Genomic DNA, 72,089 nt, shown 5'->3' on the forward strand with positions numbered 1-72,089 from the left:
CACCTGTGGAGTTGGCGGAGGTTGGATTTGGAGCACAGAGGAGGATTCTGGTAGCTCTTTGAGGAGTTTGCTCCGGTCGATGGCCCAGACCATAGTCATCTGCTTGCCCCCAATGAAGGCCTCCTCGATCTGCAAGCCGCCGCTGTCTTCCGCGATGCGACGGAGCGCAAGAGCAACCGCAGCGGGCGCGGAGCCCCCAAGCTCCGCGGCGAGGTCGGCCAGAGCAGCCCGCTCGGCCTCGCTGGCGGACGACGTTTCGGACTGCAGGCGGCGCGCGAGCGCGGCGGCATCGATCTCGGCAAAGGGGACGAGCTCGAGGAGACACACGGCAACCATGGTACGCACGGCGTCGATGCCACCGCCGGTTCCCGCGCCCCCCGCAGCGGCGGAAGCTGGGGAGGACCCCGGCGAGGTCTTGCGGCGGGTGGAGCGGGCCGGGTCGGGGAGGGCGCGGCGGTGCTGGGGCCTGAGGCTGGGGTTCTGCACGTGGATGCTGGCGTTGGGGTACAGCGTGGGGACGAAGGGGCGGCCGTTGAAGGCGGCGATGAGGCGGAGGGATTGGTCGAGGGAGGGGACCAGGTCGGGGACGAGGTGCTGCAGGGAGCCGATGAGGTCGAGTTGCGCCTCCCGGCGGGTAGTGATGGACTCCTCCAGGGTCCGGCACTGCTCGCGCATGGTCGCGAGATCGTCGCCGCCGCCGGGGGCGGCGTCGGTCTGCGCTTCCATGGTCGTAGACTCGTAGGCGACGAGGGTTTTGGATCGACCAAAGCCAGTGCGGCAAGGAATTCTGCGGCAAGTTGGGGGCCGCGAAGGAAGGGGAAGGTACACTCCATCGGCCCACTTCTGATGCGAGGCTTAAACTCAACAAACAATTTTCTGCGGCAGCTGGGCCGCCCTTCTTTGGCTCAGATTTGAGATTGTTTATTAAAAAAAACTCAAAAAAGTAAAAAAAAAATATTTGACCTCACCCGGTTGTTGACCCCTTCTTATTTTACTCTCTCGAACGCAAAACCAGTATTTTCTCCCCATAAGTAAGCTATTTAATATACCGTACAAATAAGTGGGTTTTAAGATGATTTTAAGTGAAAAAGGTGGCATGCCTCAATTACATACCTAGTGTTTTATTAAAAAAAATGGTTTTGGTTTAATTTTCCATCCTCTACTGCAAAACAAGAGTAATCGTCGTCTTTTCAGATTTCAACTGCAAAACAAGAGTACACATCCTCTCTCAACTGAAAAACAAGATGTCATTCCTCAATTTTTTAGTAGCATGCAAATCATACGTCTCATAACTTTCTCTCCCTCTTATGTCTGATGTGCTAAAATATGAATCACTAGGGCGCAATTAGATCGATATAAAATGTTCTAGTTAGTACAAATATAGGACTAAAAATTGTTGCATAATTATCTAACCATCTTCTTTTGTTTACTTATCAATGTGGCAAGTAAAAATTTGTCGCGCACAGGGTTTTGATGTGGCAGCACACGAGACATAGAGAATTATACCAGTTTGAGCGATCAAGCCCTATGTCCTGTGTGGGAGGGAGATTTTATTTGATGTGCCTGATTGCTCGGAGTTTAGATAGGGGTGTGTTACAAGAGGTCGTGAGTAACTTTTTGTACGTGAGCGTGCATCGCTTCGCCATTTCCCTGGATGGGGTTTACAAGTACAGGGAGTTGGTGATGATGACTTGCATGTTTGGTGTGATTTTGTCTGCCTCGTTGACCCGTACGTCACCCATCTGATTGGCCTATCGGTGGCAGTTCTCCTCCGACAGCCCCTATGTCGGTTAACTAAGCGTGTTGATGAGGGTACCCTGAGTACTTGTATATAAGAATAAGGTACTACCACTATTATGGATTACCATTTTTTATCCACCTTTTGAACCACTAACGAAAAACACATGCTATTTTCAATAACCCTATCATATCCACTAACTTGTCTGCATCATTATTGTTAAAAAGAAAGCTTGAGCTACAGTAGATCTAGAGCACTAGAGCACGGTGCTCAGGATATGACACCAATAGCATTATGAACCGCAATGATAAAGAAAACCTAACAATTTCTACAAATATAACCTGCCTCTTGTGTCAGCCTCTTGGCATATAAGGGGCCATCTGACTGCACTTTTTGGAGCAGTTTTTCTGTGAGAAACATTCTTGTTCAACCAAAACGGCAAAAAATTACATAGATTTTGATGGAGATTAGACAAGAATCATTTCTCCCTAGTGTCATCTTGAATCTAAAAAAGCCGCTCCTCACCGCTTCCAATTCAGTTCCTACAAAAACACTTCTCTTATATGTTTCTCACCCTGTTTTCCCACCAAAATCACTCCATCAAAGAACCAAAGAGCTAGAGCTAAGAATCGGAGAGGTTGAGCTATACCAAACAGATTTTTTAACAACCTGATCACAAATGCAGAAGGGAACTCCCGTGAAAACAAGATATATGCATGCCTTCGTCGTCCAAAATATGTAAGGTACGGGTGTGTCTCCAGTACGGAGAACGGTTAGCTGGAAATAAAAAACGCAGTGGTCGTTTTGGGGATATAGATGAACAACCAATTCGAAGGAAGAAAACACAGCTCTATATAGCTAGTTTCTTGGGCCAACCAGTCGTTCAGCATAAGAAATAACAAATCAAGACGCTAGCACGAGACCAAAATTAATCTGTCGAGATTCACTTACCAGTGACAGTGCGCCAGCAGTGGAGAGAGTTCCGTTATGAATGAAGAATACATGAGTGATATTGGTTCGGCTCATCGCCTCTTTCCTGATGATACACTCAAGAAGGATATGCATGAGCCGAAACAACATCACGCCATGTCTTCTTATTCTCTCACTTCTCTCGATCATTTCCCTCTGAATCGGATGCATCATGCTCGGCTCCCAGAAAGTTGGCTGCCCTTGTTTCCGCTAGCGCTATATCTGTATCTGTAAGCGACGAGCAACCGAAGGATTGTCTATCTGTAAGCTCGTAGGAGCTGCATTAATCAAGGAGGTGGTCATTCTCCGACAAGGGCGAGTCCGAGGCTTGCTGGAGTGGTGGCTGAGCACACACTGGTGCGGGCGGAGCGTTTAATGCAGTCCAAAAATCTGGAATGCAACAAAGGTAACTACTAGGCTGACCATTCCTGTTCTATACCCCTTTCAATTGCGATAGACAATTTGCGGGCTTTAGGATTAGAGACGAGAACTGTAAACGGGGATTCTTTTTGAGTGGAGTGTTTAGAACTTAGTTGACGACGCTTTAGCTAGTGAACAGCCAGGTTCGGTTCTGGGAGAAGGGGAAGAGGATTGCTCGGACAGTGAATCGGTCTACTCAGATAGTTATGAGAAGAAAGCATTAGAGTTTTTATGTGGAGATGTAATGGAAGAAATTTTCGACGAAGATAGTTATCACCTAAGTAGTGATTTCAGGACGGTTCAATGGAAGCCTGGCGCTAAGTTGTCAAGGAATAAGGCTTTGAGGAATTTAAAGATTAAGATAAATAAGATTGGTAAAAATGAAAGGAATTTTCTGGAATAACAGAGGTCTTCGTGACTTGGCTAAAACCAAATTTCTAAGTAATACGACAAGAGAGCAAGGGCTAGACTTCATTGCTCTCTTGGAAACCGGTAAAAAAGATTTTACACAGGCAAAGCTAGATAGGTATTGTGGAGGGAAAAATTTGTGTGGCATTGGACTGAACCGCGTGGAAGGTCTGGTGGAATTTTGCTAGGAGTAAATTTAGATGCCTGTGATATTGGGAGTATAGAGGAGGGGGAATTTTTTATAAAGTTCCACCTTAGGAATAGAAGTGATGACTTTCATTAGTGCTTAGTAGCGGTCTATTGGGCTGCTCAACCTGAATTTAAGGAACAATTCCTAACGGAATTGGTTCAGGCTTGCAGGAAAGTCTCTCTTCCTTTGCTGGTGGGGGGAGATTTCAACATAATAAGAAACCCAAGTGAGAAAAACAATGATAGATATGATGATCGATGGCCCTTCTTGTTTAATGCTATTATAGATAGTCTGAACCTAAGGGAAATAGAAATGTCTAGAAGGAAATTCACTTGGGCTAACTCCAAAAGAATACCAACTTATGAAAAGTTAGATAGGGTGTTAGCTAGCACGGAATGGGATCAAAGATTTCCTCTAGTCACGGTAGATGCACTGAACAGGGAAATCTCTGATCACACTCCGCTACTTCTTTGCACTGGTGAAAAGGAATTTAGGAGAAACCAGCCTGAGTTCAAATTCAAACATAGCTGGCTGATCAAAAAGGATTTTTTCGAAACGGTTGCAAGAGTATGGAAGAGTGTTGATTATGGAGATACCCTAATGAAGAAATGACAGAACAAGATTAGAAGGTTAAGACAGTTTTTGAGAGGTTGGGCGAAGAACGAGAATGGGAATTTTAATAAAGAGAAGAGGAATTGTTCCGGCTGGCTGGGGAACTGGATTTATTAGCAGAGTCCCAGGTTTTAAGCCAATAAGAGCTGGACTTGAAACAAAGTGTGAATGAAAAAATCACACAGTTACTTCGGGAAGAGGAAATAAAATGGTTCCAAAGAGCTAAAACAAAAAATCTGCTAGATGGGGATAATAATACCAAATACTTCCATATGGTGGCTAATGGAAAAAGAAGGAAAACAACAATCTTTGAACTAGAACAAGAAGGGGAAGTGATCAAGGGGTAGGAAAACTTTAAAGTTTTTATAACAAATTATTATAAAGACCTGTTTGGATCATCACAGAGAAATAATTTCTCACTGGATGAATCACAAATAAATGATATACCCCAGATAAGTGAGGAAGAGAATAAGCTGCTCACAGAAATGTTCACAGAGAAAGAAGTAAGAGAAACTATTTTTCAAATAAAACATAATAAGGCATCAGGTCCTGATGGGTTTCCGGTTGAATTCTACCAGATATTCTGGTCTCTCATAAAAGATGACTTAATGGCCATGTTTAGAGAGTTCAATGCTGGTAAATTACCTCTTTTTAACCTTAATTTCGGGACGATCACTCTAATACCGAAACAAAAAGAAGTCAAACAAGTTCAGCAATATAGGCCAATTTGCATGCTCAATGTAAGCTTCAAGATCTTTACTAAGGTCTTGGCTAACAGGCTAGTGACGGTGGCTGATAAAGTAGTGAGACAATCGCAAACTGCATTCATGACAGGAAGGAACATCCTAGAGGAGTAGTAATACTTCATGAAACTATTCATGAGCTGCATTGGAAGAAAATGAGTGGGTAGTACTAAAATTGGATTTCGAAAAAGCCTATGACAAAGTTAATTGGGTATTTGTATAGCAGGCTCTTAGGATGAAGGGTTTCTCGCCAGTGTGGTGTAAATGGATTGAAGAGGTAGTGAGTCGAGAAAACATGGGGGTTAAAGTGAATGAGGAAATAGGCCATAACTTTCAGACTAGAAAAGGACTTAGGCAGGGAGATCCCCTCTCACCTATCCTTTTTAATCTGGCAGCAGACATGTTGGCTATCCTAGTATCGAGAGCAAAAAATTACGGACAATTTAGGGGGTTGGTACCAAATCTAGTTGATGATGGGCTTTCCATTCTACAGTACGCTGATGATACGGTACTGTTTATAGAAGATGATTTGGACGATGCCAAAAAATTAAAACTGGTGCTGGTAGCTTTTGAAAAATTGCCGGGCTTACAAATCAATTTCCATAAGAGTGAGTTGTTTTGTTTTGGTGCGGCTAATAACCATGGTTTGGAATATAAGAGAATTTTTGGCTGTGTAGAGGGAAGCTTTCCCTTTAGATACTTAGGAATTCCAATGCACTATCGAAAGCTTTCAAATAAACACTGGTTCTCGATTGAAGAGCGCTTCCAGAAAAAGCTAAGTAGTTGGTAAGGGAAGTTTCTTTCTTTGGGAGGCAGACCAGTGTTGATCAACTCAGTTTTGTCAAGCCTGCCGATGTTCATGATGTCTTTCTTTGCCATCCCAAAAGGGGTAAGGAAAAGGTTGGATTATTACCGATCCAGATTTTTTTGGCAATGTGATGAACACAAAAGGAAATACAGGCTAGCTAAATGGAGTATCCTGTGTAAACCGAGATGTATGGGGGAATGGGGATTTTAGATTTGGAAACTCATAATCATTGTTTACTTAGTAAATGGTTATTCAAGCTTTTTAATGAGGAGGGTCGGTGGCAAGATGTACTTAAAAGGAAGTATGTCAAGAACAAGTGTCTATCACAGTTAGAAAAACGTCCAGGGGACTCTCATTTTTGGTCTGGGCTGATGGGGGTAAAAGACTTGTTACAACATGGTAAGTTCAAAGTTAACAATGGCAACAAACAAGATTTTGGGAGGACGTGTGGATTGATCAACAACCGTCTAGAACTGTACAAAATTGTAAGTAAAAGAGGGGTATCAGTAGCTAGTGTTTTAAATTCAACACCGTTGAATGTCTCATTTAGGCGGGGATTAGTGGGTGACAGACTAAATGAGTGGCTAAAGCTAGTCTCTTTAGTTCTTCTGGTAAGCCTAAATAATGATAAGGACAGCTTCATTTGGCAAATAAAAAAGAATGGAGTTTTCTCCACACAGACATTATATAGGGAATTAATGAAAAGAGAGAGGATTTCAGAGAATAATGTGTTCTGGAAAGCAAAATTACCTTTGAAAATTAAAGTTTTCCTTTGGTACTTAAAGAAAAGGGGTGATTTTAACAAAGGATAACTTGATTAAGAGAAGATGGAAAGGAGATACTAAGTGTAGCTTCTGTGGGTTAGAAGAAAATATCCAATATCTTTTCTTTGATTGCCGAATAGCTAGATCGAATTGGAATACATTGTTTATCACCTTTAACTTTCAACCACCGAATAGCATTACTCACATGTTTGGATCTTGGATAAGGAGATTTGCTCCTGGACTAAGAAATCAAATAATAGTGGGGATTGCAGCCATGTGTTGGGTATTATGGTTGAATAGAAATGAGGCAGTATTCCAAAATCGAGTTACTAATTCTTGCTTGTAGGTACTTTTTAGGGGGACTTTTTGGATAAGGCAATGGTCCATGTTGTCTAAAGAGGGAGAGGGAAGAAAGTTGAAGGAGGGTTGCAGGCGTCTAGAAGGCTTGTCACTGCATTTTTTTTGGATCCAGTGGGTGGAGGAATCAAAAGAGAATAGAACACTAATCTTCAGGGGACGTACTGGATCCGGGAATGGTCGTAGCTATCTAAAAAGGAAGAGAGAATGGCTATGAAGTTTGGATGCAAGAAGTTGGAAATGATGGTTGAAAATCTTCAGAAGTTCCGTGTGGAAGCAACACAAGAGTTTAGAGAACTAGCTTCTTTTTGCTGTATCCTGAGTGCCAGTGTTTGGACACTACGAGTGTTGCTTGTTTAGCTACAGTTTGGAGTTGGGGTTTAGCTGTTTAGCAGGCTTTGGTTTGGCTGCATCCTATGCGCTGTGTTTAGACACTACAAGGGTCGTTTGGTTATCGGTAGTCTAGAGTTGGGGCTAGTCTGCTTAGCAGTCTTTGGTCTTAGACCATAGCTTTGTATTGGTTCAGTTTGATCGTACCATTCGATTATGAACGTGGGAGACCGGAATACATTTGTTCCTTAATTAAAAAAAAGGACGTCGCTAAAACCATCAGTTCTTCTAGACAGCAACATGGTCTACAGAACGTAGATTTAACTATGGTTTTCTATTGCAATATATACAAATTTAAACAAATAATTAACAGATCTTTTAAGACCAGTCTATATTATTAACAGATCTTTTAATGCAATATATATATTATTGCAATATAGTGAGCTTGTAATGTTTTTTTTCTATGGTTTATGTATGCATATACAAATGAAAGCACAAGATCTTTTTGGTGGAGAGCAGAACGTGCCACGTAGAATGTTAGATCGTATGCATATATATTTCAGTACCGTGCGAGTTTTATATGTTGCCATGATGTCATCTGCCAAGGTGATGGCCAGTTCATGGTCACTGATTAGCATACGACTATACGAGGCCACATGCCTACGGCGGGTTTGCCACTGGACAGGGGACACATGTACAATTGTAGGAGTATACTATATAAATACACAGCAGAGGTGAGATGTTTTTTATTTTCTCTCCAGACATTAGCATATGGGTTTGCTTCGTACTCGCCAGCCAGGCAAGGACCTGGACGTTTTATTTGTTCGTACAACACCAGTTAACTAAAGCTAGAATCTTTTTTGCATATGGAATTTAATATGGGCTGGCCAGATGGATAGCAAAAGTCATATATATACTACATCGTCAGTCTCGTATCGTAAATCAAACAATCTTAAGATAAACTATTTTTATATGAAAAAACTAATATTTATTATATGAAATAAATATTATTAGATTCATCATAAAATATACTATTAGAGCCAAATATTTCATACTTAACCTATTTAGTTTTTTTTTTGAAAAACTTAACATATTTACTGTCATAAATATTTATAATCTTTTATAAAGTTAATCAAATATAATATACTTTGGATAAAAACTAGAATGACATTTTTTTACAATGTTAGTCCAACCTAACGTTAGCCCAGCCCAAAAACGAATCTGAGCGCAGGCCAGATGATGCAAGGTCCACTAGTCCATTGTGTGGTCGTGGGCCCTTCAATTCAAATAAAAAAATGTATTGGGAGACATCTATTTTTTTAAAGAAAAGGTCAAGAAGCGAGGACAAGCTAATCTTTTTTATTTTGAGAATTACACAGTACAATGCAGACGCCCACAACAAGGACTGAGCCGGCAGATCTTGAGATTCACGAAGTCACTATAGGCGCGCCTCGCTGTCGACGGGGACATCACCTACCACTGAAAGCATAGCGCCGTTAAATCCTGAAATAAATTCAGGGAAATGCGAGCATCCGTGCCAAGTCGAGGATTTGAACCTGGGTGGGCAGATTCCACCACAAGGAACCTAATCAGTTCGCCAAGCTAATCCTATTTGTTTCTGTTTATCATAATCGACTCATAGCTATTCTATCGCAAGAACTTTTTTATTCTCAATTTTGTTAGTTCAAAATTCTAAAGCAGCAATCAGAAAAGGCAAAAGGCAGAAATAATAGAAATTCTAAGTTCTAGGTGAGATTCTTGTTTTTTTTACTAAGAATCTGATTATAAATGGAAATAGACATAGCATTAGTCCAATGTACAAGGAGCACAGCAACTGACCGTCGGCTTCCTTCAACCGTGCACAGAAAAAAAATGTAACCACACAAAAGACTCCAGAAAAGTAACAACACCAAAGGACAGGGGACTTCCATATAGGAAAAGACGGCTTAATTAAGGTCTTGTTTGATACCCTAATGGATTGTGGAAATTAATTTCTAAAAACTAGATTATAGAAGCTAAGTTGTGAGGCTGTTTGGATCCATAGATAGTAAAAGTTGAGGTGGACAACTTTTTAGAGAAAAATTACCATTATGCCCTCACTATTTGATTTTTATGTTGTTGCTATGGAAGAAAGAGAGAGGCATAATAGTCTTTTGGTGTCTAGAAGAAGGAGAAGCTAGGTTCCTGAGCTAATCAAAGGAATATGAGGGTCTCTAGATTTTAGAAGCTAGCTAGAAGCTATGGCCGTTTGGAGCTCTACTTGATGGGCTATTCGGCTGATAGTTTCTGCGGCTGATAAACCGGCTAAAGCTAATCTATCGTGAGAGAAAAATATTGTTCTATGGTTGATAAACCAAGCTGATAAGTTCAAGCAACCTGAAAGCCTTAACTCGATAGGAAAGCATGTCCCCGCTCAATATGTTCATTTGCCCGCGTTGCTACTTCAACTGGTGAAAGGTTTGTGTCTCGGAAGATTGAGCGTTTTTGTTTCATTCCAAATTTTACTACTACAATCCTAAGCTTAACCACGGCAGGGTAGCTGGGCAAGTCACCCCAATAACTCTCAGCCACAAGTTCCTCCGGTAGAAAAAAAATCTCGCTCAGCAACTCTTCCTCGCAAAAACACACACACACACACACAAACCTCTCCCATCGTCTCCTCTCGGTCTCTCCCGAGGCCACGCACCTCCTCCCGCGAGCCGTGCCTCCGCCACCGTCGTGCCTTCCTCTCTCCCTCTCCCTCTCTCCGGCACGCCAGCGCCTCTGCTCCCTCCCCCACCCTCGTGTGATCTCCCTTTCTCTCTCCCGATGACCACGACCGCGTCTGCTCTGAGGAAACCCTAGGCGCCAGTCTTCATCTCTTCCTCTCTCTCTCTCTCCCTCTCCCTCAGGCACGGACCCAGCCCCAGCACGGGCGGCGCGACCTCCCTCTCCCTCTCCCCATGTTGTGATACCCCACGGTGGGCTCGGATCTAGCGGCGGCGATCCCCGGCATGCGCTGCGCCGCCGCGGCTGGCTTCGACGGTTGTGACGGTGGTGCCCCCTCTGTTCCATTCGTTTCTTGCTGTCTCCCAGGTGAAGCAAGACCATCCCTCTCCTATGTATCGATCCCATTGCAGTCTGCCTTATTTTGCATTTTTTTGGTTGACCATATGTCAATGCCAATGATGCTGCAAACAGATATCTTTTTTTTCTGAAATATATGATGCGATTTTTGCTAACATGGACGGGCTGTCCTCGAGTGAACCCTAGCCGCTTTGCAGCATTAGAAGAGAGTATGCGGTCATGATTATCACTCTTATGATTTTTTTGTTTGTCATTGCGAGTGAGGTATTCCTATATGTCAAACCTGATAATATTTACATGCCATTGCTATTTTGCAATTTTTCTCCGCACATGTCAGTGGCAGTGTTGCTTGACACAAATATCTTCTTCTCAACTATACCATGTGAGAATATGCAGTCATGATTATGGCTGTTTGTGTTTTATAATCTTTTTATTCTGATTTCAGTTGAGGCATTTTCATATGTTTTCATGGAATATTGCTTTCTACACTTTGGCTGCAGTTGACGTGCGCTCAAGGTGGCCATGTTAGTGTGAAAAAAATTTGGCCGTACGATTCCGGTTTTACAGTTGCGTTTCCCCCCGGCGCTTTCCACTGTGACGTCTAAAAATATCCCGGGCTTCTATGTCCTCTATCCACACCGCTGTCTCTCTCCCTCCGGCTCAACTCTCTATCCCTCTCTCCTGACAAGGCACCACCGGGGGGGGGGGGGGGTGCCCACCGGTGTTTTATGATGTTTCTATTCCATTTTTTTTAACTAAGGCATTTGGCATATGGAGTGATACGAGCCATTGCATATACATGGTCCTTTTTTATTCTTAATGAACTGAAGCACTTTGGCATGTGCAATGATGACCTACTTTTCCCTGCCAACAATCCAATTTTGTTTCCCATGCCTCATTGCTATCCGCAAAAATCATTGCGATTTAATATTAAGGTATTCTGATTCTTGCTCTTTCTTTAATTGCTGTGATTCCTGCTCTTTCTTTAATCATTCTTTTTTTCTTTGCAACTAGGTGGTGGTGGCGGCCTCTGGTCCGAAACTAAAAGTGATGGGCGGAAGGTGGTGGTGTAGACGTGCCCAAACGTGGCGGTATTGGGAGGAGGAGGGCGAGATGGGCGGAAGTGAGAAGCAGAGGGCGCCGACGCGCTGTGGTATTGCCCCTCGAGCTCAGGCCGAGGGTTTTGCGCCCAGCGTTCAGGTTTTGCCCCTCGAGCTCAGGGCGAGGGTTTTGCGCCCGGGCTTCAGGATTTTGCTCCGAGTGCCGGCTCATGACAATGCTCGGCGGCGGCGATGGCTCGGAGGAGCGGCGGACGGCTGGTTTAGGATTTCGAGCGGCGGCGGCGGCGGGCACTAGGTGGTTTCGGAGGCCGGAGGGAAGATTGCGAGACGATGCGACCAAACCGCTAGTGGGTCAGTCGTTTCGGGGTGGTTTGGTGCGACCTGTTCCTGTGGGCTTCCTGCCCGTCCGATGGCATTCCTCACAATGCAGGTGGGTCGGCAGTGGGTCAACCAGTGTCTAACCCAAACGACCCATTAAATATTTTTTGGATTTTGGGTTGACCCACTGCTTGACCCAACCCGATACACCAGAATTGAGCATAGGCGCTCATGCAACCAGCATCGCCGCTCTTAAACAAATGCACAGTCAGGTAAATAATGATTATACTTCATCCGTGAGCACAAGCAAGTTAAAAACAGAGATTTAATAGAAATGTCCATGCCACAGTAAATACAACTGTAGATGTCAGATCATCTGTGAGCAAGTAAAAAATATATATTAAAAACCAAACAACATATGAAAGAAAACAAATCACTGAATTTCCGTTCACAGTTAAGTGGAATAGAGAGTCTGTTGCAGCTCTCTCATCATGCCAGGACCAATACAAACCAGAAAACACTTATAAATATAAAAAAAGACAGGACGTGAGGCCTTACAAATTGTAAAAATAAGTCAAAGTCACAAGTCACATCATCACAAGAAGGCCGGTTAAGTTCTTCATTACAGATGATGAGAACATCTTTTTTTACATCACAAGAACAGCAATAATCCAAAAAAAAATCCAGTGTTATGCGCCAACATAGAAGGCCGGTTCAGAACAAGTTCATCTACAGTTGCTCGATGCAGATTATCTTCAGGGATCTCACCAAGAAAAAGATGGGGTAGAACATGCAAATCCAGACAATCCTTCATCTGTTCCTGCTCAAAACTTCACCCAACAAATAACATAAAAACAGGATTACTTCTATAAAAAAATAACATTGTATAAAAACTGTGAATGTTTCTTTAGGAACTCTGAATGTTGTTGCATAGTTCAAATGTAGTTCTTGCATTGCTGCATTGTCAGAGCTCTAGTACAAACTGGATTATTTGAGTTCAGTCTTCAGCAGAGGATTATACACACTAGGTGGTGCCCTGGGCTTCGCTGAGAGTAGGGTGAACAATGATTTGTTGCTATACTGAATCAGGCGTGTATGGTATACAGAGGAAACTTTGTGGTTAAGGTAAATGGTGGTAAAAAGCAAAAAATGCAAAAGCATAACAGAGACAATGTACAACGCTGATATGCTAGTATGTGGATGAGGAAATGAAGATGCAGGAGCACATATCAGCGTCATATAAGATGAATCAGTTTCTCCAAAAAAAAAGTTGAATGGACTATTACAATAAATATTACTCGCCATGGTTAGTACGCTGACAATAAAAAATTAAGATGCAGGTCTAAAGCACATATTTACAGCAGAGTACATCATCATGTTGCAGGAAGTATGGTCTGTAGCTAAACATGGCAGCCTCTTGGCACTGGAGCGAGCATCTATGAGGAAATCGATTATGGTGTCCATCTACAAACATGTAAGGGAAAATGTGAGAAAAGAATGTGGACTGCTTATGTCTCAAATAACAGAGGCATCATCGATTAGCTGGATGACAACAGACATATGGTGTTATTAAGTTTAAGCTAAGTTGTTAATAAAATGGTTACGTGTGTTAGGATTACCTTGAGCATGTTTGTTTGAAGATACTATTGATCTGCCAAATCAGTGAAAACTGAAGATTTGGTTATAAACAACATTGTGAGTGCTGTCTGTTTACTCAGGAGGGTTATTCTCGATTAAAACACACAGACCATCAGGTGATGCCAGTCTTAATAAAAGCACAGATAGCTGCATTTATAGTAGATTTGAGAAGGGCCACCATTGAGAATCTTTGCATGCCTCAGGTTTGCATTTCCATATTTTCCATGGCTGAGCAGGTACCCGCGCTTCGTTGTTTACAGGGGTGAACGGTGGATGATTTCACAAGCTGTCCACATTATACGGGCACAACTAACCTTCTTGTCAGTTGAGAAACGCAATAGTTTTACATTTCCTGCACATTGGGGCCATGGTATTTGTGACCAAGGAAAGAAACAGTAAGGCATATACTGCGAATGCGATAGTGAAAGAGAAGTAAGCAAGGGAGGTATATATAAAACAAAAACAGGGTGCACATGATTATATATCTCTGAACATCTCAGGAGGACCTACTAAATGATAAAAAATATGTCTGATTGATCAAGAATAATGCAATAATGGGTTGGTAACACAAACGTCTCAAATAGCCGAATCTAAATATCCAATCCAAATGCACCAGCTATGTCAGTTACGTTGTAGAGGAAGTGAATAATACCACTAGAAATCTTCCTTGCATAGGACGAAAAACTGAAAGCACAAGCCACATGGAACACACATTTAGAGGTTTAGACATATTGCACTTTACTAACAGGAACTGATGAGCAGTGGGAACCTGTTTGCGCTGACGATGTGTATTAGGTGCTGATGTCTCAGCAGATTCTGGCATCACACATGTTGGGTGCTGTACTAAGCATAAGAACGATTTCAACTGTAATCCATGCTGTAATACATTGTCGAAATTAAATTACATGTATAGAGGCTGCCACTCCGATGTAAAATTGGGCAACTTTGCAATACACCAATCAAATGAACACCAAAGAGAGCTAGGCGAGGAGGTAAAACTCAAACAGGTTTCCATACTGTAAATTGCATATATAATATTGCAGAATTAATAAAATCCTAAAGAGGAAATCCTTACACAGATTGCTCCCGAAGCAAGCGCAACCCCATTTACGCAAAGCGCAGTTCCTTTTCCATGAACAAACTGGAAACACAAACCACATGGAACGCTGCTGATAAATATGCTGCCATGCATTAATATTTGCTGCACGTGCTTTTCTATGAAATGCACGTTAGCAAAGGAATAAGTACCGACCACATCTCAGAGGGGCATTCCATCGGGCACATGGTATGCAACTCCTCTGGAGCTACTCACATCTAGCTGCAAATTCAAGATGCCTTGGTCGTCTGAACATAGAACAAAGGAATTGCACAGGTCGGTGAAAGAACATCAAATCCGAATAAAAAAAAATCAAAACCTAACAGAGCATATATGTGCTGCCTACAAGAAGAAAATGTGTAGCAGGTGCAAACAGCAGGACCTCCATATGCATCCGTACCTTCTATGCGCCCAGGAAGTTTGTATTACCCTTTGATTCTAGTGGAAAACCCGGCTTGATCTTTGTGGTCGCTTGGGAAGAAGGGAGTTGAAAGAGACTCTAAGGACCTTTGTGGTCGCCTCCACAGCGGGGACGTAGGCACAACTCTGTGGTGTGGCCGAACCTCAGGATAAATCCTTGTGTCTTTGTGTGCTATGACTGTTGATTGCATTATTTTGTTATGGTGGCAAGATGTATATTGTATGTAGGTGGAGGAGCAAGTAAAGGTGTGAATTCACTTAGTACAACTACTCCATACGTGTGCTCAACTCAATTTAGCATTTGAGCATTTCAATTAGTTGGTTCACTACTCTCCGTGATTCGGAAATTTGGACAAGTCGATAAATTCCGCTTGGGACCAAAAATTTCGATACCTGTGATTTAATCCGCTGCAAAAAGTCTGTGAATTTCAGGGAACGTCTATTCACCCTCCTCTAGGCATTTCAATCATTTCAGCCCTCAAGGTGAGGAGGGTCAACCCTAGATTGTCGGCTCGTCGGTTCCGAGGATAGTTTTTAATTTGGTGGTCTGAATTAAGTGGGTTCAATTATATGTCGATCTAACATTTTTCATATATCTTGTGGGCTCTTTTCTGAATTTGGTGCTCAGAATTCATAAGAAGGTTAACCAATAAAAGTGCAACCAAATATAAGGTAAATGTAAACAATGTAATTGAAAGCATGCAGTCTAAAGGGATAAAGTTTATGACCCCTCTGAAAATTAGTTCTGAAGAAAGGGCAGGTGAAGAATGGAATTACCTTATGTGCTACAGGTTAGATCATGGAAACACAAAATTATGACACGGTTGGTCATTGTAAAATGGTGCGGCAACACCCACCCCCTATGTTTTCTAGTTTGAAATGAAGAAAGTATCATATGTGAAGCACTCTTGTATCTATCAAAAAAAAAAAAAACTAAAGAATAGAACACCTTCTCGGACAATCCGACGTTTAATTTTCTTTAAAATTATGCCTTATTAAACGACTTAAAAAATAGAGAAATATACTAAAGTACATTTTAAGTAAAGCATGCTGTAGACTTGTTTCGAGATGAATGTGGTCACAGGCATGTCACTCAGTTCGAATTGTTATCATATCTTTGTCTTTTACATGTCCCCAAGTCCTAACATATACTCTCTTCTTTCCAAAGTAAACGCACATCTCACTTCTCGAGAAGTTAAACTTTTTAAAGTTTGAAGGATAGGCCTGGTGCAAGCGGTAGAGTCTTACCGTCTGTGACCGGAAGGTCCCAGGTTTGAGTCGTGGTCTCCTCGCATTGCACGGGCGAGGATAAAGCTTGCCACTGACACCATTCCTCAGATCCGCATAGAGCGGGAGCTCTCTGCATTGGGTACACCATTTTATTTATGATATATAACAAATATCATTAGATTAAGCATAGAGCATACTTTCTTAATAAATTTATTTGAAGATATAAATATTGATAATATTTTTTATATTTTCAGTTAAACTTAAAAAAGCTTTGATTCCTCAAGACGTGAGAAGCGTATTTATTTTGAAACAGAGGTGAACTATGCTATCGTTTAATGTTTCATGACCGCGACAGTTCATCTGCAAAAGTGTACGAACGCAGCCACAAGCAAACCAGCCTTCAGCTTGACACTACGGGGGATGCCATAGCTTCTCTTGCCCACAATTCCTGTCACAAATGGCCAGAAACATAGCAGCAGCCAGCTACAGCACACGAATTCTCCAACACCCGGGCCACCGTCTTCAACCGCTCCGGCAACCACCCGCCATACTCCGACAGCTATGGCGACAATGTTCAAGATTGCAATTGCTGTCGCAGGGACGAACACCGGTGACGAATCAAAGGTGACCGCCCAAGGTCAGCCTCGTCGGTACCACAATCGCTGCCGGACGTGCTCTTGTCCTTGCGAGTGACCTCGAACACTGTATCAGAGAGCCCTAAGGTCTTGAGTAGCACGGTGAGGAACGCGAGGAGCCAGGCGGAGGATGAGACAATCCGCTGTATCCTTTGGTTGTTCCACCAGCTACGAGCTGAGAGCCGGCAATCCATGTACTCCATGAAGTTGTATATGTTGTAGCTCAGGAGTAGGGCTAACGGGATGCTGAAACCTGATTCTGATGGCTGCACAAGAGCATAGAGTTCAGATACGACAGCGAAGAAAATCCACTTGTTGTTCGAAACAACGCAGTGAACAGTTCTAGCCTCCTCTAGTTGTACAAACTTAAAACAAGGATAAACTTTTTTATATATGATGAAATTATGATTCTGCAGTGGAAGAAAAGGGAAAAGCTGTAGTTAGAAACAACATATATGTCCGTTACCTTTGGCAGAAAAGAGTGCGAAAGCATTTAGGTCCCTAATTGAGTTTCGGTGATTAATGACAATACGAGATTACTGTGACTAATGTGTGTTTTGCAGATGCAATTAAGTTAGGTCATGGTAATAACAATTGATTGGGCAATCATGGTTGTCATACCCCTACGATGAAAATCGTTTCGGTTTTCAAAGGATGGACGACAAGGTTAAGAATGGACAAGTTCTAAGTGTCGTTTGGTGTTGAAGAGACACTTAGAGAGTTTAGGACTTAGTTTTTCCTTTGACCGTACTATTAAGGGGGTATGGATGGGTAGCTTGACCTAGGTGAGTCTAGTGGGTTAGGTGTAGTGCACACTTGTCAAATCTAGCACTAGGTAGCTCCTAAGTAGCCCTTAGATCAATTGGAGCAAACTTCATTCACATATGATTTTGAGTTGGAAGTAAATGGAGGGTCAAATGTTGACCGGACGCTAGTTCCGGTGTGACCGGATGCTGGCGCAGAGTCCGGTCAGTTCATTTGATTAAGGTGAAGTCATCTGGATGCGACCGGACGCTGAGAGAAATATGACCAGACGCTAGGTGCCAGAGTCCGGTCAACATCAGTAAAGTTTCAGAGAGCAATTTTTGTGACCGGACGCTGGTCAGTGTTCGGTCACAACTTAACTGCTCAGTGGCGGGGAGAACTGATCGGAGCGTCTGATCACCCCATAGTGGCACATAATGGTTCGTTTTGAATGAGGGGTTATAAATACTTCCTCTATTCACTAAGGGATCATTTTTGCTCATTTCAACAGCTGAGAAACACCCTTGAGAGTGCCAAGAAGAGCAAGGTCCTAGTGAGGTGATTGAGATTTGAGAATCCAAGAGAGAGGCCTCATTAGTGAAAGCAAGAGTAGCAAAATGTGCATCCATCTTTCTCATTAGGCTTGTCGTAGTCAAGTGAGAGTTCGTGCTTGTTACTCTTGGTGATCGCCATCACCTAGACGGCTTGGTGGTGATTGGGAGCTTGGTGATCATCCGGCGGAGCTTGTGGATGACCCAACTCAAGTTGTGAGCGGTTGTGGGTGATTCACCGCGATGGAGTGTCAAAGAATCAACCTGTAGAGAGCACTTGATCCTTGTGCGGATCAAGAGGGAGCTACACCCTTGCGCGGGTGCTCCAACGAGGACTAGTGGGGAGTGACGACTCTCCGATACCTTGACAAAACATCGCCGCGTTCCTCCTTCTCTCTTTACTTTAAGCATTTACTTTGAGCAATTCAATTCTTGTCTTCACATTCATAGAATTGCCATGCTAGAGTAGGATTAGAACTTAGGTGGTAAAACTTTTGTGCGGTAGAATACTAGAAACACTTTCTAGACATAAGAGGTGAAGTGGGCTAAGTATAGGGTTTAATTATTGCAAAGTTTTTTAGAATTAGCCCAATTCATCTCTCTCTTGGACATCTTGATCCTTTCAATTGGTATCAGAGCTTCGTACTCACGTATTTAGGCTTAACCACCTAGAGAAAGATGTCTTATAGAGATGGTCCTCCTCCTATCTTTGAAGAAGATGATTTTCCTTATTAGAAAATTCGCATGGAGGCGTATTTAAAAGCTCTAGATGTTGGAATACTTAGAGCCGCCTCACAAGAATTCCCAAAACCTCAGGATCCCACGTACCTTCATGGTGATGAAGTGAACTATGAAAAATAAAATGCAAAGGCTAGAAACACCATCTTTAGAGGCCTTTACAAAGATGTGTTTAACCGGGTGAGAAACCGCAAGGACGCCCATGCACTATGATCGGACATTTGTGCGCTCCATGAGGGAACTAAGAGCAAGCGTGAGGAACGCTATCATCTCATAATGAAAAGCTTAATTCTTTTGATATGTTCCTAAAGAGAGTGCTAATGAAATGTACTCATGCTTGAATGTTTTTATAGAGGAAGTCAATGGGCTCGGACTTACACAAATGCAACCATCCGATGTTGTAAGAAAGATCTTGAGTGTCTTCCCTATTGATAAATATGGACACATTGTGACCGTGCTTCATCAAGGTGATCTTTCCACTGCTACACCAACTCAAATCTTGGGAAAGATCAATGCTTATGAGATGTATATGCATATCACACCACAAGATGGCTCATCCTCTACCAAGAAGAAAGACAAAGACTTAGCATTCAAGGCTAGCCAAGAGAAGGGCAAAGCAAGAATTGAGTATGAGAGCTCAAGTGATGATGAAGTTGATGATGTAAGTCTTGCTCTCATGGTGAGAAGAACCGCTAAAATGCTAAAGAAGCTCAACAAGAATGGCATCAAATTTGATGGGAAGAAAAAGAAATTCTTCACTAGCACTAGAAGGAAGCCAATCTCGGAGATAGATTGCTACAATTATGGAGAACTTAGTCATCTAGCACATCGATGCACAAAGTCCAAGAAAGACAAGTATAAGAAGACGAACAAGGGCAAGAAAGATGACTCAAGTGATGAAGATGAAGATGAGAAGAAAAAAAGCCATACAAGAAGAAAGATGGCAAGGACTTCCACAAGAAAAAGAAAAATGGCAAGGCATACATCATCGGCTATTGGCTCACAGACATTAATTCATCAAGTTGCTCATCCGATGATGATAGTGAGAATGAGAAGGTGGCCGCAATTGTGATTGACTCTTCATCATTTTTACCGACACCACCGCTACCATCCTCTACACACCTATGCCTTATAGCCAAGAGTGAACGAAATATATCAAATGATGATGATAGTAGTGGTGATGATCATGCTAACAATGATGATAGTGATAGTGATAGTGGTGATGATAAATTTGAATCACATTCATATGATGATCTTGTCAAATTGCTAAACCAATACACTAAGATCATTAAAAAGACTAGAGCTAAGAATGAAAAACTAGAAGCTAAGAATGATTCTCTTTTAGCTAAATGTGATATAGCGGAAAATGCTAGTGTTGAGCTTAGAGAAGCAAATAATGCTATGTCATCCAAACTTAAGAAGCTCAAATCTTCTAAGAAAGAGTTTAAAGATAAACATGATAAACTTGAGGGGATGCATAAAAAGCTCATCACTAGCTATAAAATGCTAAAAGAAGAATATACAACTCTCAAAATCAATCATGATAATCTTGTTATCGCTCAAGAATTTTTATCCAATGAGCCACATGATGCTATTAACGATGTTGTTAAGATTGATATAGCTACATCATGTGATGATTTAATTATTGAGAGCATTGAGCAAGGATCTAGTGGTAAAGGCAAGCAAGTGGTTGAAACCGACAACTATGATGAGTATGTCAAGCTCAAGCATGATAATGAAAAGCTCAAGAAAGACCTTGAAGAGCTCAAAACCACCAACACTATAGTGTTAGAAACTCTTGATCATGATGGTGATTTGATTCTTGAGAATGAGAAGCTCAAAGAAGAGAACAAGAGACTCAAGAAAGAGAAAAATGATGATGCACTCAAAGAAGAAAATAAGAAGTTCAAGTTGAAAAAAGAACATCTCAAGATTGGATTGAGCAAGTTCAGAAGAGGCAAACATCTTCAAAGTAAGTTACTAAGGAACACCATCATGAAGATGGATAGAAGTGACATTGGGTACTTGGCAAACCAAGAGAAGAAGGCTCAAGCTCAATAACAACAGCACAAGTCAAAGCCAAAGCCAAAGAGGTGTTTTGAGTGTGGACAAGGTCACTTTGCCCATGAGTGTAAAACTCCACCACCACATCCCTTGCCCAAACATGCTAGACCCTTTGCTTTCAATGCTTATTACATGCTTAGAAAGGACTCTAGTGGAAAGATGAAAGTTATGTTCTTAGGACCTCCTAACAAGAATAGGTCTAAGAAAATTTGGGTAGCAAAGTCACTTGTTGAGAAAGTGAAGGGCCTCAACAAGTTTGGGTTCCTAAACAAGCTTGATCTCTTGTGTGCAGGTGAATTACAAGACTGGTGAAAGTCATTGGGTAATTGATAGTGGTTGCACACAACATATGACTGGTGATCCTCGTATGTTCACCTCATCAGATGAAGAAGTAGATGGACAAGAAAGAATCATATTTGGAGATAATTTAAAGGGCAAAGTTAAAGGATTGGGCAAAGTGGCAATATCAAATGATTATTCAATCTCAAATGTGCTATATGTTGCTTCATTGAGCTTCAACTTACTATCCGTTGGTCAATTGTGCTATGGCGGCTCATTTTCGAATGAGCGATCTCGGCGCACTCTCCTACTACCTCGGCATCGATGTGAGATAGAGGAAGGAGGAACTTATGCTTGGTCAGTGCGCGTATGCCTCCAAGCTGTTGGATAGGAGCGGCATGGCTGAGTGCAAGCTATGTGTGACTCCGATGAAGGAGCGGCTGAAGCTGACGAATGCTAGCACCGCGGAGAAGGTGGATGCAACACTCTATCGGAGCATCATTGGTGGTCTGCGCTACCTAGTCCATACGAGGTCGGACATTGCCTTCGCCGTGGGCTACGTCAGTCGCTTCATGGAGTATCCCAGAGAGGATCACTGGGCTATAGTAAAGCGGCTACTGCGCTACGTCAAGGGAACGGTGGATCAAGGGATCATCTTTCCCAAGACCGACGGGAGTAGGCTGCAGCTCACTGTGTTCAGCGATGCAGACATGGCGGGGTACATCGTCGGACGACGGAGCACCTCTGGCGTGCTCGTCTTCTTTGGGTCGGCCCCAATTTCATGGCTGTCGCTGAAACAGAAGGTGGTGGCGCTATCTATGTGCGAGGCAGAGTACGTAGTGGCGTGCCAAGTTGTGTGGCTGCGCCGGCTGCTGGGCGAGCTGACCGGCGTGGAAGCTCACCCACCAGCACTGATGGTGGACAACTAGCCTGCCATTGCCCTCACGAAGAATCCGGTTCTGCACGACCGGAGTAAACACATTGATGTGAAGTTTCACTTCCTCAGGGACTGTGTCGATAGAGGGCAGATCATCATCGAGTTTGTCGAAATTGGTCGGCAACTCGCGGACATCCTCACGAAGCCGCTTAGACATCTTCGACTCACGGAGCTAAAGGAGATGATCGGTATGGAGAGGGTATAAGGGTTAGCAGTAGGATTAGAGAAAGATTGTTAGATAATCTGCTGCTACATGTAGCACTGTAGCCACATGCAGAGACTGACGTAGGGTCAGCCCTATATGTTATCTAGTTACTGTTACAGCATGCGCGTTGTACTAGGATTAGATGGATAGAGTTGTATAAATAGACTACCACGGTAACTCAGTAAAGAGAGTTCAAATTTGTCATCTCCCATACAGGGCTTCGGCCAACGCTGGTGTCTTGTACTATGTGTGTATACTCTGTTCTCCCTCTTCTTAAACCTCTAGCTATAGTGTATGGGGATGGACAACGTTTGTTCATAGTCGGCTTAGCTAGTGGATGCTCAACAAAACTAGTGAGTGGTTTACTCATCTGAGCCAATAACCCTATGGGCTAACCGTTTGCAAGAAGCTGTAAGGTCCCAGCAGCGAAAAGCACAGCTCAAAAGTGCCCTCAGCGGCCACACGTCGATGACCAGGTAGGCAAGGCATTGCCGGAATTGCAAGCGCTTGCAGACAGAGAGAATGGATTGGGTTGTTCCGGCTCAGGAGTATCTCAAAGAGACCTGTCGCCCATCTCTTGTACTGGGTTAGGCTCGCTGGTCCACCCGTCGGTGAGCTGCCGAGGAACGCCGGCGGATTGGTGTTCAGAAGTGCTTAGTTCCAGCCAGCAGCATGGATCCGCTGCCCGGTCAGAATGTCCTCAGTCGTTGATCCATAAACCCAGCCAATCTGCAGATACATTATTGTGAAGCAATGTAGCAAAATCTACAAAGACGTGTGTGCTGCACTGCTGCTACACAATAGCAACTTTGTAAAATTGTAACTAACAGTACTGATTGCTAAATACCTCCTGTCCCCAATATGTGCTGGTCTCACTGAAGGCAGACACTTCTTTTGCCACTTCGATGCGACTCGATAAATCTACAGTTGGTGCTAGGAGCATGTCACCGGATATGATGCTCCTAGCTGATTCGATTAGTTCTTTTTGGTTGCCAAGCTTCACTTGCAGTTGCAGTTCCTCACTATATGGTGACCCTGACAAATAACTTTCTAATTACACCAACTCATGTAATAGTATAAAATGAACCGAAATACATTGGATTTGTAGGACAGCCAGTTCGCTTTTGGTTTCAGTCAGGGCTTATCAGTCAGCCAACAACGTTTTTCTTTCACAACAAACCAGCACCAGCCGAGCTTATCAGCCCAGAAACCAACCAACGAACATACTCTGAGTGCTGATAGTCGCATATCAGTTTGTGCTCAGAATTCACCTTTTATCCTTTGTTTGACTTGTGTGGTGGTGAAGTCTGGTGGTGGCACGCCTAAAGATGGCAACGGGCCCCGATATCCGATACCCGACGGGTATTTGATCCATTAGGAAACGGGGATGGGATCATATCTTTACCCGCGGATATTTAAATAGGTAAGAATCAATCCCTGACGGGTATAGCGGGTACGGGAACGTTCCCTATTTATCCGTCCCCGTTACCCGTTGGGGAACCCGACTATTTGAACTGTCATGCGAGTATTAGGTCCAAAGAAACTCAACATAAGTATTTTGGTCCAAATCTGAACAATCATATATATAGTTTGTGTGTTCTAGGAACCCTAGTTCAATTTTTTCTCACCATCTCCGCCAGCAACACAAGCACGCCTGCCTCACGAGCGCTCGTGCCCCTCGCTTCCTCAGTTCGGTCTCTCTGCCATCTTTGCTCGTCCTCTACGCAATCTCACTCCTTCTCCTTGGCATCTCTGAGACTCCGACACTTATACCCGGGTGAAGAAGAAACGTCTCCGATTACAAAGTTGCGACCCCAAGTGTCCTTGTTTATCGGGTATGCAGTACCCGTCGGGTATCTGTTACCCGACCGATGCTCGATGGGTACGGGGATGGGCAAGAATCTATACCCGAGATAGTTAACGGGGATGAGAACGGAATAAATTCTCCATAGCGGGGAAGAGAACGTTCCGGCGATCCCCGACGGAGTACATCTCTGTTGCTATCCTTAGGCACGCCATAAATGACTTTTCTTCGGTGAAAGCAACCCGTCCCATTATAATAAATTCCTTGAAGTCCAGCGAATCCATACCCAAGCTTCTAAACTCATCAGCACAGAAATGATAGCCAGTAGCAACTAACATTAGTGTTCAGCAGTCAGTACCGCACATAAAACGTGAGCAGTGAGCTGCGGTATCTCGGATGAACCAGCATTTTATAAGCTGGGTGGTTGGATAAATTCAAAGGAGCTATAAACTAGTCTGCCTGTTTGAACTAGCTAGAGTTGAGTTTTGTCTAAACATGGCTAAGACTTCTTCGGTTTGGGTGTTTTATCGGATAGTTAGGGTTTGGATTGCGATCCTCCTATTTCTAAACAAACCGTTAGCATTAAGAGCAACATGAATTCTTGAGTTTGGTTAAAGTCAAACTATCTTAAGTTTGATTGAGTTTATTATATGAAAAATATTCAAATGTATGGTTCCAGATAGGTATGAGATGACATATGGTGGAAATGTGCCCATGTCACGGATGATGAGTGATTGTCGACACAAGTTGATCGAGCTTCGGTTGAGTTGGGTTAGTGTGATTTGGACTAACCAAGTTGTCGAGTTGGCCTGCGTTGTGCAATATGTCTCTTTGGCTATGAATGTGCAGGTGCTGGGTGCACTGAGTTGGTCGGTAGGCGATGGAGAAGGTCAAATAAGGAGTTTGTGCACGATGGATTGAAGGCGGCGAAGAACGGATATGAAAGGCTTGGACCAAAGGATCTAAGGGGCTGAGGTTGAACCATTGCGGCTTGCATTGGGCACATAAAAGAGCAAGAATATACGAGTGATGAAAACGATATTGACCAGAGTGAAGGCTAGGGTTGGACCAAGTCAAGGGAATACGTTGCAAGTACTTTGTGGACCTCTGGGCTGAGGGCATGAAGGAGACACGTCGACATCAGAGGAGTTGAGTACCAGCTACGTGACCATGGAGGCTTTGGCTGTTTTAGCTTCAAAACCATGTGCAAAGTGGTTTTGGGTTTGGGCCTCAAAACCTAGGGAGGATCACGAGGCGGCACAAGGTGTCCTCAAGGAGTTTGAGTCGAGGCAACTTCATGAAGGGCACGTGACCGTCCGATACTTTAAAAATAGCCTGAACCATTTTGCCCTTAGTGGTCGAGTGGTTCATGTCTAAATGTAGGGACACTTTTTAAAAATGTGTAACAACCCTATAATGGTAGAAGTGGCTGCCCAACACAACCAGTCCTCCACCCCTTTCATTTTCTAGGGCTAGAGAGAGATAGCAACTCTTAGTCTCTTTCTTCATATGAGTCAGAGGATGTTTCTCAATTCATAAGAAATTCGTCTGGAATTCACCTCTCTTGTCTCCTCCTTTTTGCGTCCCTTGTTTTGCCCTTTTTGAACATTTTCGTCAATTGTCTATGGTGATTTTTGGAATTGTGTGTGATCTGATCTCCTGAGTGATTTTGAGTGGTTTGGATCCATGGAACTAGATCAAATTATGGCTTGAAGTTCAGCTCTCATCTCCAAAGTTGCTCTCTCTCTAAAAATAATCATTTCTAGCCTCCTTTAGGGCCCGTATCGATCCTTAGAATTGAATTCATTCTAATAATTACAATTTAGGCATAGATTAATAAAGCTAATATAGTTGTATATGGAATATGTCGGTGTTTTGTAAACCGGACTAATAAACTTATACGATTGTTGGGCTGCTCTAGGAAGACGATGGTAGCATCCAATGGACACGAGGATTTATACTGATTCAGGACAGAGCCCTACATCCAGTCTCAGAGATGATCGAGTGCGTGTTCCTCGCTTGAATGCTCTGAAGTTCTTACAATGGGAGGTGCAAAAATGGTGGAAGGTCCTATGCTAGGCGAAGGGCTGTCCGAAGAGAAGCTCCAGGAGCTAAAAGGTCCTAATGGCTAGAGGGGGGGGGTGAATAGTCTATTAAAAAATTTCTCCAACAACACTTAACAAACCGGTTAGACAATTATGAGACGAAGCAAGTGTTGCGCTAGCCTACTAAAAATGCAAGCCACCTACCACAATTCTAGTTTCTATAGTTTATTTTCACACAATGGCTATGCCACTACACTAAGTTAGTGTGCTCTTAAAGACTAACTAAAGAGCCACACTAATCAAACTAACAAGCTCTCACAACTAGCTACACTAAAGAGCTTGATAACTAGTTTGCAGTAATGTAAAGAGAGAGAGTAAGATGGTTATACCGTCGTGTTGAGGAATGAACCAATCAATCACAAGAATCAATATCAATGAAGACCAATCACCTCGGAATAAAACGATGACACAAAGATTTTTTACTGAGGTTCACTTGCTTGCCAGCAAGCTAGTCCTCGTTGTGGCGATTCATTCACTTAGAGGTTCATGCGCTAATTGGTATCACACGCTAAACCCTCAATAGGGTGCCACACAACCAACACAAGATGAGGATCACACAAGCCATGAGCAATTCACTAGAGTACCTTTTGGCTCTCTGCCGGGGAAAGGTCAAGAACCCCTCACAATCACCACGATCGGAGCCGGAGATAATCACCAACCTCAACTCGACGATCCTTGCTACTCCAAGCCATCTAGGTGGCGGCAACCACCAAGAGTAACAAGCGAACCCCGCAGCAAAACACAAACACCAAGTACCTCTAGATGCAAACACTCAAGCAATGCACTTGGATTCACTCCCAATCTCACAAAGATGATGAATCAATGATGGAGATAAGTGGGAGGGCTTTGGCTAAGCTCACAAGGTTGCTATGTCAATGCTAATGGCCAAGAGAGTGAGCTAGAGCTAGCCATGGGGCTTAAATAGAAGCCCCCACTAAATAGAGCCATTGTACCCCTTCACTGGGCACAACTCGGGATGACCGGATGCTCCGGTCAGATCGACCGGACGCACCCTACCAGTGTCCGGTCAATGCATGGCTACCACATCATCCCTCTATTCAAATACTAAGCGCCCGATCCCAACGGTCAAGTAAAGACCGGACGCAGCATAGTGCCACAACCGGATGTGGGACCTCAGCATCTTGTCACTTCCAGTAAGGTTCTAGCTATGACCGGACACGTCAGTTTGATCATGACCAGACGTAGGACCCCAGTGTCCGGTCATTTCCAGTAAGCCTCCACTCATGACCGGACTCACCCAGCGTCCGATCACACATGATCTCATCTGTACGCTGCCATGTCAGCAGGACTGGACGAAACTCGCCAACGTCCAATCATGAAGTGACCCAGCGTCCGATCAAAGACTGACGCTAGCGTCTTCACTGCTTCCACTAACTGGATGCTCTGGTCCAGTTGAGACCAGCGTTTGGTGCACTTTGTGAAACCCTATCTTTTATGTACAGGGCACCGGTCGCACTATCGGACTATCCGCACTCTACGGGCGGACACTTCACCGGTGAAGTTTTGAACCCTTGCTCCCAAGTGATAAACACAATGTGTATCACCTTTGTGCATATGTGTTAGCATATTTTCACAAATATTTTCAAGGGTGTTAGCACTCCACTAAATCCTAAATGCAAATGCAATGAGTTAGAGCATCTAGTGGTACTTTGATAACCGTATTTCGATACGAGTTTCATCCCTCTTAATAGTATGGCTATCGATCCTAAATGTGATCATACTCTCTAAGTGTCTCGATCCCTAAAACAAAATGGCTCCTACCAATACCTTTGCCTTGAGCCTTTTGTTTTTCTCTTTCTTCTTTTCAAGTCCAAGCACTTGATCATCACCATGGCATCACCATCATCATATCATAATCTTCATTTGCTCCACCACTTGGAATGTGCCACCTATCTCATAATCACTTTGATAAACTAGGTAAGCACTTAGAGTTTCATCAATTTACCAAAACCAAACTAGAGCTTTTAGGAACCCTACTACAATGGTGAATGAATGGAATGGTAGAGGATTTAGAATGTCTCGAAAGGGTGCCCTGGCCACCCTTATATTGAGTTCAGGGTCAGGGCACATACAACGGAGGTGCTTCTCCTGACCGAAGGGTCGTAAGCCTAAGGGAGGACCTAGCTAACTTGGCTTGCAAGCTACGCTATCTTCTAGTGCATGTCCGGTCGTGGCTATCATCATGGTCTTTCTAGCCACATTGCGGTAGGATGTGACGTGGTGCTACTGTGCCAGCTGTGGTGGCACTATAGCCCTAATGGTGGTTCGTCAGCCGTCCTGTGCAATGCGGTATCCGTCATGGCCTTCATCATCATCTCCTAGTTCCTAGGGGCATCGTACTCGAAGTAGGTAGCTGCCTTGGGTTGTCATTCGCTTGGTCGGGGCCCTAATCATCGGGATCAGGGCACTCTATTGGTTTGGATGGCCGTTTTGTTGAGCCCCTTTGTCATGGATCCCCATCCCATGGTGGGTGAGATCGTACGAGCGTCTAGTCGGTCCATATTTGGATAGTGGGTGCCATACCTGTTGCCACCGTGGTGTGATGTTGTCTCGTCGGCACGGCAAGGCACATGGATGGTGTCTGACTGGGCCGTGGTGACTGCTGCCCCCTTGGTCCTTGCGGGGTTAGTGCGACATGCTTGCTCTTATCAGAGTAGGCATGCCTAGCTATGCTCGACCTTCCCCAATCCCTTCCTAGGGTTGTGATGGGGAGAGGTCGTGCGTCTTGTGAGTGTCATGTACTAAGGTGGGTGGAGGAGGTCAGGAATGTCCCTAGCCTTGGCGACTGGCCTGCTCCGCTTGGCTTTTGCTGGGCCTCAGTCGTTTGGGCCTTCGTTAGCTGCCGTGTTGCGGGCTGTGTGGCCTGCTAACTAATCGGTGCCTTGGGACACCCCTAGGTTATAACCCCGACAGTAGCTCCCGAGCATTTTTACGACCATAAAGTGATCGTGAAAGCGCTGATGCGTGTGTGCATTAGGACGCGGGCTCATGGTCATGGTTTCATCGAGCTTTGTCGCTCGACTCCTTGTGGGCTGACATATTTAATACAGTAGGCAGTGATTGCGTCATGTTCTGTCAGGATGTCCTGATGATGTGGTACGTGACTGATGAGCCCGGTCATGCTAGCATACCATGTATCAGGGTTTGTGGCTCTGGTGGGTCCAAGCGGTCTCATTGTTGCTATGTCAGTCGCACTTCTTAGAGAGCCTCGATTTCTCCTTTCTTGCGAATATCTAGTGCTGGTTGTGACCACCCATGGTCCGCCATGCGGCGTGAGGGTCTCAGGTCGCTCTTCTATTGTTGTTATTCTCAACTTATGTTTGCACTATTTGAGTTGAGGGGAGAGGAAAGAAGATAGAGAGAGAGTCTTGGAAAGGGGCATTGTTCATCTTCCTAATCGGTGCCAGAAGAAGTTTTGTGTGTAGGGGGAAGCAAGTTTCCTATCTTCCCCTATGTATTCTACCTCAGTAGTTGTGGTGCTAGGAGGAGGTTTGTGAGGCATTCCCTTCTATTTCGTTCATTCAAAAGATGGAGGGGAGCGCCCTGCAAGCTCCCTTCTAGCATCTTAGCTTTCAGGGCTTGGGCTATTTTTTGGCGCAACTTGGTTGAGAATCATGTTTCTTGACCATCGTTAATAAGGTTTGACCTCGTGTGCCGGGTCTGATGCTTTCTTGTGCAATTTGTTCAGTCATCTGCTATGCGTTAGGGCTGGCTGCAATATCCGGGATGCGAGGTGGAGGGTTTTGGATCTAGCCTTAGCCTTGAACGAGGTCGCTAGGAGCCCGAGACATAGGAAGGAGTATAGCCGTGGTTTGGGTCTTGGTTCTAGATAGGATCCTGAGGTTCCTACTCTTTGTTCCCTAGTGCCCCTTCTGACCCAAAGGGGTTGTGATGCCTTGTTACAGGCAAGTTTGGTTTTCGCCCCATGCGGGGAGAGGCACATCCACCGTAACCACATGGTCGGAGCGGTGCGCCTCAGTGAGGTCAAAGGGTAATCTGAGTGGGACCCAATATCCTCCCCAATTGATGTGGAGTTTGGTTGTGCCTTATGTGAGACGTCCCATTAATCATCGGCCGTCAATTCCATTGGTCCCCAATCACCTCCACAGTGGTCGGAGGGCAAGATGCCTCCCCTCAGAGGGGGTCAACCTGGGAGACTTTGAAGCGAACAACTTGAACACAAGGAGAGATGGTCGTGTGGCTTTGCACCATCGATTAGAGCCGCAGGTGCCATCTCTTCCTGCCCCTACCTCTAGTTGGCCTCGAGCCCTTCTAAGGGCCAGCCGAAGGGAAGTTCTCCTAAGCACGATGCGGGGTCACGAGTGCAATGGCCACTTTATGCATGGACCCAAGGGATCGTTGCCTCCCTGGTCACTATGAAGCTATTATGGTAGCCATTTTTGTGTGAACAGGCGCATCATCGCTTAGCCATGACAATGGAGGGTCATTCAGCATGGATCCTAGGGGTGGTTGGCCTCCTCGATTTTTCCATGAATTCATGGTGTTCCCGCATGTGGTCATTAGATGCTATGTGCCACCTCATTTCTAAAGGGCTCGTGGGACCTGCTCTAGGACAGACTCCGCGTGGGCGTGGTTCGTGTCTCGAGATGCCACTGCTTAAGTAGCCCCTTTTGCCTAGACCTATCTCCCACTTTTGTTTTCGCCTTCCACTACCATCTGTTGCAAACGAGAGAGCAAATGGGGACTAGGAGGTCAGGCCTAAGAGTTTTACTTGGGTCACATACCACCGTCCACCGTGGTGTGGATTACCTACCGTCCTCTGCTAGTTTCACCGTCGACGCCCCGCTATCCTCCTACGCGACAAGATGGGTGAGTGGTTACCTTTGGAGGTGATGGAGGTGAGGCTGCTGTGGTTGGTGGAGAAAGGCCTTGTTCCTTCGAAGGAGGTTACTAGGTGGAGGGCTATCGTCGGGATGTCTTCCCGTTCCCACAGCCCAGTGAGACGGTGTCATTTATGGACTTCCATGAACGCAGGTTTGCAATCCTAGCATAGGACTTCTTCTATGGGTTTCTTCATGAGTATGGCATCCAATTGTAGCACCTTCCTCCCAATGTAGTACTATAGCTGCCGAGCTTCATTGTCATCTACGAGGCCTTCCTAGGGATTGAGCCTAACAAGGAACTATTTCGGTGGGTGTTCGAGGTCAAGACCCACAAGGCGCATGGCTCTGATGGTGGCGTACTTGCCTTGGTGGATGGGATGGATATTCAAATGCGCTATGGTGCATCCCACAGCTACCTGTGTCTGCTATCATGGATCTCGAATTCTAGCTGACACAGGAATTGGTTTTATATTCGTGATGACATCGCCGCCCCTCTTCCTTGGTTCTCTGTTGCCACACCGATGAGGCTAGAATCATGGAGTTAGGGGTGCGAGCGGAGCTGATCAAAGACGGTGTTAGAGATCCTCAGGATCCTTAAAGGCCAAGTGTCAGCTGGTCTTAATGGTGTTGTAGTCCTGCGCACCATGGTCAAACGGTGGGTTTAGCCATTGAAGCTACGAGCGCGCTCGCTGTGTGTTTTTGCCGAGGTCGAGGACCCGAGCTGAGAGTCTAGGGAGGTGCTTGAGGCTAGTGAAGTCACAAAGCATGTTTCTAGGTTGGTCACCCTGCCACCATCGTCGCGATCAAGAACGTCATGGAGGCATTCTCGGCCACTCATCGGCCTAATCTGGTGAGTTCTCTTCTTCCTCCATGTTTTTCTTCTTGTTTAGGATCCCTAATCTTGCTGATTTCATTTTTGTAGCTGATGCCTTCGTTCATCTCCTGATTCCACCTCCCTTGCTGTGGGGGCATCGAGCATGCCACGTGAGAGAAGGTGGCTACTGAGGAGAAGAATAGGCTCCGTCGTGAGAAGTTAAGGAAGCATGAGTCACGCTAGGGGCATGGGGTCTCGCTGCTAGGTGATGATGATGACGATGATGTTGAGGATGCTTAGAATGACGATGAGGACCTGGTGGCCCTTGATGCTCCGCAAGGATCTAGCGACACCACAAAACCGAGTGGTGGCCCAAAAGCGTCTACCCTTGTCTCCATCACCGGGGACAAGTTCAAAGCATCCTTGTGCCACCTGGGTGGCGGTCAGGGCTCCTTGTTTACCGCCCCTGTCGATCCCTCCTTTGCGGGAGGCGAAACCCCTGTCCGAGGGGAAGATGTCGAGGAGTGTAGTGACGAGGGCCATCCTAGGATCGGATGGCATGAGCCACCGTTCCTCGGTGGGAGGGCTGGTGACTTCCCCTGGCTTCCTTTTGTGCATGTGGGAACTGAGCACCCTGTTTCCTCGGTACCCCGTTTAGAGGCGTCTAAAATGGTGGAGGCGGAGGCTGCCAGGGGGCTTGATGTGGGAGATGTCGGTGTCACCACTATGGTTGGAGATGCCTCGCTAGCTTTCAGCCCTATGGTATCGACGGCGGTGTCTCCTATCTCGGCCCTTCCCAAAGTGTCATGCGAGGGAGAGCGCATTGCTCTACCTTCTGTGGAATGCTCTACCAGGTGTGCTACGTGCCCACTGTTCATCTTCCGATCGGGGTTATTGTCATTTCTTCTTTCACTGATTTTGGTGACCTCTTGATGTAGCGAGCCCCTCATAGGACTCATTGTCCTAAAGTCGTTGCTGGGCATGGCACGTTTCCTACGTGGATGGAGTGGTCCTTGAGTGATGGTGTGGTTTCCAGGCCATTGCCCAGGCTTCCCTCTATTGTGGCCCTACATCCACCTCTTAGAGAGGGTTTCGCTTCAACGAGGGACCACCTTCGCGGTGGCGCAAAAGTGAGCATGGCCAAGGGAGGGAGGCCGGCTGTCGAGAAGCCTGAGAAGCGACCATCAGTCTAGGGGGTGCGGGCTCATTGCCCATGGTTGACCCCTCATTCATGGAGGTAACCTCCGATGGGCCAACCATGTCTGCGCTCTCTTCCTACGAGGGAGATCTAGAGCTAGGTGATGATGTCTTCATTTGGCCACACCCCACAGAATCTGGTAATGCCCTATTCACGGTGGATGATGTGGCCAAGCGAGCCATTAGGGAGGCCACCTTCTAGAGTCATGAGGGTGTCCAGGTGACCTTGTCTGAGCTGGGGGAAGTTGCTGCCATGATTGCTCGGCTAGGCGTGGAAGCCCAACATCGGATGGTCGACAAGGTGATGATCTAGGTGTAGGTGAGCCTTCTTGTCTTCTGTTCTCATCATGCTTGCTCTATCTTTGTTGTAGCTATCTGATCATGCCCTTTTTTATGCAGGGGCTAATGAGGACCTCGATGGTGAAGTCTCAGTTTCTATGCCTGGCCTACCAATCGCAGGTAGAAGGCGCCACTAGCCACAATTGTCTAGGAATGGCAAAAACCGAGGTCAGGTGCCTGTGCGAGGAGTTGGAGGCTTCCCAATGGTTGAGAGATGAGTCGTTCCGCCAAGAGACATGGCTCGGTCCCAAATCAAGGTTCTGACATCCTAGGTGGCTAGACTCTAGGACATGGCTGCCGCCTAAGAGTCAGAGATCACCTCAGCTAGCGCTACTCAAGAAATGGCTGAGTAGGGGCACCAGCGCCTCGAAGCTGAATGCTAGAGACTACGCTCCACCTATAGCGGTGAGTCTTCGTCGACTCCGCATTGCGCCTCTGTTCTATTGCCGCGTCTGGTCATGAATCAATATTCTTTTCCTCAGGGTTGCGCACATGGGTGCTCTTAGATCAGGAGGAGAAGATAGCCATGAACTAAAGGATGTAGGAGGTGGATAATCAGTTGGCTACTTTGACTGCTTCCGGATAGGCCCTTTGCAATGTTGTGCTTGGCATCGGCCGAGGGAGTTCCTAGCTAGCACGTCGCCTTGACAAGGCTCGCTTCCAAGTGGATTCTCTTGTTTCTGAGGGGTTCGATGTGGTGCTCATGTTGCCTTGACATTGGTTGGCTTGCACTATGGTGGCGTCGATTTCGATGCCGTTGGGCGAGGGTATGCGCCAGGGAAGTCGGAGAATGATGTCCTCGCCATCGGCAACATCACTGACCAGAGCACGGAGGTCCATGTGAGCAAAATGTTGGCCGTGAGCATTTGCCTTCAGTACTAGTCTTCTAGTGCATGAATGTTTTTTATGTGGATGTTTTGATGTTGGGTGTTGTGCGATTGGTACAATCGTTTGTCGTCCTGTTATTTTTTCGCTCTTCTTTTCATTTGATTTGGAATGTGCTTCGCCTTTCTTAGTCTTGCTCTCACGAGTGCATGCGCCGCTTGCAGGAGCAGTGTGACGTCGAAGGTAGACAACAGATCCAGTTTGATGTGAAAAGAGAGCAAGGGATTTGTGGCCTCTAATTCCTCGCGGCGAGGGATGCGGTCAGAAGGAGTTTGGAATGAATCTTTCACTAGGACAATGATAAATAGTGTTGCATCATGGGCCATGTACACGTATATCTATGAGTGTAGCCCCCTTGAGTGAGTCATGTCTGGCCACTAGCATGAGTCGGATTGAGTCATTCAGGAGTTGAGCGCTACCAGGACATATTGCATGGGCATCGTGCTATCTGGTTTTGCTCCACGGGTTGGCCCTGAGTTTCTAATTCTATTGGTGGACCCGTATATGTATGTGGACATGCTCGGGTAGTGAGGCTAAAGTCAAAGTGGATGGGACCGATCGATATACCAGAAATCATCGATGATCTAGTTGTCGTAGCTCGGTGCGTGTCGGACACTTGAGCATCAGCTTGTGGTGGAGTTGTTGCTCGGGGCTCTACGAGCCCCTGAACGCATGTTCGCAGTGGAGTTGTCATAGTCTCCGGGTTGCAGGCTGATGGGATCGCTTTTTTACCGCCCTGAGCGGTTGTATCTGGCGTGGGTCGGCCTCTCGGGCAGCCTTGGGCCATTCCTTGCATGCTCGATATCCTCGAGGGGCCCGTGAGCCCCCGAGGATGTCCTCTTCGCGTCTAGCTTGTTGTAGCTTTTGGCCAGGAGGGCTCGTGCGTTTTGGTGCCTAGGTCCTCCTGGCTCGGCATCGCTGCTGTCACCACATCTCCATCTTCGAGTGTAGCTACCACTTTTGATGAAGAACTCTCATGATCTATCACTGTGGGAGGTGATCTTGAGTGCAACGTGGTTCAGTCCACTTGTCACAGCATGCGGTGCTCTTGGGGAGCCCGCTTCCTTAGATGCACACGCCTCCAAGCGATAGCTGACAGTTTGTCATGGTGTGTCAAGCAGCTTGCCCATTACACAAGATCGGACTCAGGTTCTAGGCTTGACCTTGCATGGCATGGCGTCGGCTACTCGCTGGATCACTCATGATGACACCATGTGATGGCGGGGAGTTTCATCGTTCATGCGCGCCTTGGTTCATTGTGTTTCGCTGGTGGTGACGCTACCTGGGGCATGATTCGGTCGTACGGTCTAGTTCTGCCATGCGGTGAGCCTGGACAGGGTATGATCGGATGATGGGCGTTGCCCCATTGGTTCAGGCAATCTTGTTGTTCCCTAAAAGGATGTAGTCACCGCGGGCCATTCCTCAGGTGAGATCGCCATGAGCCATGGCCGTCTGGTTTCCTGGGTGGAGGTCTCAGCCATGGACAGTAATGAGAGAGGGCACTGGGCCCCTCATGTGGGTGCACTTTGGGATGCACCCCCCAAGCGTAGTTCCAGGAGTGTGCTCGCCATGGACCGCGGGATCCAGACCTACGGGACGGAGGTCTGGGTCACAACTGAGGCCAGACGCGGGCATCGACCATTTGGTGCAGTTAACCATGTGGTTCCCCAAAAGGATATGGCTAGTTGAGGTCATTCCCTGGGTGAGCCTATTGCGAGCCGTGGACCTCTGGTTTCCCAGATGGGAGGCCTGGCCATGGCTGGCGGTGAGCAAGGGTGCTGGTCCCTCTGGGTAGGTGAACTCTAGGATGCTGCCACCGAAGGCAGTTCCGAGAGCGTGTCCTCTATGGGCTACATGTCCTAGATCTCTATGGCAGAGGTTTGGGTCGTAGTCGCGGGCGGTCACGGGTGCTGGCCCTTTGATGCTGATGAACTTGTAGTTTTTGCGGTGGATGTGGCCATCGTGGGCATTCCACCATCGAGTTCACCAGCAATGCGAGGAGCCATCGCTTCCTTCTTAACAAACGAGAGTGCGCGACTGTCCCCTACCTGGCGCGCCAACTGTCGGTGTTTTATAAACTGGACTAGTAAACTTATACGATTGCCGCGCTGCTCTAGTAAGACGATGGTAGCATCCAATGGACATGAGGATTTATACTGGTTTAGGCCAGAGCCCTATGTCCAGTCTTAGAGATGATTGAGTGCGTGTTCCTCGCTTGAATGCTCTGAAGTTCTTACAATAGGGATGAAAGAATGGCGGAAGGTCCTATGCTAGGGGAAGGGCTGTCCGAACAGAAGCTCCAGGAGCCCTACTACAATGGTGAATGAATGTAATGGTAGAGGATTCAGAATGTCTCAAAAGGGTGCCCTGGCCGCCCTTATATAGAGTTCGGGCCAGGGCGCATACAACGAAGGTGGTTCTCCTGACCAAAGGGTCGTAAGCCTGAGGGAGGACCTACCTAACTTGGTTTGCAAGCTACGCTGCCTTCTGGTGCACGTCTGGTCGTAGCTATCATCATGGTCTTCTGGCCAAGTTGCGGCAAAATGTGACGTGGCGCTACTGTGCTAGCCGTGGTGGCACTATAGCCCTAATGGTGGTTCATCAGCCATCCTGTGCAACACGGTATCCATCTTGGCATTCGTCATCATCTCCTAGTTCCCGGGGGCGTCATACCTGGAGTAGGTAGCTGCCCTGGATCGTCGTTCGCTTGGTCGCTTCATGGGGCTGAGGGCCACGGCCCCGATCATTGGGGTCGGGGCACTTTGCCAATCTAGATGGCCATTTCGTTGAGCCCCTTTGTCGTGGATCCCCATCCTGTGGTGGGTGGGATCGTACGAGCATCTAGTCAGTTCGTATTTGGACGGTGGGTGTTGTACCCGCTGCCACCGTGGTGCGGTGTTGTCTCATCGGTGCGGCATGGCACAGGGATGGTGTCTGACCGGGCCAAGGTGACTGCTGCCCCCTCGGTCCTTTTGGGGTCAGTGCAGCATGCTTGCTCTTGTTAGAGCAGGTGCGCCTAGCTACGCTCGACCTGCCCCCATCCCTTCTGGGGGTCGTGACGGGGAGAGGTCGTGTGTCTTGCGAGTGTCATGTACTAAGGCGGGTGGAGGAGGTCGGGGATGTCACCGGCCTTGGCGGCTGGCCTGCTGCGCTCAGCTTTCGCTGGGCCTCGATCGTTCGGGCCTTCATTAGCTGTTCTGTTGCGGGCCACGCGACCTGCTAACTAATCGGTGCCTTGGGACACCTCGGGGTTATAACCCCGATAGAATATATTTGTATATTTATTGTTAGGCATACAAGAGACATACTTATATGTTGCATTTCTATTGTAGGGAAGTAAGTTGAAAAGTGTGCTCTAAGTTGAAGAATAGAATTATGGCATAGTGATCTATAAAATTTATTTCCATCTCCCACCCTATAAATTTGAGATAGGCTTACTTATGAGATTGAGAATGTTATGGAATGTCAAATTCCAAGCCAAATAGTCTAACTCATTATGTAGATTCCAATTCATCCAAAATAAAGGGATCCAAATAGCCCCTTAGTGTTTTTCTCGAACATGTTTGTGTTGAGGTTTTTGAGATGTTCTTGACTGATCTTTAGGTGCTACGAGACCTTAGGAACACACATAGACTCTGCCTTCAAAAGATTTCCCATGAGCACCTAGAAACTATCATTTTGAGGTTTCTGGCAAAAGCCCAATTTGAGAGAGATTTCAAAATTCTTGCCAAACTTTGATCTTTTGGCAAGATCTCTTGGAGATAGCTCACCATGAGTTAGTAAAGGTGTATGCAAAATTTCGTATTTTTTGGAGCTCTTTTGGGTTGGTTTGGGTTTTTCTTGGAGAGGATTTTGCAAAATTTTTTTGAAAAAATAGCCTAGATGATTTTCAAATCCGGCTAAGCTGGTTTTTGAGACTTGTTCCACTTGAGGTGATTTTTTATGAAGATGTTCTTTACAACGTTATAAACCTGTCCATCGAATTTCACGATTTTTGAAGGTTGTTTGTTTGGGCTTCGATATTTTTCTTTTAAGGCTGCCTGCATGCTGAAAACAGCAAAAACTAGCTAAGCCGATTTTGGGTGCAAGTGTTGGAATTTGCCCTTTTTTTTCACCTCTAATCGCTCCCGTATTTTTATAGCCTAGTTTATAGGGTTTGTAGGTCCGTCGTGACTATAAGATCTTGGCTAACGCTGCTCAATAGATTTGTGGTTGTTTCGGGATATATGGCGTTATTTCGTTCTTGAAAAGAGAAAAAAAATTTAGACTCCCATTCATCTCTCTGTCGTTTATTCTGGTGATTCAAGGTATATTATAAAAAGTGATAAATTCATAAATCTTAATAATCTTTATATAAGTTTGATTGAACTTTATTCTAAGACTGTATGTTTTTAGTACGGGGAGTACATCTCTGGTACTTTGTACATGACTTCCGTCTGGTTTCCAAAAGGATCATCCTTGAGGGCACCATAGAATATCTGTGGTGCCTGAACAAATCCATTGTGGGACTCGTTGTCGAATCCCAACAGGAGGCACATTGCATGGAGAGTGACTTGTGGGTTGTTTGCAAACATGTCGCAGTCCAGGTTTAGCATTATTGGCGCATTGGTCAGCACAGCGGAAACCCTTGCTGCACACCGATTAAGGTCAACAATCAGTAAACAGCTGTGTTCTGCTAATGTTAATGGAACAGACACTTCTCTGAACTTTGTGTCTCACTAATGAGAATTCACTTATTCCGCTGAGGAGCGTGACAAACACTAACCAGGACATTCATGGCCCCGGCCTTGAAGTGGTGGTGAAATCTGGGTCTATTTTCTCTTGAGATGTATATCAGACTTGGAAACCCTTCTCCTGTCGTGCACTTGCTGTTGTCCCACAGGACCTGAAATCAGCAAAAAGGAACACCAAACCAGTAAAAGTCTTGCAGACTATATATACTTCACAAAATATTTTTACAATAATTGTTGATCTAGTTACTCATAAAAATAGCACAGCTTCATCTCAACCTTAATTATGGTCGGGTGATTATTTCGCTCCACACCCAAGAACTCAGTGAACTCACTGTCACTCTGCACAAGAGAGCCCTCCTCTGCTTTCTCGACCCGACTTACCAACTTCTCATACTCGTTCTGCAACACGAACAAGAAAACAAACCACAAGATCAGACACCGCGCCAGTGCCACGGACAACACTAGACAGCTCACCTTTATGAACGTCCATTCTTGCAAGAATTCTTCAGCCTGTTCGCTTGCTCGTAAACGATCGTAAATTTCAGCCAGGAACAGTGTTTTTCTCTCACACCAAACTAGCCAGCAGTAAATAATCCACGATCGTTTACGGCCTCCCGAACAAGCCGCTTGACCGGCGGCGCGGGGCTCGGGGGCGGAGGGGAAGTAGACCGAGGGAGCTCTGGCTCCGACTCCGTGCCTCCTGCAGAACGGCACCCAGAGCCTCGCGAACGCGGCAGACTCGCGCAGCGCGTAGCAGGTCAACGGCGAGCAGCCGTCGTCCGAGACGTAGCACGCCAGCTTGCCGGCCGGGTAGTCCACGGCAAGAAGCGAGAGCACGGTGTTCACGGTCACAACCGGTGGCTCCAGCTCCGGGTCCGCCGTGGTCACGAACACATCTACCGCCGGGAGCTCGTCGGCCCTAGTAGAAATCAGAAGGCGTGAGAACAAAAAAAAAAAAAAAAAAGCACGGGGCGTTTCGGTCTTTCGGATACATGAGCAGCGACGGCACGTTGGGGGCGGTTGGGCGGCTGTACCTTCCGGGGAGGCGGTCCGGGTACGTCTCGAACCGGACGGGGTTCCACTTGCAGTTTATGTTGAGGAGCCACAGGAGCGTGAACCACACGCCTCGCAGAAGAGCGCCGCGACCGCGAGCCAGCAGCGCGTCGTCGTCGTGCTGCCGGCGCCGCCCAGCAGAGAGGTGGCATGGTGGGCGAGGAGGGCGAGTAGCAGGGAGAGGACGACGAGGTCGGCTAGCTTCCACGCCGTGCGGCGGATCGGGACCCTCTCCTGCAGTTTCTTGCCTCTCGACATGGCCACTGCCGCAGCTCCACGGGCAAGCACCGAAGCAGCACCGCGAGTAGTGGCTATTACTTTTTATGCAGATAGAATTTTATAGACTAACAGGGCATCGTAAGATACCCCGGTTCATTAAACGAAACCGAGCCATAAAGCTTACATGGTGATAGAAACAAGGAATAAATTATCTCAAAGATTATTATTATGTTTTATGCTAACAGAAATACCCGTGCATTGCAGAGTGTCAAGACTATATAGATATATTATCACTCAATAGTATGTCTATGGGTGTGACCAAATGTGAATTTTTAAAGTTCTTACCTAGTTTTTTATGCTTCGATGCTATATTATGGACAATTAAGTGAGTAATAAAATTACTTTAATTTTATATTAGAACGTTAATTTGGCCAGCAATATTGTTAGGTAGTTCAAGGTTGGTTTGTCGAAACCCTAACTCTTTATAGTCCATTACTGCCTCTGTTCCTAATCTAAGGGCGTGTTTGGGACTGCTCTACAAACTCCACTATGGAGTAGCTCCACAAAAAAATATAGAGTTTGTGGAGCACCCCTTTAGATACTATCATAACTCAACTTTTTTTCCTCGAGCGGAGTGAGTGGAGTTGAACCTATTTGGCTAAAAAAACATAGAGCAAAGCTGAAAAAACGTGGAGTAGAGCAGTCCCAAACACCCCTAAGTACATAGTAAAAACTATGAATCTAGAAAAAACCAAAACGCCTTATAATTAGGAATGAACAGAGTATTGTTCTTTTGAGCAAAGAGGAGGGGGCAAGACCATAGGGTAAATATACTATAAAAGGAGAAAAAAAGATAAAACAACCAAAATGTTTATTAACAGAACATAAAGAGAAACAAAACTAAAGGTCACACAAAGTTCTCGAACCATGAAAAAAAGCTTAGAAAATCCTCTTGCATTGAGAAAGGTAAGCAAGAAATTCTCGAGGAGACGAGAGCCAGTATTTATCATGATGATACTTAATGATCTCCATGAAAAAAAAGGTGAGAGCCAAGATTTATGATGGCAATCCTCAAAGATAATGAATGGAAAAATAGTATGTCGTAATAAAATCAAGTTTTTTTTTTTTATTTTCTGGGTCTAGTGAATAAGGTCTTGTTCGCTGGTCTTGTTCAGCGAACCAGCCGGCTGGTTCGCCTCTGGAGATTCAGCCAAGTTTCAACCGCTACAGTGTTTTTCTCTCACAACAAACCAGCCAGAACAGTGTTTTTCAGCCAAGTTTCAGACCAGCGAACGGGACCTAAATGGATAGAGCCTGTCTCTAATTCTGGTAAAATAAAAAACAATGAGCTTAACTTCTTAATTGGTTAATTGGAAGGATTCCTGATCTAATTAGACGTTAAAAATAGATTAGTGCCTAATGCGTGGAAGGTTTTTTTCTCTCCTATGAGTACACCCTCTACTTTTTTTTAAAAAAAATCATAAGTATTCTTGATTATGGATTGAAAAGGGATGTTATGAATTTAATGCTTTGCATCAAAGTTCGTAAAGTAATACAGTTTGATTTATCTTTTTTCTCACAATATACTTCTTGAGATTAAAAAATCCTAATTATTCTTGATTATGGATTGAAAAGGGATGTTATGAATTTAATGCTTTGCATCAAGGTTCGTAAAGTAATACAGTTTGATTTATCTTTTTTCACACAATATACTTCTTGAGATAGACTTTTTTTTTTGCCCAACCTATTTTTTATAATATTTTATTCTAGACCTGTTTAATTTGCTCCCACGGAGAGTCGAACTTAGGCCTGCTGGATGCTACTCAGATGCTCTAACCACTAGGTTAGAGGCCCTTTCGCACTTCTTGAGATTAAGACTTCATCATTAGCTAGTCGAAAAGGACAAAAGGTTAAAATCCGGATATGTGTTTGTATCTTTTTTTTTTCTCACAGTGTCCTCCTTGTCCTCTTAAGATTAAGACTTTACCATTAACCAATCGAAAAGAACTTAGATAGAGAAAGGTTCGTCACAAAAATGTGTGGTGATGCCTACCTTGATGGCGACGTATATGATTCCGCATATGTGTGTAGCAGATTGCTAGGTAGACCTGAGCATTTTCTAGTCAAAAAGCACATTTTTTCAGGCCAAAATATCCACGCTCATCCCGCAAGACGTGCCTTTTCGATTTTTTGTTAGGTTTAGTTAGGGCATAGGTCATCCACTATTTTTAGTGAAAAAACTTTTAAATAAACATATTGTACTATGCTTGCCTCCCCCCCCCCCCACCCCCACACACACACCCCCACCCACACACACAAGACGTGCCGTATCGGTTTTTTAGGTTTCTATCTTGTCCATTATTTTTAGTGTGTAACTTAAATATTATATTGTACTATGGTTGGACTAAGATTTTCTAGGGTTTGGGTTTCACTATCTAATAATCCTGTTTAGATACGATCTTCCCCACCGCGCAGTGCGGTACGAGAACCGCGTTCAGGGGAAGCTGCCATAGTAAAATTGAAGTCCCCGTTGAAGCTCTCGGTGGCTGAGTCACTGACGGTAGAAATAATTGTTGACACCGCGAACTGTTTTGCACAATTCTGCTCGATTCTCGCGGCCAGCCGTCGGTAATCGGATTATAATCGTATCCAAACAAGGACTAAGTGTCGTGGGTCAGATTAGGCAAAAATAGTCAAGTCTAATGGTAGGGTAGACCACACTCTATTATCAGAAGCTTGATTTTGACGCCAGTTTGCTTTACCTGGCTTGCACAGGTCAAGAGAAGCTTGCTAGGTCCGGCGAGCCAATTCGGCTCGCTTGTCACGTAAGGGAACCTGTTGAAAATTCTTGTTTGCAAAAGTCCCTAGTCTGCAAGCAAATCAACCAAATGTATCCTATGGCTTCATAGATAAGTTTTGCTTGGAGAACCCTCTTAGTAGACACTTAAATATCATTATTCGACAGAGAGGCAGTAGGTAAGATTGTTATTTTGCCATTAGCGGAGCCAGAAGTTTTCAAAAGTCCGGATGTCCCTCGTTATAAAAAAATACTAGTCAGCATCCCGCGTGTTGCCGCGGCAAAGTGCTGCAGTCATGATTGAATAAGGAAGAAATAAGAATATAAACAGCATCCCTCCAGATCAAAAATTTAAGTAGATCGAAGAATATGAGCAGTGAACCCATGCCACTTTGGTTTCAATTGTTTCTATTGCAAAATATTTGGAAATGATACTTTTCAGTTATCTCTTGGAATCATGAGTAGTTCTACAATTGCAGTACATACATTTTCATCTTAATTATGAAATAAAAAATGGCATTCATAAATTATGCAACAATCAGTGTGAGCAATAGGCAATAGGAAGCCTATATATATAGACATCTTCAGGCTAAGAACAATGTAATGATGGAATTCTGAATCCCATTCAGTGGCTAAAATAGGTAGCCAGGAGATTATTGTGGCCAAAGGCGTAGGTCTTTAGAATGGATAACACACAGGTACTCATCAAAGAATGAATGGACGTAGATGGAACTGGAACAATCATCAACGACCTGCAGAACTCGAAAGCACAAAAAAATGCTATGTATTATGAGTAGTAGATAAAAGCTCTGTAAAGACAGAGTATGCACGGTACCCCTAATCAAAGAAGCATTACAGTTCTATTTGCATGACGTAACCCAATTCAGTGAAGCGCCATAAATTAAATCATATATAGCAGATAACTGAAGTAGAAGGAGTGCCAGGTATTTCAGATGAGAGCACTTACCTGCAAGCTATGGACTCTGAATTGGTCCCAGCCTCCCAGCGAGTGCCAGGTATTTCAGATGAGAGCACTTGCAAGCTATGGACTCTGAATTGGTCCCAGCCTCCCAGCGATCGACGGTGAAGGCCGATAGTGCGCAGCAGGCATGAAAGCCCAAAGCCTAGAATAACAATAGTAAACCAAGTTTTTTTTTTTTTGGGGGGGGGGGGAGATCAGAGAGACAGAGTGCTTTGTAGAATGAATTTGTACTGTCAAAATATAGGTCCAATATTAGCATCAATTGACCGATATAGTAGAAATACCTTTTCTGACTTGTCATTCATCGTTGAATGCAGAATACCAATTAGATAACATGCACCAACCATTTGAATTTGATACAACCATGGGAGGTTGAAGCGGGTATAAATGGGGAAATAAATATGGCAAAAAAACAGTAAGTGATGGATACATTATAGGTACTGCTAAAAAATGGTGAAGCTAATATATTTGTACTATCAATAGATCTTGCTGGGCTTGAAGCCAAATTGGAAAAGTGTACTAATATAAATGGATGAACTGGAGAAGCTTACTTCATGAGAGAAGAACCACAGTGACACAATTACATACATCTATGGAAGTAACAGGGAGGTGATACTGGTAACAGGGTGCTAGAAAATCCGTATGATGATCATTGGATATGGACTAACATGAAGGGCTTCCAATTTTTTGTTTTCAAACACATAATGAAAGATGGAGCAAAGTGTTTTGGAGTGTTCAGTGACAGTAGAGCTTTGTGGCTCTGAATGAAAAATCAGGGACACATTGTAACAAAAAGGGCAAGACATGTTAGGTGACAAATCCTTTAGCTATAAACAATAAAAAAACGTATGATATTTAATTCACATTTTGGCAGTGTGTTTATTGGCAGTCATTTTGTGAGAGCCAACCTCTGGAGAACTATCAGCGCAGTTCAATTGTAGAAAACAAAAGTAAATGCAGGACATTGTAGATAATTTACTTTGCCGTAACTGGAGACCGGCCTTGAATAAGCATACTTCTGACAATAAAGCAAAAGCCTAAGCTTAAGAATGGATAAAACTGAACCTTTGGAACGATGTGCATCTTTAATAAACCCTAAAAGTAACATACTGATGGATCAATGCTCTGCCTGCATCAGAGTGGAAACAAATTTTATGAAGTAGATCAAGGAAACAAAAGGGGATGCCTCACCTAGCACTGATGTTTCTTTTGGTGACTGGCAGCACCCACTACACATGCATCATCTCCATTTGTTGTTGGCACATGAGGATCGATCAATTGGAGCAGAGGTTATTCACACATTAATTGGGAAGTATGATTATTTATTTGGCAAAGTAAGGAAGACATGGCATGGCATGAAATGATATCAAACTGGTAAATGGAACCAAGCAATCTGTAAACGTACCGGACTGCAGTGAGTGATCGAAATCTAAATTATCTGAATAGAGTTACCTGAAAAAACCCTTTGTTGGTATAAATTAATGCACACAGAATAATCCGTAAGCACATGGATAATATACCGATGTAGCATTTTATCGGGAGTACCAGTTTTATATCGAACTCGAGAAAACGTATGTGAGAATAACCAAATCTAACTTAGCCTAACTTCACAATCAAGGCTAGATAATAGAAGCGTAGAGGAGACTGCTAAGGTCTTCTAGTTCTAACTTCGATAAGCTTTGTCTTCTATTGTTCAATTATGGGGATATTACTAGAGAAAACACATGCAGAGTATGTTTCCTATAGCAACAAAGTTCTGCTAGGCCTACTAACGGGAGGTGGACTACAAATGATTCAACGAGGTTATAAGAGTCACCCTCGCGAGCTATCACCAATTCGAAAAATAGGGTACATCCACGAGTAACCGAGTCTAAGCACCACGCTTATACTACGAATACTACTTTAACCCAGGAGCTACAAGGATTAAAGTACTCAAAGGAGAGTCGCAAACATGAAGAATAATATGAACAAGATGCTTACTTGAATTAGAAGTCGATTACTAGAGAAATCTCAGAAGCAAGCTCAAGAAGAACTTGATTCTGCCAGAGTACAAGTCGTAGAGAGAGCACCGACAGGCCAGGACTCCTCTAAAACTCTTCTCTCTCACTCTATCTCACTATCTCTTATACAAGACTAGATCCTATTGAGGACTAATCTTCTCTTGATTGTTAGCCCTGATCCTGGTAGACATATGAATTAAGGTTTCTGGCTTCTCAGCTCTCAGGATCAAATACCAATATAGATGCCCTAGAGGGGGGGGGGGGCAGGCTAGTATATATAGGCCGGAACATCAATCCTGAGCCATCGGATCAAACCGACTTGAATAAATGGCGGAGATGCAATCCTTAAGGCGGTGGAGAACCGACGTAACAACGGAGAGGCTGACAGGGGGGGCCCATAGGTCGGCCGGCCTACAGGTGGGGTCGGACGGCACCACATGTCAAGGGCACGGGCTTCGCTTCGGTGATTCGCCTTCTGGAGTCTTCTAGAGTCTTCCCACATTGATTACGTGGCGGAAATCCGTGATTTCTTTTGACGAATAGGTCCTCCTTGGCGGTTTTCTGATTAAATCCTGCTGAAAACATAGATTCACCAAAACTCGTGGAATTTGTCAGTTTAAACCATTAAGTCTATATTGGTGATCCTTTTTAGCCATTTATACAAGTTATATTGATGGTTTATGATGAATGTTAATTACCGTCAACAAGCTCCCCCCATACTTAGGCTTTTACTCGTCCTCGATAAAAGGATGGATTACTTAAGACAACCTTAGGACAAGTCATCAACATAAAACTATTCCTAGTTATACATGCACTACAGGATTCAAAGTGTCAACTATGAAACTTTGGGCGGTTGAAGAATGGAACAACTTAAAATAGATCACCATCTTTCTTCAGTCAAGCCAATTGGAGAAATATTTTAAGATTTTTGAAAACAAAAACATAGCTTACCTTCTCCTTTTGAAGTACTCTCAAATCTCTCTGTATATATGGTATTTTTGGATTCTCACCAATGCATTGATGACTTTGTCTTCTTTTTGCCTACTTTTAAAAGCTTATGTGGAGCTCAGGTAGGGATGAATATGAAAACATACTTACATTGTATACATTGTAAAGTTAAAACAAGGATCCAAGAAGAAAGATGTCATACTCTCAGATCAAGATGTGCATGTGTGTGGATATATATATGGTGGCTAACCTAATTCTACTATGCTCCTTAAAACATATCTCTCTTGTTTGAAACTTGAAAACTTTTGCAAGAAAACATGTGCTATCTTATTCATCTCTCTTCTCTTTTTTCTTTTTTTAGGCGGGCATCTGAGTACCCATTGTTTTCAATATCTTGGACACTTGTCTATTTTTCCAATACTATTTTTCTTCTTTTGAATAACTATTGGTATATTTAACACATACAGATAAAGCCGTAAGCGCACGGATACCATTGTAGCTTTCACCTGGAAGTATTCTAAGTATCGTATCCACAGGGAAACATGTGAGAGTAACTATGTCTAACTTAACCAAGAGTAGCAACAAGACTTAAGATAACATGAGTATAGAGGAGATCACAAAGGTCTTCTAGTCCTAACTTCGGTAAGCTATGTCTTCTATTGTTCAACTGGGGATATTACTAAGGGAAGCACAGACAAAGTATGTTTTTCTAAAGTAACTAAATCCTGCTAGGCCTACAAATGGGAGGTGGACTACAGAGGATTCAACGTGGCTATAAGAGTCACCCTCGCAAGCTATCATCGATCTAGAATATAGGGTACATCCACAAATAACCCGGTCTAAGCACCACGCTTACACCTACAATTACTACTTTAACCTAAGCGTCCTATAGATTAAAGTACTCAAAAGATTTATGAACCTGATGAGCAATATAAACACGATGCTTACTTGAATTAGAAGTTGATTACTAGAGAATCCTCAGAAGCAAGATCAAGTAGAACTTGACTCCGCCAGGGTACAAGCCATAGAGAGAGCACCGATAGGCCGACACTTCCTCCAAACTCTTCCCTCACACTCTATCTCTCTATTTCTAATATAAGACTAGATCTTATGGAGGACTAATCTTCTCTTGATAGCTGGCTCTGATCTTGACCAGGAGAATATGAATTAGGATTTTAGGATGGCTCTAGGGAGGGGGTAGGGGCTGCTATATATAGGCTGAGGTGGAGTAGGGGGCAAGGAATCACCACGTCATCGATCCGCGTCAACTCCCTCGATCACCGTTGGATAAACCGACCTAAAACCGTCTTAAAATTAATGGTGTAGATCTTAGGAATGAGTACGAGGCAGCGGAGGGCGAGCGGGCTCCGTGGCAGGCTGGCAGGCCTATGGGCTAGGCCACCAGCCCACTTTCGTGGCCGTTTGGTCCAAGCTTCTGCGTGGTGTATTTTAGAATCTTCTAGAGTTGTCTTTCATAGTTTTCACGGGTTAAATCACTTGTTGTCGTCGGTTTGCTTGTTTGGAGTGTATGATAGTGGTCTCGGGAGCTATTTTTCTAGATAAATCCTCCTGTAGTTATGAAATCACCAAAGCTCGTGGAATTCATTAGTTTAAACCCCTATACCTTTGTTTGGTGATAGAATTAAATATAAATGCAGGTTATGTTGACGGTTTATAATTGGTGTTAGTGACCATCAACAATAACTTTTGCATAGCCCATGTCTCTCTTTCTGCAATTGAAGCTTTTCAAGAGAGACATTTACAATAACTTGGAACATTTATCCTATCAAGCATATTTTGTGTCTATTCCCAGTGTAGGAGTAGAATATTTTTAGGTGGATGAAAAACATATTGTTGCGTACTCCTAGTGTAGGTGTCTATTCCCAGCAGATATATATGGAGTGTACGTGATCTTGATCTTGAGAGCTTGATAAGTTTCTCAACAAGGGTCACAAGGTTTGACCAAACTCAATACAATGACAAGTAGTATATGTAGAAGGTTTCTCTAGTCTATATTTGGCTCTGGTAGGACATTACTTACCACAAAGGAGAGGTATAGCTATTCTTTTTACTTTTTTGAAATAAAATTCTCTAATAACGAGACATTAAGAATCAAGTTCTCATTATTCTACTATATCTCATTCCACAACAACTTAAGTAACATGAGGTCCCTAATAATAAGTTCCCACCAGTAGCAAGACTTCTAGGAAAAGTATTATATGAGTATATCCTTAAGTCATGACTAAAATAATCTTTCCTCAAATTTTAAAGTTGTTTATCAAAGGATTCTCAATTCGGTTCAAAATGGAAAGCAAAATATATAAAAATAGAGTGTATTGGGCTCGAACCTGACCGAGGACAAAACTTAGGGCGAGATGGTGCAGTGATGGGCCAACCGGCCCATAGAGGAGACTGGGTGGCTTGCTCTAGGGACTGTTCGAGGCCCGCTTCATAGGACATGGTCCTTCGCTCATTACTTTCTGAATTTTGTGATTTTCACGATCGAATTCCGTCTTGTTGTCACGGTGTGTCTCCCCCCACACTTGTTTTTCTATATACCTTTATGCACAACATGTGTAGACAAAACATATATAAAAAATAGAGAGCAGATAATAATAATAATAAGACTCCATTAATATATAAGGCACTTTATTACACAATCACAAACTAAACACAAAATTTTGACTACCTAGCATGAACTTCAATATTCTAATGACCTGAGCTAAACGAGTAACCTAAACATCCTATTTTTAAACACATGACCTAACCACTCGTGCCTTATTATTAACTACCTAATTCTTACTTCTTCATCTTAGCAACAAAATGATTCAAAGCATTTAGATCATGTTGTAGGCTCTTGTGATAGATGTGTTCTTTGTCGATCCTTTGCTCTAGGTATAGATAACATCGGAGAGGTCTTCAATCTTCATCTCTAAGAGAGCAATAGTCATCCTTGGACGCTTCTTAGCCTCTAGGATAGGTGGTGATGGCGCCTTTCTCTTCTTCTCCTTCGAAGGAACAACCTTTATCTGATTCGGCATAGCGCAAACTCCATCGATGATGGTATGAGGGGTGACCGACTTGAATTTTGCACATGTAACATCTCCAAATTTGTTGGTCTTTACTCTAGTCAGCATCTTGTTCGCTCTTTGGAGGAAGGAGGTTGATCTCCTTCGTCACCTTGATAAGCTTCTAGACGTCTAGACGAGGCTCTTATTGGTGTGGCTTGTCTTCAAGAAGTGTACGTGGCGACGGTGGAACAAGGACCAGATGATGGATGGCATGAGCGAAGTAAGATTGGCTTGAGTGAATGGGGTAACTTCTGGAGGAACAACGGTTAGCGCAAGCACGTTGGGCTTCTTGCTAGGATAAAAACCATAGGGGGTGATCTCTTTGTTGGCCATGGGAACTAGAGAGGAGGAGAGCTTTGCTGCTATTGGAGAGAGAAGGCTTTGATGGGATGGCTTTTGAGGCAGGCAGAGGCTCGCTTATATAGGGGGAACAACTTGCAGCAGGGTTCAAGATCTATCCATATGAGGTCTCGTAACGAGGAAAAACCGAATGCGTCGAAAAACTACGGGATTACGGAGAGGAAGATCTAGAAGACTCGAGAGAATTGACTAGGCGTGAGGCGGCTGACAAGTGGGTCAATCAGCCTGTAGGTGGGGCCGGCTAGCCCCATATTTCGGGGTCTTAGGGTCATCTTTTGCGCTATGACTTCTATCGCTTATCTAATCCTGAAAAGTATATTTTTGTGTTACGAAACATAAGGAGGATGATAGTGGTGTAAATCTATGGTTAAATCAGGAAATCTACCTCATCCAGATCCTCAGGTGTTTTTAGGTTCTAGAAAGATCTTGAGACGGTGGCCATTTACCTTGAATAACATATCTTTATCATTTTGAAGTGTTATCGCTCCATGCGACGAAGTGCTTATCACCTTGAATGGTCCTTCCCATTTTCTCTGAAGTTTTCCATGCTCGAATAATTTAACCCAAGAATTAAAAAGTAATACCTTATCTTCTAGGGTGAACTCCTTCTTGATCCTCTTATCATGCCATCTTTTCATTCTATCCTTGTAAATCTTGGAGTTGTGATATGCTTTTCACGCCATTCATCAAGTTTAGAGAGTTGCATCTTCCTCTTAATTCCTGCAGCTTCAAAGTCCATGTTCCATCGCTTGATGGTTCAGTGAGCCTTGAATTCTAGCTCAATAGGTAGATAACAGGTCTTTCCATAGACCAGTTGATATGGTGACATTCCAAGTGGTGTTTTATAGGCCGTTCTTTAAGCCCATAGTGCATCGGGTAGTCTATCTTTCCATGCAGTTCCCATCTTATTGACTATCTTTTGTAGAATGTTCTTGATTTGTTTATTAGATGTTTCTGCTTGGCCACTTGTCTGAGGGTGATATGGAGTACCGACATTGTGATGGATCCCATGCTTTGACAAGTAGTTGTGAAAGTTCTTGTCAGTGAAGTGAGTGCCTCCATCACTAATCACCATCCTTAGAACTCAGAATCTTGGAAACATTGTTTCTTCAAACATTTCTTAGAGTTCTTTGCATCACCAGCTTTGCTTGGCATGGCTTCAACCCAATTGGAGACAGTCACTGCCACCAAGATGTATTCATAGTTCTTTGACTTCAGAAAAGGTTCCATGTAGTCGATTCCCCAAACATCAAAGAGCTCAATCTAAAAGTTGTTGGTGAGTGGCATGGCATCTCTTGAATTGATATTCCCGTGCCTCTGATGCACTCTACACCTTCGGATAAAATCCTTCGTGTCTTCATACATGGTTGGCCAAAAGAATCCACTTTGCTAGATCTTTGAATGAGTGCGGAATGCACCATAATGTCCTCCATATGGTGATGAGTGGCATCGTTCGATGATCTTGATGCCTTCTTCCATCGGTACACACCTTCTGAGCAGGCCGTCAGAGCAGACTCTGAAGAGGTATGGTTCATCCCATAGGCAAAGACGACTTTCGTAGATAAGCTTCCTTTTATTCTCCCCTGGTGGCGCATAACCCACAACTATAAAGTTAACAATATTTGCGTACTAGGGGTCGGATTTTGTGACCTTGAAGAGCATGTTGTCCCACAGTGAATCATTGATGGGCAGTTCCTGTGAATTCTCAAACTGCATTCTGGATAAATGATTGGCAACAGAATTTTCTACTCCCTTTTAATCTTTTATTTCTAAGTCAAATTCTTGGAGTAGCAAAATCCATCTTATCAGTCTAGGTTTAGCATCTTTATTACTGAGCAAGTATTTCAAAGCAGCATGATCAGTATAAACAATCACCTTAGCTCCTACTAAGTAAGATCTAAACTTATCAATAGCAAAAATAATAGCCAGGAGTTCTTTTTTAGTTGTTGCATAATTAAGTTGAGGTCCTGTCAAAGTTGTACTAGCATAAGCAATTGCATGATGCTTTTTATCTTTTGTTTGTCCCAAAACTGCCCCACAACATAATCACTAGCATCACATATAATTTTAAAAGGTAGCGACCAATCAGGGGGTTGAATGATTGGTGTAGAGATAAGTGTTTTCTTAAGAATGTTAAAATATTTCAAGCATGCATTATCAAAATCAAAGGGAACATCCATGGCCAAAAGATTTGTAAGTGGACTAACAATATGAGAAAAATCTTTTATAAAGTGGTGATAAAAACCAGCATGACTAACAACAGGAGGAGGTAACTGTTCAATTACTTCAATTTAGCTCTATCTTCCTCAATCCCTCGTTCGGACACCAAATGTCCAAGCACTATTCCTTCTTTAACCATGAAATGATATTTTTCCTTAAGGACTAAGTGCTTTTCTTCACATCTTTGCAAAACCTTGTCTAAATTTTTAAATCATAAAAAGTTATTCCATAAATAGAAAAGTCATCCATGAAAACTTCCTTGATTTCTTCAATCATATAAGAAAATATAGACATCATGCATCTTTAAAAAGAAGCTAGAGCATTACATAATCCAAAAGACATTCTACGGTAAGCATAGGTTCCATATGGACATGTAAAGGTGGTTTGGCTTTGGTCATCTGGATGGATTAGAATCTGATGATAACCTGAATACCCATCAAGGAAATAGAAGAAAGAGTGATTCACCAGTCGCTCCAACATTTCATCAATGAAGGGCAACGGAAAGTGATCTTTCTTTGTTGCCTTGTTAAGTTTTTGGTAATCTATGCACATCCGCCATCCAGTGATAGTTCTTTGGGGGATTAATTCATTCTTTTCATTTTTAACAATAGTCATGCCTCCTTTTTAGACACAACTTGAATAGGGCTAACCCACTCACTATGTGCCATAGGATAGATGATCCTAGCATGCAAGAGTTTCAAAACCTCTTTCTTAACAACCTCTCTCATCGTATTGTTAAGCCTATGCTAGGGCTCCCTAGAAGGTATAGAGTTAGGATCTATAGGGATGCGATGGGTGCAAAGAGCAGGGCTAATTCCCTTAAGGTCTTGGAGCGAGTAGCCAAAGGCAGAATGATACTTTTATAAGACAATTATTAAGCGTAGGGATTCTTCCTGAGAAAGTTTATCACTTATGATCACAGGAGAATCCTGATCATTATTAAGAAAAGCATATCTAAGACTAGAAGGCAGGGATTAAGCTCAATGGTGGGTTTAGGTGGTTCTAGTAATTCATCTTGAGATTTAGACTTTGTAGGATTTTCCTCTTCTTCCTCGATAAAGAACTGAGCATCATCCTCAAGGTTGGGTCAATCAAATTATCAAGAGATGCAACCTTAACCTTGTCCATTGGGTCTTCCTCAGGAATTGGCTCACTCTTAGCATTTAGAGAATGAGTAATGGGTATAGAAAGCTTAAAGTTTTTCCCAAGTCTTATATTCAACTTCCTCATTTGTCCTTCTTGGATAAGTCTTTCAATTGATTGTCCTATCAACAGGTCGAACTCCATAATATCAAAGATATAGAAGCTCAAATGAACTTTGGTTCCTTTTACCTGGATAGGGAGGACATACAAAATTCCCAAACTCAGGAGAATGTGTCCTAAAAAACTTTTCAATAACTTTGTTGATGGGGTCAATGACATGTGTTTCAATAAATCATGAGTAAAAGATGCAGACATGATATTAACACCCACAACGGGATTGTAAAGAGTATCAAAAGGAGCTCTATTAATTTGGCAACAAATGGATATAGAAGGTGAATCTAAACGAATCACATCAGTGGGAAGCTCTGATTCTTCTAACCATTCATTGCTTATAATAGACACTAGCTCTTTCGTAGTATTTTTAAGGAAATCTTCCTTAGAAGGGTCTAAAGGTTCTTCATTGGATGATGATTTCCTAGACTTCTGGGGTCTCCTCATGGTATGGTAATTCAAGGTATTTTCATATTCATCGAAAAGTTCATCCTCAAATTCTAGCATGAAGTCCAAAATTAGAGTTTCCTCTTTTCCGGTGGTTCAAGATTTGGGATAGCTAAAGTTGGTGATGGGTTCGATAAAGATTCGGGTTTAGCTATCTGGGATTCTTCCTCTAAGGGCTTCTCTTCTACTTCTTCGGGGATGTTCTCCAAGATTTTCATAAGAATGCTTCTCCCCGTATTGGCGGAGACATATAAGAACGAGCCTCCTAAGGCCATATTAAGAAGCTTCAAGGTTTTCCTATCAAGACCCATATAGAAGTGTTGAAGAAGAATAGGGTCTTGAATGGCAAGGTCAGGGCCAGTATTAATGAGAGTATTAAAGCATTTCTAAGCCATGTCTAGAGATCCTTTTTTTGTTTTGTTTAAAAGATAGAACCTCTAAACAAAGTCTGACTACCCTAGAGATGGGAAAGAATTCCAAGCATGTAACACCCTAAAATTTGCATGATTTTAAAATAGGAGAAAATGATTTAATTATGCATTTTATCAGTATTTAAATTTAAAAAAATAATAACTTTGTTAAAAATAAAATCAAATATAGGACTACATACATGTATGTGCATACATGCTTCTGCATATTTATTTTGTGATGCTTTGGTTTGATTGAAATTTGCAAAAGAAATTGAATTCGAGTTTGATTTGAATTTGGATTTGAAAATGAAATTGAAAAAAGAAGCATTCTTCCTCCTCCCTCTCTTTTGGCCTGCTCGGCCTCACCCATCGTGTAGGCCCAAGCCACTGTAGCTCACTCTCTTTCCCCTTTCTTCCCCGTGGCCTAGTAAGTAGGCCGACCCAGCAACACGTGGACGCCGCCCTCTCCTCTCCCTCCTGTCGTTTACGATCTGGGTTCATGTGTTAGCCACGCAATCATCTTCTTTCTCTCGTTTCCACACCAAACTTTGCTCCGAAATCCGTCACCGCCCCGCTTCCAAGCGATGTGGCGTGCGCCCCATGCCATTGTCCTCATAAATAGCGAACCCCGCACCGCGCCGCCTTCCTATCCTAACCCTAGAGCAAGAGCAGCCCTCGCCTAAAGCTCGCAGCCACCGCAACCCTAAGCGCCATGGTCACCGAGCTCGATCCGCCGTTGTTTTGAGCCATTTGCCATCTTCGTCTGTTCCTCACCGCTGCAAACTGCCGTGGTGAGTTTGCTTTCCTCTCCTCTTGCTTCCTGTGCTTTCCATACGACCGATGATGCCCGGAACGTCAACAACGACGAACGTCGGTGAGGTCCCCTATTTTTCTGGTGACAGCGCCACCGTCCTAGCTCACTACCGATGACTCTCCCCTCCTCTGATCTAATCTATATCATCCAACTCAGATCTAACGGTCCAGATCGGCCAACACCCTTTCGGCTAGAAATTTTGCATAAGAGCCCCTCGAGTTCTTTATATTTAAACCCTCAGTCCATAGCATATTTCCATAATATGTTTTCCTATTCTGAAAGCATAGTTTCTATTTAGTAGATTCAAAATACATTTTCTCTATTTATAGTTTTGCCACTAACTTTGTTTTAGCCCTAAAATCTTTGTTTTAACTCCGATTTGATCCATTCAAGTTACGTTAGATTCGCAATTGTGTAATCTACATGTTCATACTACTATTAAGTATATTTTCAACTTTTAAAATTCGAGGTTAGATTTAATCTATTATTTTAATAAAGGAAATCTTGTTTAATTCATAACTTTTTCATTTTAGCTCTGATTTTCGTGATCTTCGCGTCTGTGTGTTCATAGCGGGATGTAGATTTGTTTTACAAACTTTTCATCTTGATTTTATGCTATTGGTGTACTGTTCTAATCTATAGTCATTGTTTGCTTCGCATGATTGCTTCTAGATGCTTGTTTGTTGCTGTGATTATCGAGTATAGATGGTGAGCAATTCGTGGGTGATCAAGAGAACTACTTTGAATAGCAGGATCAGCAGGAACACTTTGTTCAAGGCAAGTGTCAATGTTTCACCACCGATAGCCTGCCACGGGGGTACCCGGGGCAGTTTGTTCGGGCTTCAGCGTATGCAGAACTCGACGGTAAATGCAAGAGACAGTCGATTTATCCTGGTTTGGACCCTCGACCATGATCGAGTAATAGCCCTACGTCCGGTCGGCGTTAGCCTTTGCGTTGGATTGATTGTAAAGTGTTGTGTTGTTTGTTCTGTTGTGTTGTTTGTTCTGTTGTGTTATCTCAGTCTAGGAACTCCGTCCTCCTTTATATAGTCAGGAGGCCAGAGTCCTAGTTGGTTTACAATGTAGAGTCCTATTAGGATTATAGGATAGTATTACTACTAGGATTACATGGGAGGAATCCTAATCAAACTAGATCTCCTCTCTTCCTTGCGGTGTATCCCGTGGGTCCCGCATCGACAAGCCCCCGAGCACTTCATGGTTGAACTCTGGAAGCCTGTCTTGTTCCTCTAGGTTTTGCCGAGCAGGAACAAGCGTCACCCGAGTGCTTTCTTGAGTGAAACCATGTAGCGCTTCTTGGGATCTTCGGGTGATGTGTGCTTTTTTGCGAGTGATTTGCATTTTTTTGAAGAAAAAGTGCACTCACTGAGTATAGCCCCCGAGCCTCTTGCTATTTGGAATAAAAAGTTAGAGGGTCTTGAATCTGAGTTGTTCAAAGAACTGAAAACCTCTTCTGAGGATATGTAGGATCTTACCAAGTAAGGCAGCCAGCGGTGGGCAAGCTCCTTATTTGATGACGTGGTCCAGAAAATGGTTCCCTGCAAAGTAATCATACGAAAGTATGTAATAATTGATATATAAGATATCAAGTTAGAAGTATGTCCCAGTATTATAAAATGCATATTAAATTTTTTCGTGTCTTGCTCTTATTAGGCTATATAATTTCCCTAGGTAGGTAGCCTATTATGTTCAAACACCTTTCGCACCTTTCCAACGAGTAGGCTTCACGGATTAAGGCCTCAACAACCCGGGTAAATTAACAACCGTTAAGAGAAGATATTATAAAATGCATATTAATTTTTTTCGCGTCTTGCTCTTACTAGGCTATGTAATTTCTCTAGGTAGGTAGCCTGTTACGTTTAAACACCTCTCGCACCTTTCTGGCGAGTAGGCTTCACGGATTAAGGCCTCAGCAACCCAGATAAATTAACAACCGTTAAGAGAAGACTTTAGTAGTTGGGGATGCAACTATAGTAGAGCCGCGAAGATATATGGATAATATCCGGAGATATATGATGATTAAAGAATATTTAAAAAATATTAAACCATGACTTAGCTTGATTGACGGCCGTGTGGAGAAGTCGGCGAGTCGTGAAGCCGCAGTCAAACGGCTTGATGCAGTCGGACAGCTTTCGGTTTAGACGGCTCGCCACCGGCTCAATCGACTCGCTGGCGGCTGTTGATCTCGTACACGTTGGAGTCGTCTTGTTTGAAATCGACTTGCATGTAGATGGCTCGGTTTGTACGCCGGCAGTGCTTCTCGTAGCGTGGCCGAGTACGTAGAACTCCTTTGTTTGCTATACGGATGGCCGTGCTGTAGACGTACGGCTCCAAGACTTGCTGTAGCATTGGCATGCTTGATGGATGCGTACAACGTGCAAGCGCCTTAGCTCTCTATAGTAGTCAACTTGGACAGTACTCGGCACCAAGAATAGTACTCGTCTACAAGACTTGCTGTAGTAGTCGGCTTAGACAGTACTCGGCACCGGATTCCGACTAGCAGTGCACGCACTCGTGACGTCAAACTCATGTAGAAGTAGGACTCCCACAGCATGCGTATTATGTTGTGGCTTTGTCAAAACCTAGCAACCGACGCCGCGTGTCGATGGCGTAAGGTCGAGATGCCTGAAGTGTAGCATGTCTAGGACTCTGATTTGAACTTTCTCTTGCACCGTTCGTATGGCACAACGCATTGCTAGAGAAGGCGGCAACACCCGACGTTGACAGCCCATGTGCCGTGTCTAGATACGACGTCAGGCTCTCTTGGATGAAATCGTTGCTGCCGTCTCGTGATAGAGTTGATGTCGACTTGAAGTAATTAACGAGTAGACCATTTAGGATGATGGGGACCTGCATGGGGAAACCAAGCTGCCGTGGATGGCGCAAGAGATGCACGTTGATCCCGCCAGAAAAATCATATTGTTGAGGTCCGTCGAGCTCTCAAATGCAATTTCGCCGAAAGCCCCTACCTGGCGCGCCAGCTGTCGATGTTTCACCACCGATAGCCTGCCACAGGGGTACTCGGGGCAGTTTGTTCGGGCTTCAGCGTATGCAGAACTCGATGGTAAATGTAAGAGACAGTCGATTTATCCTGGTTTGGACCCTTGACCGTGATCGAGTAATAGCTCTACGTCCGGTCGGCGTTAGCCTTTGCGTTGGATTGGTTGTAAAGTGTTATGTTATTTGTTCTGTTGTGTTGTTTGTTCTGTTGTGTTATCTCAGTCTAGGAACTCTGCCCTCCTTTATATAGTCAGGAGGTCAGAGTCCTAGTCGGTTTACAATGTAGAGTCCTAGTAGGATTACAGGGTACTATTACTACTAGGATTACATGAGAGGAATCCTAATCAAACTAGATCTTCTCTCTTCCTTGCGGTGTATCCCGTGGGTCCTGCATCGACAGCAAGTATTGCAAGAGATCATCCTTGTTTCCTACCAACTTTAATACATTTAATTCATGTTGCATGTGTCACCTTGATATGGTTTCCCTAGAATTGAACTTATACCTTGTCTCCTATGGGATATGCATTGGATAGCTTCGCTAGTGCTCAACTAAACCATGATCATGTAACTTGACTAATGGTATATGTAATAAACATTAAAACATGACTTTTTAGCAACTTAGAAAAAGGGGGCTAGAGTGTTTAGCTACTTTCTAAATATTTCAGATTTCTCTCCCTAAGGACTTATCTGTAAGCGAACATTCAGGACTTATAGTACAGCTATGAGGCTACATGGCTCTGGCTTTAGCTCAATGTGAGGACCTTTTCTAGCTTGTTAGAGGTTACCTTTATGGTATAAAAAGGGCTTGCCGAATCAGGTATAGGACAACCTCTACTCTTATGTGTATAGCCGTGATGGAATTGTGCCATTTGATAGGGGTTCCTATATCTATTTGTCGAGTGAATCTAATGGGCCTAACTTGTTAGATGAATCTTTGAAAGGCTTCATAGTGAACCCTGCCTGCTCACCTTAGAATTGTTTTGGGAGTAATTAACCCGGGCATATGGGTATCATGACTCATAGTGAAAGTGTACAACCTCTATAGAGTATAAAACTGGTATATCAGCCTTGGACCCTTATGGAATAGATGATCATTAAGAATTATCCATTTATGCTATTCATTATTCATGTTTACATTGATCATGTGCTTAGTATGGGATTAAAACAACTTGTTGCTAGTCTTATGCTAAAATTGTGACAACTAAAAGCTAAATGCTGTTAAACCTGTGTCAAGCCTTTTGAGCCTCATGAACCCCATGTTACACTTGTTGAGTACGACACGTACTTACGCTTGTTTATTTTCATTATTTGGCTAAAAATCCTAGATGGGTGATATATGGCTATGGTAATTATGACTTTCCTAAGGATTACTAAACTTGTGGTCAACCAGTTGACGTCCCTATGATATGGAGCTTCCGTGAGAGATTTTTCTTTATACTTCCGCTATATTTATGTGAGACTATATCTTATTATTCGTGATGTAATAAACACGTGTGATTGTACTATCTATAATTTGTCGGCTTATGTGTGTGACTGATCTCTGGGCGCACATAAGATTATGCATCCCATTTTATCCTTAAAATCGGGGGTGATAGATTGGTATCAGAGCCGTGTTGACTGTAGGATGCAAGCCTAGTTAGCAATGGTCATTTTAGCCTCTTTTGCTTCACTCATTTCATGCTTCCTATCTCACTCTGGTTATTTGATAAATTTTATGCTTCTTTTGCCTCACTCTATTATAAAAATTATTGCTTTTAATCTAACTAAATCTTATCCTGTAGATGCATCGTGCCAATAAAACCGCTCGCATCAGCACCGGAGGCTACTACCCGCCTCGTGGCTTGTATGAGTCCATAGAGCCACATGAGGAGGAGGAACCCCAGGAGCAAGAAGTTGACTTGCCAGCACCTGTACCTATGCCTGAGCCATTCCAGGAAGAACCTAAAGAAGTGGAGGTAATTGTATTGTCTGATGATGATGAGGAGGAGGACGCCGTTCAAGAAGATCAACCTACCCCTGCCATAGGCTGGACTACAAAGATCTAGTACAAGCTGGGGTGTGAATCCTCTGTTTCGCACCACCGACTTATGGAGATTCTTCAGACCAACTATGTTGATTGGCGTAGCTATGGAGTATGTCTGTGAAGAACATACGCACCCCCTGGAAGACACTTATTGGAAGACTAGGGCATGCATCTCCATCAGGGATGAAGAGAAGGAAGCATATCAGCTGGACGCAAGCTATTCGCATCATGCTCATCATGCCACCATGGAAGATGGCATAGAAGATGCAGCCGCTGAAGCCTGCATGGGTCTCCATGGTCACCATTTTGAGGATATGAAGGAGGACCAATATTGATTCCTTCCTCACCAACACCCTAAATTAGAGTGGGCAATGATGGACTCTCAGGGCATGGATCCAACTACTCAAGTGATGGTACATTTTGGCTGTGAGTTAGTAGGAAAGATTCGGCGACTGGAAGATCAGTTGAAGGCACAACAGGAGACTCTTAAGAGGTACCAACGAGTGATAGATGACCAAAGGGAGCACCTCAGCCTGCCAAGGATTTATGAGAATCCTCCCCATAAACCTCACCCATAGGTGTTTGAGTTCCTTTCTATGTAATAAGACATTAGTAGCACGGGCCAAGTTGAGTCAAGTCATGTCTAGTAGTGTGGTGTGAACTTTATTGTGCCTTGTTGATTTATTATTATGTTTATGTGTGAGTTTGATTTTTGTAATAAGTGCTGGAACTTTGTGGGTATGTTCGCAAGTTCCATAGTTAAGAATATTAAAGTTTGAGTCAATAAATAAATAGGTGGGTTTGGTATATCTTGTTCTCTTGGGTCTATTTTTCAGAGTAGTCTACACTTATCTCATTTCCAATCTAAATCTACTCAACCAAAAATTATGAAATTTTTATGAGAATAACTATACTTAAGTATCTTTCTAATGCCTCTAGAATCACCCCTATATCTGATCTGGTTTGAGAAATATACCTGTTTAAAGTTGAAGTTTCTGCGTAGTCTAGAATCTAGAACAATTTCGGTTGTGTCCTATTAACCTAATGATAGAATTTGGGCATGTGATCTGAATAAAAGTTTTAGATAATTTCTTAAGCTTTCCAACCATGTAAAGCACGTCTCTTTTGGATGTCTGGAATGTGAGATATGACTATTTTACCGAGCTACTGATGTTGGAACTCGTTCAGAAAATTTTCAGAATGTATTCTATATCTCTATAAGTGCATATAACATGGAAATCTCTAAATTTTAAATATTTGTGTTGGATGTCTATCTGGAAGAGGAAGAGAACAAGGTCATGGAGGTGTTCCCCCACATCCACCACCACCACCATCACCTACTATTGAGTAGCTTCTGGTAGTGCAAACACAGCTTATGCAAGCTCTGGTGCAGAATTAGCAGAATCAACCAATTGGTGGAGCACCGCATGATAAGCATGGTGAATTCTTGAAGGGCCACCCCCTAGTGTTTTCACATGCCACTGATCCACTAGAAGCATATGATTGGCTTCATGCAGTGGAAAAGCAACTCAACATAGCGTAGTGCGACGACCAGCAGAAGGTGTTGTACACGTCAAGACAACTCCACGGAGAAGCTCAAGACTGGTGGGAGGCATTTGAGTATGGACGTCCCACTAATGCTCCTCCTATCACCTGGTAGGAATTTAGAGAGAATTTCATATCCTACCACATATCTAAAGGATTGATAGAGCTGAAGCAGGAGGAATTCAGGGCTTTGAAATAGGGATCTATGTCTGTAGCTGAGTATCATGACAAATTTGCTCAGTTGTCATGTTATGCTCCGAATGAGGTGGCTGATGATGCTTTCACAAGGGTCTATATGATGGTTTGCAACTCCAGCTTATGTCCAATACATACCCCAATCTCCAGACACTGGTGAACTGCGCTATTGTGATTGACAATAAGCGAAAAGAGATGGAGGCTAAGAAGAGGAGGCTTCAGGGATAGATATCTGGAAGCAACACTCGTCCGCACACCAATCCTCGGCAAAGCTTCCAGCAGAGGCACCCGGGGCCATCTAATCAATGGAATCGCAACCCAAACCAGCAGCGTCCACCGTAGCAGCTGTAGAATGGCAATCAATGTCCCCAGCAGCAGAGTGGCAAGTAGACACCACGACAGGGAGTGCCTAACAGCACTCCCATGAAGACCAGTGCATCTAGCACCCCCAATGTATGCTATTGTTGTGGAGAAGGTGGGCACTATGCTAACCATTGTTCCAGGAAGTAGAATCAGCTAACACCCTAGGTTCAGCATAGTAATCCAAAAGGAATGCCTTAGAAGCCAATGCCCAACACAGGAAAGGTGAATTATGTGTCTATAGAGATGGTGCTTACGGAACCAGAAGTCATGCTCGGTACATTTGATGTTAATTCCACTCCTGCCACTATTCTTTTTGATTCTGGAGCTTCACATTCTTTCATATCACAAGCATTTGTTAGAACGCATAGCATACCCTTATGTGCCATGAAAAATCCTATATTAGTCAACTCACCAGGAGGTAGTATGTAAGCTTCTTATCGTTGTCTTCCAACTAGTCTATCTTTATGGGGGTAGAGTTCAAAGTGAGCCCCATTGTGTTGAGAACATCTGGCACTGATGTGATTCTAGGTATGGATTGGATAAAGCAAAACTAAGCAGTAATTCAGTGTTAGGAGAAGGTAGTTGTTGTGACCACACCGAATGGGGACAAAATCAGTGTCGATGTTGTAGTACAAGCACAGCCAACAGCCACAGTGGACCAGCTTGATGATCGTGTCAACAAGGAGGACCCAGTAGTGGATGAGTTTCTAGATGTGTTCCTCGATGACTTGCAAGGTATGCCACTTGACCATGACATTGAGTATATTATTGAATTATTACCTGAAACTGCACCTATAGCTAAGCGTCCATATAGAATGGGGGTTAACGAACTAGAGGAACTTAAGAGACAAATAAAGGAGTTACAAGAGAAATGTTTCATTCATCCTAGTTTGTCACCTTGGGGAGCACCAGTTATATTTGTTGACAAGAAGGATGGTACCCAGAGGATGTGTGTTGATTATCGGTCACTAAATGAGGTCACTATCAAGAACAAGTACCTGCTACCTAGAATTGATGACCTGTTTGATCAGTTGAGAGGTGTTTGTGTTTTCTCTAAGATTGATCTTCATTCTGGTTATAATCAGCTAAAGATTCATACAACTGACATACCCAAGATAGCTTTTACTACGAGGTATGGTTTGTATGAGTACATTGTTATGTCCTTTGGTTTGACCAATGCACCTGCATACTTTATGTACTTGATGAATAAGGTGTTCATGAAGTTTTTGGATAAGTTTGTGGTGGTATTTATCGATGATATATTAGTATTCTCCAAAATGGAAGAAGAGCACGCTGAACATCTAAGGTTGGTCTTGCAAAAGCTCAGGGAACACAAGTTGTACGCTAAGCGAAGCAAGTGTGAGTTTTGGTTGAAGGAAGTTTCTTTCCTAGGCATTGTTTTCTCTAATGGTGGAATAGCAGTAGATCCAAGCAAGGTGAGAGATATGTTGAACTAGAAGCCACCAACCGATGTGGGAGAGATTCGTAGTTTCTTGGGATTGGCTGGATACTATAGAAGGTTCATAGAAGACTTTTCTAAACTTGCCAATCCTATGATAGCTCTATTGGAGAAAAATGCTAAGTTTGTGTGGTCCCAAAAGTACCAGCCTAACTTTGAGGAATTGAAGAAAAGATTGACTACAACCCCAATATTGGTTTTGCCAGATTTGAGCAAGAACTTTTCTATCTATTCTGATTCATCTCGTCAAGGTCTCAGATGTGTTCTTATGCAAGAAGGAAGAGTAGTGGCCTATGCATCCTGACAGTTGAGAAAGCATGAGCTAAACTATCCTACTCAGGATTTGGAGTTAGCAGCAGTGGTTCATGCTCTAAAAATATGGAGGCACTATCTTATCGGATATAAGAGTGATATCTATACTGATCACAATAGTCTAAAGTATATTTTCACTTAGATAGATCTAAATATGAGACATCATCAATGGTTGGAGCTGATTAAGGATTATGATCTAGAAGTACAATATCATTCTAGAAAGGCGAACGTTGTTGCCGATACTCTTAGTAGAAAGAGTTATGCCAATGAGGTACAAGTGGCATATATGTCAAGTGAGTTGTGCACTGAACTTAAGCAACTAAACTTGGGTTTCGTCACTAATGTAGTAGAGTTAGTGATAGAGCCTACATTGAAGCTAGAGATACGCAATGGTCAGTTACAGGATAAGAAGTTAAAGGAAATTGTGGAGAATGTAGTGATTGGTAAGACACCAGGTTTCTATATGGATGATAATGAAACTCTGTGGTTTGGGAAAAGACTATGTGTGCTTGAGAATAAGGCTATGCAAGATGCAATTCTTCGTGAGGCACATGAGTCTGCTTACTCTATTTATCCCAGGAGTACCAAGATGTATTTGGATCTAAAAGAGAAGTATTGGTGGTATGGACTTAAGAGGGATGTGGCTGAATATGTTGCTTTGTGTGATACATGTCAGAGGGTTAAAGAGGAACATCAAAGACCTACATGATTATTACAACCAATGAAGATACCTAAGTGGAAGTGGGAAGAAGTTGGTATGTATTTCATTGTTGGGTTACCACATACTCAGGGAGGTTATGATTCAATATGGGTGATAGTGGATCGGTTAACTAAAGTTGCTCACTTTATACCGGTCAAGACTCATTATAAAGAACCCAAGTTGGCCCAATTATATATGTAGAAGATAGTGTGTCTACATGGAGTTCCCAAGAAAATTGTGTGTGATCAGGGTACTCAATTTACATCTCATTTTTGGTAGCAAGTACATAGTTCGTTGTGAACAAAGTTGAATTTCAGTACAACATATCATCCTTAGACAGATGGATAGACTGAGAGAACTAATCAGATTTTAGAGGACATGTTGAGAGCTTGTGCGTTGCAGTATTGTATAAGTTGGGACAAGAGTTTGCCTTATATAGAGTTCTCGTATAACAACAGTTATGAGAAGAGTCTCGATATGACACCTTTCAAAGCTTTGTATGGACGAAAGTGTAGAACCCCGTTGTTTTGGAATCAAATGGGAGAAACTCAAGTGTTTGGACTGGATGTTTTAAGAGACGCAAAAGGGCAAGTAAGGATGATTAGAGATAACTTGAGAGTGGCACAGTCTTGATAGAAGAGTTATGCTGACACTAGGAGAAGAGAATTGTTTTTTGAAATAGGAGATTATGTTTACCTAAAAGTATCACCTATGATAAGTGTGAGATGGTTTAACATGAAAGGAAAGTTAGCACCAAGGTATATTGGGCCTTTTAAAATTACTGAGAGACATATAGAATTAGCTTATCAGTTAGAATTGCCTGAGAGTTTATGAGGTGTACATGAGGTGTTCCATGTGTCTCAATTAAATAAGTATTTGCATGTACCTGAGGAGCAGATACCATTAAAAGAGCTTATAGTTAAGGAAGATCTCACCTATGAGGAATTTCCGGTAAAGATTTTGGAGATAGCAGAAAGGGTTACGAGTAGCCAAATTATAAAGACACGTAAGGTTCAGTGGAATTGATATACAGAAGATGAGGCTGCTTGGGTAAGAGAAGAGGATCTGAGAAAAACATACCCACAGCTTTTTGAGTAAGCATAATCCGAATCTCGAGGATGAGATTCATTTTAAGGGGGGTAGAATTGTAACACCCTAAAATTTGCATGGTTTTAAAATAGGAGAAAATAATTTAATTATGCATTTTGTGAGCATTTAAATTTAGAAAAATAATAACTTTGTTAAAAATAAAATCAAATATAGGACTACATACATGTATGTGCATACATGCTGCTTTATATTTATTTTGTGATGCTTTGGTTTGATTGAAATTTGCAAAAGAATTTGAATTCGAGTTTGATTTGAATTTGGATTTGAAAATGAAATTGAAAAAAGAAGAGGAATTCTTCCTCCCTCTCTTTTGGCCTGCTCGGCCTCACCCATCCCATAGGTCCAATCCGCTGCAGCTCGCTCTCCTTCCCCTTTCTTCCCCGTGTCCAGTAAGCAGGCCGGCCTAGCAACGCGCGGATGCCGCCCTCTCCTCTCTCTCCTATCGGTGACGATCTAGGTCCGCTTGTTAGCTACGCCATCGTCTTCTTTCTCCTGTTTCTGTGCCAGACTCTGCTCTAGAATCCATCGCCGCCCCGCTTCAGAGCGATGTGGCGTGCGCCCCACGCCGCTGTCCTCATAAATAGCGGACCCCACACCGTGCCGCCTCCCTATCCTAACCCTAGAGCAAGCGCCGCCCTCACCTAAAGCTCGCAACCACTGCAACCCTAAGCGTCATGGTCACCAAGCTCGATCCGCTGCTGTTTTGAGCTGTCCGCCATCTTCGTCTATTCCTCGCCACTGCAAACTGTCGTGGTGAGTTCGCTTTCCTCTCCTCTTGCTTACTGTGCTTTTTCTGCGACCAATGATGCTCGGAACGTCAAGAACGACGAACGCCGGCGAGGTCCCCTATTTTTTGGTGACAGCGCCACCGTCCTAACTCGCTGCCGGTGACTCTCCCCTCCTCCGATCTAATCTATACTGTCCAACTCAGATCTAACGGTCTAGATCGGCCAATACCCTTTCGGCTGGAAATTTTGCATAAGAGCCCCTCATGTTCTTTATATTTGAACCCACAGTCCATAGCATATTTCCATAGTACGTTTTCCTATTCTAAAAGCATAGTTTTCATTTAGTAGATTCAAAGTATGTTTTCTCTGTATACAGTTTTGTCACTAACTTTGTTTTAGACCTAAAATATTCGTTTTAACTCCAATTTGATCCGTTCAAGTTGCGTTAGATTCGTAATTGAGTAATCTATATGTTCATACTACTGTTAAGTATATTTTTAACTTTTAAAATTCAAGGTTAGATTTAATCTATTATTTTAATAAAGGAAATCTTGTTTAATTCATTACTTTTTCATTTTAGCTCCGATTTTTGTGATCTTCACGTCTGTGTGTTCATAGTGGGATGTAGATTTGTTTTACAAACTTTTCATCTTGATTTTATGCCATTGGTGTACTGTTCTAATCTATAGTTATTGTTTGCTTTACATGATTGCTTTTGGATGCTTGTATGTTGCTGTGATTATCGAGTATAGATGGTGAGCAATTCGTGGGTGATCAAGAGAACTACTTTGACGAGCAGGATCAGCAGGAATACTTTGTTCAAGGCAAGTATCACAAGGGATCATCCTTGTTTCCTATCAACTTTAATACATTTAATTCATGTTGCATGTGTCACCTTGATAGCGATTCCCTAGAATTGAACTTATACCTTGTCTGCTATGGGATATGCATTGGGTAGCTTTGCTAGTGCTCAACTAAACCATGATCTTGTAACTTGACTAATGGTATATGCAATAAACATTAAAACATGATTTTTAGCAACTTGGAAAAGGGGGCTGGAGTGTTTAGCTACTTTCTTGTGGTAGAACCACCCAAAATAGCATGCTTCCAGAGGCGCTTGTCTTCCCCCAGACACTACGCACCCTAAAAGCTAGCTACATCAAACGATTCCGTTGAGCACACCCCAAGGGAGAACTCGAACAATCTATGTTTTTCATCTAGGATCCAATAAAGAGTACGAATTTACAATACTTAGTCTATTTCATACAACAAGAGTTCTCAAAAATACATTATTACAATACCAAGTTTAGAGTATGGAATTTAAACAGCAGAATTGAAATAAATATCTAACGATAAGATACAAGGATCCGTCTGTGCCCTCCAGAAGAATCCTCCACATAATAGCCATTCCTCAAGCTGCACCTGCAACAGGGGTAAATAAACCTTAAGTACACAATGTACTCGCAAGACTTACCCGACTAGTGGGAATAATTTCCTGACTCCAAAGGATATGCTAAGCTTTATGGTTTGTTGGGTTTCCCTTTTGCAAAAAGCATTACTAGTAGTGAATCCTTATGTATGTTTCTTATTAGCAGTCATGATTAGCTCATTATCTAACCATTCTATGTAAGCACCCGTTCTACTTTCAAGCAAGAGTTGAGCAATCAAATCTATTTCACCATCTTTCATCTTCCAATTCTTACGACGGTGCTAGATCATAGACAAGTCGTACTGTATCACATGGTGATTCACAAAATAATGTATCCTAGCTTGGTACCTCGAAACACATGCCCCGCTTGTACCCCAGGCACAAGCAAGACCAACTCACCACTCTCCTATCAAGGGGTCCAAGTCCCCACCCAAACTTGGACTCCAAGCCCCCACTCCTAAGTCCTAGACTCAGTGTGGTGTTTAGACCTTCACCATCTCCACCTCCAATCAGTTGGTCTAGAAAGAGCTGGAACCCACGACAAGAGAGCAACAAGCCTTCTTGCTCTCATAAGCAAGTATATGCTCAGGATAATAAGTCTGTGACCTGACTACCATCCACAGCAATGGACGACCCTTAACTGACATGGATAGGGAAAACAGTGTAACCAAGCTATGCCCCGTTGGCCGTGGGACAACCTATTACACCCACCAATACCCGTACCATATCCTTTCACCATTTTATCATGAGAGTAATAATAATAATCACCTATTGTGAGTAACGGCAGGTTACTCATGCTACCAATAGCCTAAGCATAGTAGCTTCTCGACCTATGCTAGTAGGACTCATAGGTAGGTTTATCTATGCATGTAGTTTTAATATTAATCCTGTAACATAAATGCACATCACATATATATCTAGTGATTATTCAAAATAAAGGGTTATGCATCGGGGTTTACCTTGGGCAGGCAGATTGTCAGCTAAGTCAGTCAATGACGACTCCAGGACCTCCTCCTCGTACTCCTCGATCACCTTCTTGTACTCCTACTCTCCGGCGGTCATGAACTCCACCAACTCATTCTCTACATGCATGCAACGATGATGCAACACTTAGTATTTTGGCAATCACAACTCTAAAAATAAGAATACGCATGCTAAGCTACTAAGCTAGCTCTAATGACTAAGATACTAAGCAAATCATTATCTCTACCAAATAGATTCCAAGCTCACCCTACAAGTGCTTAATTTTTATAAACCAATATCATGCCATTATTCCTTTAGCCTTAATGGGTATTTAGCTACCAAATTAAGTAGTCTATTCTAGGTCCACAAAAATTACAGTGAGCACATAATAATATAATGAACCTACTGTAAAAATTTCATCAGCAAAACTATTACCAATTTGCCACAAAAATTCCTACAAATATTAACCTAATAATGTTAAACACTCTCAAATGATTTAATAAGCCTTAGCATCAACTCAGACCTACATAATCTAGTCATACCATCAGATAGACAACATTTTAGGAACTTAACAAAATATATTTCACAATTTTTGGACACATATGCGAATTGATATTAATTTTCAAAGTCCAGCTCAAAAATTAAAACATAAAGCTATTTCTAATTCCTTAAGAAAAGGAAAAACAAATTCACTAGTGCGGTCCACAACCATGCGGACTCGGCCCACTTGTGCGCACCGCGCGGGTAGGCATGGCCCACGCACACACGCTAGCCCGCGGCGGGAGACAACCCATGCGCTGTTGCTTTTGCAGAGACACCCCTGCGCTACCTAGTATTTGCACGGCAATGTTTGCACTATTCCTATATACAACAACTTTTCAAGAACACCCTCGCAATCTCCCTCCTTCCAACGATATGGTCTTCGACCATCCCCGCGTGTGCCAGCATGATGAGTAGTGGCACTAGCGCTTGCACCGGCCACATGGGACCCACGTTGACCTATCTACGAGGGCGACGCTCACCTAGGGTTTGACGTGAAGCGATGGGTGGCGGCTGCACAAACTAAGACGCAGTAGAAGGGCCTCTCCACGATGGCAGGCACCCCGCAACAATGGCGACGGCATCCTGATGAGCCATAGTATTAACAAGGCAGTAGGGATAGCATGTGAGCAACATAGACTCACCACTGACCTAGCGGAGGTGATGGTTCGGCCAGAGATGCCCCGAGCGATCCTAACCACGTGCACGCGGCGAGCTCGACGGTGAACCATAGCGACACGGATGTGCCAACAATGAGGAGGCAACGGTAGAGGTGTGGCTTAGGTACGCATGACGAGGAGGGGTTCTAGGCTGGGCTAGTGGTGCAGCTAATTTGGCTCAAGACATTGAGGAGGGGGCTAGCCACGGTAAGGGCGGTGATGGGTCTTAACAGTGCGATGGTGGGGCAAAGCTCCAAATTGGAGCTTGGTCTTACACAGTTCAAGTCTGGGTGGGGGCGGATAGCGAGAAGATGTGAGACCATAGGAGCAGGCACGTGGAGTTGATGGGGGATGGCTTCTTGCATGTAGGTGGACTGGCACGGCTCGGCGGCGGCAGCAAAGAAGAGGACAGGGGAGGGGCAGGAGACAGTGGGGATGTAGTCAGGGCTCGGCCTGTGCTTGCATGGTGGGATGTAGTTGACGCGACTAGAGCAACCATGGCTGACACTAGCCGATGACACGCGCTCGAGGTCAGCATGGCCCGCACACCGCAGTGCCATAAATGGCATGGCGATGCCGGTTTGGCCTTGTGTGTGCAACGTCTAGGCAGGCCAGTGGCGCAGCGTAGTGCAATGATGCGATGGCAGTGGCAGCGGCATTGTTGTGGCGTGGCATGGAGGGTAGCAACAATTTGCGGCAATGGCAACAGGCAAGGGTAGTGCGACATGGTGAGTTGAACAGCCACGACTCCTTGCGGCGGTAGCCTGAGGTGGCCAGTGATGTGGCCAGAGCATGGGCAGCTCCGACCGGCCAGCGTGTGGCCACACATGTGCTTGCGTGCACTGAGCGCCATGATGTCAAGGCCGCTTAGCATGGTGATCGCGTCCAGCCAGGAAAAATAGCCCGAGAACATGTTGTGCATGGCTTTTAAAGCGTTCAAAACAACTACACAGTTGATCCAATCCCCAAACCACCTTCACTACTCTAAAGAGGGCACCTTAGGCTATCACCAAGAGCTAAAGAACAACACCACTCCTAAACTTAATTTTTATAGAATACATTACCAAACATAGCTTTGTCAATCTATTTTTAGACTTAAGAAATTGACTAAGTCTTGAGTTGGATTTGCTTCAAATTCGATTTCCAAGCTATTAGAAATGTTAGCTAGCGTTATTATCTTGTTAAAACAAAAGTTGCACTATGTTCTACAAAATGTGTACTTCAAACTTTATTAAGGTGCCACATATATGTTTTATAGCATTTTTGTTCAATAAAAATTAGTGAACATCTCTAATGCTAACTTTATAAATTGTGAATTAACTTTTCGTTTTATGTTTTTATGACTCGTTTAAGTTACAATGCTTTACCTATCCATCACACCACCTATAATATCACTTAAGTATGATG

The 72,089-nt window shown here is 43.6% G+C and overlaps 1 protein-coding gene and 1 pseudogene across 1 annotated transcript in view; both read right to left on the reverse strand.

Annotated features, from left to right (window-relative positions):
• The window catches only part of LOC136463990 (probable N6-adenosine-methyltransferase MT-A70-like), a 4,048-nt gene extending 3,251 nt beyond the window's left edge, over positions 1-797 (reverse strand). Inside the window, exon 1 of the mRNA XM_066462952.1 lies at positions 1-797. This exon is cut by the window's left edge and continues 372 nt beyond it. Within this exon, the coding sequence (XP_066319049.1) occupies positions 1-726 (726 nt within the window). The 5' untranslated portion in view covers positions 727-797.
• Positions 798-16,524: 15,727 nt separating this feature from the next.
• On the reverse strand, positions 16,525-40,401 carry LOC136463991 (cellulose synthase-like protein H1; annotated as a pseudogene).
• Positions 40,402-72,089: the final 31,688 nt, after the last annotated feature.

The sequence above is a fragment of the Miscanthus floridulus genome, chromosome 7 (genome assembly GCF_019320115.1).
Source record: "Miscanthus floridulus cultivar M001 chromosome 7, ASM1932011v1, whole genome shotgun sequence".
Lineage (NCBI taxonomy): Eukaryota > Viridiplantae > Streptophyta > Magnoliopsida > Poales > Poaceae > Miscanthus > Miscanthus floridulus.